Genomic DNA, 72089 nt, shown 5'->3' with positions numbered 1-72089 from the left:
TAAAGCCTTTTATTCTGAACTAAATGGTTCAATGTAGTTCTCACCCAGTGGTTCTCAACCCAAACTACACAGCATGGATGATCCTCAAGGTTATTATGCTCTTAATAAGAAAAATAATTCAGACAGAGAAATACAAATTACTGCATGGTATCACTTATATGAATTCATAGAAACAAGACAGTAGGATGGTCATTGCCAGGGGATGGAGATTGGGAGAAATAAGGACAGGTTGGTATACTGATAGTTTATAAGTTGTCAGTTATTAAGATGACTAAGTTCTGAGAAGCTGATAAATAGCATGGTGACTATAGTTGATAATACTGTTATTGTGTAACTGAAATTTGCTAAGAGAGATCTTAAGCATTCTCACCAAAAAACAGAGAAACAAACAAAAACTATGTGAGGTGATGGATGTATTACTTTGTACGAATCCTTTCACAGTGTACACATATGTCAAATCATCACACTGTACACACTGTATCCCAATTTTATTTGTCAATTATACCTCAATAAAGGTGAAAACAGACTCTTCTGTTTGTTTGTTTTCCAGGGAGATTGTAAACATTCTGATACTCAGACCACTCTGGACTAAATAAATCAGAATTTCTTTTGACAGGACCAAGGTGTCAGTAATTTTAAGACTTCCCAGAAGATTGTCCCTACAAAGTTGAGAAACACTGTTCAAACAGATGATCATATCATGGTAATATGCTTGTTACTTAATATGAATTTTTGAGGAAAATAGATATTTAATTACTGTGAGCCTGCTGCTGCTGCTGCTAAGTCGCTTCAGTTGTGTCCAACTCTGTGCAACCCCATATACAGCAGCCCACCAGGCTCTGCTGTCCCTGGGATTCTCCCGGCAAGAACACTGGAGTGGGTTGCCATTTCCTTCTCCAATGCATGAAAGTGAAAATTGAAAGTGAAGTCACTCAGTCGTGTCAGACTTTTCGCAACCCCATGGACTGCAGCCTACCAGGCTCCTCCGTCCATGGGATTTACTAGGCAAGAGTACTGGAGTGGTTGCCATTGCCTTCTCAGTATGTGAGCCTAATCTTCAGCATTTTTCCATCACTGATTGTATCTTATCTATGAACTGTTTATAGCAGACTTGTGTTTCTGATCCTACCCCATTTTGAATATGCCCAAAGTCTTTCTGATTTCCTTTCACTAAACAACTGTATGTATTTAACTAGACTACAAGGCTAAAAGCAGCAGAGATGTTAGACTTTTTTACTGGTTTATTTGCATCTCAGGGTACCAAGTGGAGCAACTATCAGATTTTTAAAAGTCTTTTCCATTCCCTCTCTTGGAATCCTGTTGGAGCTGTGTGAGAGCCTTGACAATTTACTTCTGCACTAAGGAGGGTAAAGTGCCTGAATGGTACATTCCATCACAACCACTTGCAACTTAACAACATATTTACGAGGGGTGTGTGTGTGTTCCAGAATGTCCCTAATGTTCAGGTTCACTTATCCCAGGGCTTAAATTGGCTCTCTAGTGCTATTTTAATCTGTACAGACCCAATTACACACAACATGCAAATGCTGCAAAGAAGTGCAGATTATAAACATGACAGAGGATGTAGTTTCTGTCAAGAATACCTTTGTTAACTGTGATTGAAAAGACATGGAGCTTTCTAAATAGAGAGAATACATTTTTACAATATATTGAATTTTGGAGGAAAAAATATGCAAAAGGTAAATTTTGAGTCCTTCTAGAATCCCCTGGGACCTTCTCAATAAGAGGACACTTACAAATAATGATAGGTTGTAGTAAGTTCACTTTACAGATTAATAAGCAAAGGGTTCAAGGGTTACAATAGGCCACCCAAAATTATCTGCAGGTATCCCTGATGCATGAGTTGAACATGTCCTCCTGCTTTATCTCATGTATTCAGAGTCAATGTTCTCTACCTAAAAACAGTTTGAGAAGTGAGAGAATACTGATTCATCTCCTCACCAAAGACCCAAGAGAGCTAAATGCCTAGCTGTACACCAAAGAACAAAAAGCCAGTGAATTACATAGGAGCAGTTCATTTTGTTTTTCCTACCCAAAAGCAGCCCTCCCTGTTCAAGTCTTTGGAGGGCATTCGAGCAGTTAAAAATTCTGTCAGTTAACAACTTATGTGACTTGAGTTTAGAACAATCAAATTAGACACCAGGAGCTCTTTCCTGCAGGCCTCCAGCCATGCCAAGGCCTAACTCTCTAGTTTATAGATAAACTATAAACTATAAGGCAATCTTAAGGGTCTTAGGACTCACCAAGGGACTTTGTGGCAAGGATATGTTCACAGGGCTTGGGTCAGCAGATACATATACCATTTGGTAAAGAGGTATTTCAATATTCTAACAACTGTTCTAACTAAATAAATATTATTCCTGTGCCTAATACATGAGATTCTACATTCTAACACTTACCTTATTGATTAGGGATTTGGATTTCTGCCTAATAGTTTTTGTCCTGGTTATTACATATTTTTTCCTATCCCTTATTAAAGTAAAACATCACTGAAAATTAGTGGAGAAGAGATATAGAGAGAGATGGATGAGAGAAGAAGGGAAAGAAGGAGGTTGAATCAGAAAGAAGAGACTAGTGTATCTAGACAATAATTCCAATTACACTAACAATTCCCCAATCTCTAATGTTCCAAGCTTGCAAAGAACTTGCAGCCACAGGTTTCTGTCACTCACAATCAGGGCCTCCATTTATCAATTTTACCTGGCACAGTGGTCTGCAGAATACAAATGCAAAGATACAGGAATAATGATTATCTGAGCACAGCCTCCCTTAGATAGTAAAACTGTTGGCTGGAGCAGGTGCTGAGATATAATAAAACTCATGTTAAGTAGCATTACTATTCTGTAGTGTATCAGATGTGCTAACTAATATATATTTTGGTGGCATGTGGAAAACCAACAATCAATTCTATTTGGCCATTCAATGAGCAGAAAAGGAAATGTGCTTCTGTCACAAGAAAAAACTTATCCTAAGTCAATTCTGCTGGGTGCCATGAGGTTAACTCAACTTCCCAGCATTCACTGATTGAGTTGTGAGAAGTCTGAGAGTCCCATAGCTATCTGATCGTGAGTTCTGAATCTTTTATGCCATTAACCTTTATTCAATCCAATTGCAAAATGCTCCTTTTTATTTGGTCTCAGACTGAATTTAATAGCTGTTGCCAGACTGACAGTCTGAAGACTGAACCATGCAACTCAGGCCAGTGATATTCAGAGGAGCATAGAGAATGGCCAAGATGGCATCATTACAGAGGCGACAGGAAGCTCCTCATGTCCCTTAAACTATTTCTACTTCCGAAGCTAGGGACCCACTCCAATGAGATGTCATACTTTATAGCTTAAAGTTTCATCCCCTTAAAAAATGTTTACACTGTTCAGATAGTGATTCTAAACTTTATCAGTCATTTAAGCTATAATGAAATTGAGTTTATCAGATCTTTTCCTGAAAGAAACTTCTGTAAGTAAAGAGATAAGAAGTACATGAAGATCCTTATGACTTGAAAGATAAATATGCCTGAGGGAGAAGAAGATGATGAATGGATGAGTGAAAAAAAATACTGCTGTATAACTCACATTTTTTGCCTAAATGGCCTTGTGCCTAGCTTTGATTAAAGGAGACTATCCCTTTCCCCACAAGCTAAATCAACTTCTGTAATCCTTTTTCCCAAAGAAACTCATTAGGCAGGACACTATTTCATACTGTGACAAAAGAGGCTAGTGGCTTTTTACATGCACTCTTCCTTCCCTTCTTCCTTAGTAAACTGTAGAGGTCTTAGCTGGACACACTGCTCTCCAGAGTAAATAAAAAAATTCCAGAATCTCTTACAGCTATGTATAGTACACGCCTAAATCTGGCCATTAAAATGTAAGTACTTGGGATTTCCAAGAAAATTGTTTAAAGGAAGTTGACTCATTTGGGTCAGGACCCCTTTGTTGTTTCCTACTTCCTTCTGTTACCAGCCTGTCTAGAATTTTAGTGATCAGCTTACACTCCACAATCAGTCATTTACATCATCTTTTATATACTCTTAACTCTTAGATCCCTTTTTCATATAACTTTACTGTCTTACTACCTTGAGAAACTCAAATCTTCGCTCAATTTGTGCCTTCATCCACACAAATAAATTGAAGTATAGAAAAAGCTCAAAACTATAATGAATGTTTTCATCTTAAATTCATGATTATCAACTCTATTTTAGTTTGTTTTTTTTTTAAGTGGGTAAAATATACATAACATAAAATTTACCATTTTAGCCATTTTTGAAAGTAATGTTCAATGGTATTAAGTAAATTCTCACTTAAACTGGGCTTTCTACATGGCACTAGCGGTAAAGAACTCTCCTGCCAATGCAGAAGACATAAGAGATGTGGGTTTGATCCCTGGGTTGGGAAGATCCCCTGGAGGAGGAAAGGGCAACCCACTCCAATATTCTTGCTGGAGAATCCTATGGGAAAGAGGAGGGAGGCTGGCAGGCTACAGTCCACTGGGTCACAGAGAGTAAAACACGACTGAAGCGACTTAGCACTCAAGCACACTGTCGTATAACCATCATCAGTCCCATCCACCCCCAGAACTTGTTTCAACTTGCAAAATTGAAACTCTCTACCCATTAAACAGTAATTCCTCTTGTCACTCACCCCAGCCCGAGGTAACCAATACCATACTTTCTGTCTTTATAGTTATCATGAGTATTATATTCAACATCCTAAAGTTATAGCATTCTAATTTGAGTTTATCAGTTCAGTTCAGGCCCAATAGTCATGTCCGACTCTTTGCGACCCCATGAATCACAGCACGCCAGGCCTCCCTGTCCATCACCAACTCCCCACTTAAATTCAATAATATGCAAAAACACTGCTCCAATAGACCTCTCTTCCTATCCCCTTTCTGCTACTGATAACACAAACTACATCTTTACACACTGTGTGTGCTCAAAAATGTAAGCTAATAATTATTTTTTATTCATTAGTTTCTTAAATAACATAGAAAATGAAAAGTATAGTTACAAATCAAATTACAGTGATTGTCCATGTGAATACATTTACCAAAGATCTTTATTTTTTGGTAATACAACTTTGAGTTACCACTGTCTAGAGTCCTTTCATGTCAAACTGAAGCTCTCCCTTTGCATTTCTTGCAGGGCAGGTCTAGTGGTAATAATTCCGTGATCTTTTGTTTATCTAGGAATGTCTTAATTTTTCCCTCATTTTTAAGGGATAGTTTTGCTAGGCCCTTGATTGACAGTTTTTATCCTCCTTCAATTTAAATGTATCAGTCCATTGCCATCTGATCTTCAAGGATTCTGGTAAGAATCTACTGATAATCTTATTGGGGATTCCATTTGAATGTAACAAGACTGTGGCTTTCAAGATTATCTCTTTGGCTTGATCGTAGTATGTTTCAGTAGAGGTCTCTGAATCTACCCTGCTAAGAATTTCCTGAATTCCCTGGATGTTTATATTCACACCTTTCATTTTAGTGAGTTGCTGACAATTTTTCTCTTCCAGATTCTCTTTCTCTTCCTGAGATTCCCACAACATACATGTTGTGGTATGCCTGGTGGTGTACCAAAGGTCCTTCAGATTCTGTTCATTTTCCTTCAATCTTTTTTCCCTTTATACCTCATTTTCTTATTTCAATTTTCCATCCTATCATCAAGTTCTATGATATTTCTGGCTGTTCAAATCTGATTATAAATCCATCTACTGAAATTTTTATTTCACTTATTGTACTTTTCAACTCCAGAATTTCTTTCTAGTTCCTTTTTATGTTTTAATTTATTTAAAAAAAATTATTACATACATCATATTTGTTGTTAAAAATCAAATAAAGTTGAAATATTTAACAAATAAATGTTAATCACTCTGATATTTTAGATATCTGAAAAAATGAATACTAGCATTTTGGTGTCTCTGAATTTTATGGCATGCTTTTAATGTCATAGAATATTTACCTATATATTTTTAGTTGAAGTATAGTTGATTTACATTATATTAGTTTCAGGTATATAACATAGTAATTCTTTTAATCTATATTTTATAGGTTATAATCCAATTAAAATTATTGTAAAACATGGGCTATATTCCCTGTGCTGTACAATATGTCTTTGTATCTTATATTATATATAGTAATGTGTATCTCTTAATCCATACCCCTATCTAGTCCCTTTTCTCTTGCTTCTCCCCACTAATAACCACTAGTTTGTTCTCTATATCTGTGAGTCTATTAATGCTATGTTAAACTCATTTCTTTGGTTTATTTTTTTAAGATTTCATATGTTTTTAAGGGATAGGGTACTTGTCTTTCTCTGTCTGACTTATTTCACTAGGCATAATACCTCCAGGTCTACCCACATTGTTGCAAATGGCAAAACTTCATTCTTTTTTAAGGCTGAATATTCCATCACACATGCACACAACATATTTTCTTTATCCATTCATCTGCTAATGGACATTTATGTTGCTTCCACATCTTGGCTATTAAAAGTAATACTCCTGCAAACACTGGGATGCATGTTATCTTTTCAAATTAGTGTTTCCAATTTCTTTGGCTATATACCCAAGAATGGAATTGTTGGATCATATGGTGGTTCTGTTTTTAGTTTTGTTGAGGAAACTTCATGCTGTTTTCCATAATAACTGCACCAAATTACATTCCCACCAACAGTGTACAAAGGTTCCCTTATCTTCACATCCTCACCAACATTTGCTGTTTGTAGACATTTTGACGACAGCCATTCTGAAAAGGGTGAAGTTCTATTTTCTTGTGGTTCTAATTTGCATATCCCTGATAATTAGTAATACTGAGCATCTTTTCATGTGCCTGTTGGACCTCTGTAGTCTTCTTCAGAAAAATGGCTTTTCTGGTCTTCTAACTTATCTTCCATCACTTTGTATATTTGATATTGAGAGGAAGTTGCAAGATGGCAGAATAAAAGTCCATGAGCTCACCCCTTCTTACGAAAGATATCAAAATCACAACTAACTGCTGAACAATCATTGACAAAAAATCACAGGAACCTACCAAAAAAGATTCCCTACATACAAAGACAAAGAAGTCACAGTGAGATGGTAGGAGGAGCACAATCACAATAAAATCAAATCCTATACCTGCCCAGTAGGTGACCCACAAACCAAAAATTAATTATACCACAGAAGTTCTCCTACAGGAGCTAAAGTCACAAGGCCCACATCAGGCTTCCCAGTCTGAGGGTCTGGCCACAGGAGGAAGTTTGATCACAGAACTTCCACAGGACAGGGGAAAACAGAAATTCCACTTAGAAGGAATACATAAGGTCTCACACACACCAGCACCCAGGAAAAAAAGCAGTGACCTTATAAAAGACTGGGCCAGGCCTGCCTGCTAGTATTAGATGGTCTCCTGCAGAGGCAGGGGGATGGCTCTGGGGACAAAGACACTGGCAGTGGCAGTTCAGATGAGTACTCATTGACATGAGCCCTCCTGGAGACTGCCATTTCCTCCCCAAGACCTAGCCGCACTCAACAGACTGAAGGCTCCAGTGCTGGAACAATTTAGGCCAAAAAACCCAACAAAGCAGAAACACACATTCACCCATTAGAAGAAGGGCTGCTTAAAGTCCCTTGAGCTCGGTCCTTCTCACCAAAGGGACAAGTCCCAGCTCCACCAACTAGTGGGCATGAACCAGTCCCTCCCACCAGGAAGCTTGCACAAGTCTCTTAGATAGCCTCATCCACCAGAGGGCTGACAGCAGAAGCAAGAAGAACTACAGTCCTACAAACTGTGGAACAGAAAATACAATCACAGAAAGTTAAACCAAATAAGATGGCAGAAGAATATGTCTCAGATTAAGGAACAATATAAAACCCCAGAAGAACAACTATGTGAAGTGGAGACAGGTAATTCTATTGACTATGCCAAAGTCTTTGACTGTGTGGATCACAATATAAATCACAATAAATTCTGAAAGAGATGGGATTAGTAGACCACCTGACCTGCCTCTTGAGAAACCTGTATGCAAGTCAGGAAGCAACAGTTAGAACTGGACATGGAACAATGGACTGGTTCCAAATAGGAAAAGGAGTACTTCAAGGCTGTATATTGCCAGCCAGCTTATTTAACTTATATGCAGAGTACATTATAAGAAACTCTGGACTGGAGGAAGCACAAGCTGGAATCAAGATTGCAGGGAGAAATATCAATAACCTCAAATATCCAGATGACACAACCCTTATGGCAGAAAGTGAAGAAGAACTAAAGAGCCTCTTGATGAAAGTAAAAGAGGAGAGTGAAAAAGTTGGCTTAAAGCTCAACATTCAGAAAACTAAGATCATGGCATCTGGTCCCATCACTTCCTGTCTAATAGATGGGGAAAGTGGCTGACTTCATTTTTCTGGGCTCCAAAATCACTGCAGATGGTGACTTCAGCCATGAAATTAAAAGACACTTACTCCTTGGAAGGAAAGTTATGACCAACCTAGACAGCATATGACCAACCTAGAAAGCAGAAACATTACTTTGTCAAAAAAGGTCCATCTAGTCAAGGCTATGGCTTTTCCAGTGGTCATGTATGGATGTGAGAGTTGGACTATAAAGAAAGTTGAGTGCCAAAGAATTGATGCTTTGGAACTGTGGTGTTGGAGAAGACTCTTGAGAGTCCCTTGGACTGCAAAGAGATACAACCAGTCCATCCTAAAGGAGATCAATCATGGGTGTTCATTGGAAGGACTGATGTTAAAGCTGAAACTCCAATACTTTGGCCACCTGATGGGAAGAGCTGACTCATTTGAAAAGACCCTGATGCTGGGAAAGATTGAGGGCAGGAGGAGAAGGGGACGACAGAGGATGAGATGGTTGGATAGCATCACTGACTCAATGGACATGGGTTTGGGTGGACTCTGGGAGTTGATGTACAAGGAGGCCTGGCGTGCTGTGGTTCATGCGGTCACAAAGAGTCGGACATGACTGAGCGACTGAACTGAACTGAATGTCATAAAGGGGCCAAATCTTGGTCCCAAGGCTGAAAGAGTTCCACTGGATGTCCTCACACCCAGTGTCCATTCTCCACCAGAAATGTGTCCACTATCTACCAGAAATGTCAAGAGGAAAGACCTCTTTCTCCTGAACGTTCACCCCAGCATCCTCTACCAAGAAAGTTTAACATGCACTTAATTTATTTTTTTTTAATTTTTATATAAATTTATTTATTTTAATTGGAGGCTAATTACATTACATTTTTGTATTGGTTTTGCCATACATTGACATGAATCCACCCCGGGTGTACATGTGTTCCCCTTCCTGAACCCCACTCCAACCTCTCTCCCCATACCATCCTCCGGGTCATCCCAATGCAACAGTTCCGAGCACCCTGTATCATGCATCGAACCTGGACTGGTGATTCGTATCACATATGATAATTTACATGTTTCAATGCCAATCTCCAAAATCATCCCACCCTCGCCCTCTCCCACAGAGTCCAAAAGACTGTTCTACACATCTGTGTCTCTTTTGCTGTCTCACATACAGGGCTATCGTTACCATCTTTCTAAATTCCATATATATGCATTAGTATACTGTATTGGTGTTTTACTTTCTGGCTTACTTCACTCTGTATAATAGGCTCCAGTTTCATCCACCTCATTAGAACTGATTCAAATGTATTCTTTTTAAATGCTAGGTAATATTCCGTTGTGTATATGTACCAAAGCTTTCTTATCCATTTGTCTGCTGGTGGACATCTAGGTTGCTTCCATGTCCTCGCTATTAAAAACAGTGCTGCGATGAACATTGCGGTACACGTGTCTCTTTCAATTCTGGTTTCCTTGGTATGTATGCCCAGCAGTGGGATTGCTGGATCGTATGGCAGTTCTATTTCCAGTTTTTTAAGGAGTCTCCACACTGTTCTCCATAGTGGCTGTACTAGCTTGCATTCCCACCAACAGTGTAAGAGGGTTCTCTTTTCTCCACACCCTCTCCAGCATTTCTTGCTTGTAGACTTTTGGATAGCAGCTATTCTGACTGACGTGAAATGGTACCTCATTGTGGTTTTGATTTGCATTTCTCTGATTATGAGGGATGTTGAGCATCTTTTCATGTGTTTGTTAACCATCTGTATGTCTTCTTTGGAGAAATGTCTGTTTAGTTCTTTGGACCACTTTTTGATTGGGTCATTTATTTTTCTGGAATTGAGCTGCAGGAGTTGCTTGGATTTTTTAGATTAATCATTTTTCCGTTGCTTCGTTTGCTATTATTTTCTCCCAATCTGAAGGCTGTCTTTTCACCTTACTTATAGTTTCCTTTGTTGTGCAGGAGCTTTTGATTTTAATTAGGTCCCATTTGTTTATTTTTGCTTTTATTTCCAATATTCTGGGAGGTGGGTCTTAGAGGATCCTGCAGTGATTTATGTCAGAGAGTGTTTTGCCTATGTTCTCCTCTATGAGTTTTATAGTTTCTGGTCTTATGTTTAGATCTTTAATCCATTTTGAGTTTATTTTTGTGTATGGTGTTAGAATATGTTCTAGTTTCATTCTTTTACAAGATGCTGACTATTTTCCCAGCACCACTTGTTAAAGACATTGTCTTTTCTCCGTTTTATATTCTTGTTTCCTTTGTCAAAGATAAGGTGTCCATAGGTGCGTGGATTTATCTATGGGCTTTCTATTTTGTTCCATTGACCTATATGTCTGTCTTTGTGCCAGTACCATGCTGTCTTGATGACTGTGGCTTTGTAGTAGAGCCTGAAGTCTGGCAGGTCCATTCCTCCAGTTCCATTCTTCTTTCTCAAGGCTGCTTTGGCTATTCAAAGTTTTTTGTATTTCCATACAAATTGTGAAGTTATTTGTTCTAGTTCTGTGAAAAATACCATTGGTAGCTTGATAGGGATTGCATTGAATCTATAGATTGCTTTTGGTAGTACACTCATATTCACTATATTGATTCTTCTGATCCATGAACACGGTATATTTCTCCATCTATTTGTGTCGTCTTTTATTTCTTTCATCTGTGTTTTATAGTTTTCTATATATAGGTCTTTTGTTTCTTTAGATAGATATATTCCTAAATATTTTATTATTTTCGTTGCAATGGTGAATGGAATTGTTTCCTTAATTTCTCTTTCTGTTTTCTCATTGTTCGTGTATAGGAATGCAAGGAATTTCTGTGTGTTGATTTTATATCCTGCAACTTTACTGTATTCATTGATTAATTCTAGTAATATTCTGGTGAAGTCTTTAGGGTTTTCTATGTAGAGGATCAAGTCGTCTTAATTTAAAGGAGAAATGCTTAGATAATTTTTCTTGTTCATCAAAGAACATATATTGGAAATGAGAAGCTAACTGAACCAAATTTCTAATCAGCATTTTAACTTGAGATGTCCAAACTCCTAAGTTTCTGACCCAAACCTTTTCCTCGTTCAGTCTTCCCCATCTTTGTAAAGTGCAGATTAATTATTCCATTTCAACAGACCAAAATCTTTGTAGCCATACTCTCTTCTGTGTTTTGCTTCTATGCCACACTCTTTATAATAACAAATGATGCTGCCTCTATCTTCACATTAAGTCTGAAATCAATCTACTGTCAAATTTATGACTACCACCCTAGTCCAAGTCACCATCATCTCTCACCCTGTCAATTACAAAATTCTGACTGATCTCCCTGCTTCCACATGGTTAATTAGTGGGTCTGTTTTCTAACACAGCAAGAAGTGTGATCTTGATGAAACAAAAGCAAAAATTGTTTCATGTCACTTCTCTGCTTAATGTTCCTGCTCCTGCCCTCAGCCTACATTGAAAATCTTTAAAGCTGCTTATAAAACTTTTTCAATATATCAACCCATCCACAATCTCTCTCACACTCTGCTTAACCCTCCACTCATTCAGCAACATTCACTTCTTTGCTTTTTCTGAAATATACATATCAGGCTCATTTCTCCCTTAGGGACTTTGATGCTTATTTCCTAAGTTTGGAGCACTTTTGCTTCAGATATCTACATGAGTTACTCCTTGATGTTTGCTCTTTAGTCTTACACTCAACAGTCTCCTACTTGGCAAGATGTTTTACAGCCACACTATGAACAATGTACCCAGATCCTAGAATAACTCCTTCTGCGGGGTCTGTTCAGTTCAGTCGCTCGGTGTTGTCCGACTCTTTGTGACCCCATGAATCACAGCACGCCAGGACTCCCTGTCCATCACCAACTTCCAGAGTTCACTCAGACTCATATCCATCGAGTTGGTGATGCCATCCAGCCATCTCATTCTCTGTTGTCCCCTTCTCCTCCTGCCCCAAATCCCTCCAAGCATCAGAGTCTTTTCCAGTGAGCCAACTCTTCGCATGAGGTGGCCAAAGTGTTGGAACTTCAGCTTCAACATCAGTCCTTCCAATGAACACCCAGGACTGGTCTCCTTTAGGATGGACTGGTTGGATCTCCTTGCAGTCCAAGGGACTCTCAAGAGTCTTCTCCAACACCACAGTTCAAAAGCATCAATTCTTTGGCAATCAGCTTTCTTCACAGTCCAACTCTCACATCCATACATAACTACTGGAGAAAACATATCCTTGACTAGAAGGGCCTTTGTTCACAAAGTAATGTGTCTGCTTTTTAATATGCTGTCTAGGTTGGTCATAACTTTCCTTCCAAGGAGTAAGCGTCTTTTAATTTCATGGCTGCAATCACAATTGGCAGTGATTTTGGAGCCTAAAAAAACAAAGTTAGCCACTGTTTCCCCATCTATCTGCCAGGAAGTGATGGGACCAGATGCCATGATCTTAGTTTACTGAATAATGAGCTTTCAGCCAACATTTTCACTCTGCTCTTTCACTTTCATCAAGAGGCTTTTGGGTTCCTCTTCACTTTCAGCCATAAGGGTGGTGTCATCTGCATATCTGAGGTTATTGATATTTCTCCTGGCAATCTTCATTCCAGCTTGTGCTTCTTCCAGCACAACATTCCTCATGATGTACTCTGTATACAAGTTAAATAAGCAGGGTGACAATATACAACCTTGACTTACTCCTTTTCTTATTTGGAACCAGTCCGTTGTTCCATGTGCAGTTCTAACTGTTGCTTCCTGACCTGAATATAGGTTTCTCAAGAGGCAGGCCAGGTGGTCTGGTATTTCCATCTCTTTCAGAATGTTCCACAGTTTATTGTGATCCACACAGTCAAAGGCTTTGGCATAGTCAATGAAGCAGAAATAGATGTTTTTCTGGAACTCTCTTGCTTTTTCCATGATCCAGTGGATGTTGGCAATTTGATCTCTGGTGCCTCTGCCTCTTCTAAAACCAGCTTGAACATCTGGAAGTTCACGGTTCAAGTATTGCGGAAGCCTGGCTTGGAGAATTTTGAGCATGACTTTACCAGCGTGTGAGATGAGTGCAATTGTGTGAAAACTTGAGCATTCTTTGGCATTGCCTTTCTTTGGGATTGGAATGAAGACTGACCTTTTCCAGTCCTGTGGCCACTGCTGAGTTTTCCAAATTTGCTGACATATTGAGTGTAGCACTTTCACAGCATCATCTTTCAGGATTTGAAGTAGTTCAACTGGAATATCTTCACCTCCACTGGTTGTGTTCGTAGTGATGCTTTCTAAGGCCCACTTGACTTCATATTCCAGGATGTATGGCTCTAGGTGAGTGATCACACCATTGTGATTATCTGGGTCGTGGAGATCTTTTTTGTACAGTTCTTCTGTGTATTCTTGCCACCTCTTCTTAATATCTTCTGCTTCTGTTAGGTCCATACCATTTCTGTCCTTTATAGAGTCCATTTTTGCATGAAATGTTCCCTTGGTATCTCTAATTTTCTTGAAAAGATCTCTAGTCTTTCCTATTCTATTGTTTACCTCTATTTCTTTGCATTGATCACTGAGGAAGACTTTCTTATCTCTCCTTGCTATTCTTTGGAACTCTGCATTCAGATGCTTATATCTTTACTTTTCTCCTTTGCTTTTTGCTTCTCTTCCTTTCATAGCTATTTGTAAGGCCTCCCTAGACAGCCATTTTGCTTTTTTGCACATCTTTTCCATGGGGATGGTCTTGATCCCTGTTTCCTGTACAATGTCACGAACCTCCATCCATAGTTCATCAGGCACTCTATCTGTCCAATGGAGAAGGGAATGACAAACCACTTCAGTATTCTTGCCTTGAGAACCCCATGAACAGTATGAAAGGCAAAATGATAGGATACTGAATGAGGAGCTCCCCAGTTCGGTAGGTGCCCAATATGCTACTGGACATCAGTTGAGAAATAAATCCAGAAAGAATGAAGGGATAGAGCCAAAGCAAAAACAATACCCAGTTGTGGATGTGACTGGTGATAGAAGCAAGGTCCGATTCTGTAAAGAACAATATTGCATAGGAACCTGGAATGTTAGGTCCATGAATCAAGGCAAATTGGAAGTGGTCAAACAGGAGGTGACAAGAGTGAACGTAGACATTCTCGGATTCAGTGAACTAAAATGGACTGGAATGGGTGAATTTAACTCAGATGACCATTATATCTACTACTGTGGGCAGGAATCCCTTAGAAGAAATGGAGTAGCCATCATGGTCAACAAAAGAGTCCAAAATGCAGTACTTGGATGCAATCTCAAAAAGAACAGTATGATCTCTATTTGTTTCCAAGACAAACCATTCAATATTACAGTAATCCAAGCCTATGCCCCAACTAGTAACACTTAAAAAGCTGAAGTTGAACCGTTCTATGAAGACCTACAAGACCTTTTAGGACTAACACCCAAAAAAGATGTCCTTTTCATTATAGGGGACTGGAATGCAAAAGTAGGAAGTCAAGAAACACCTGGAGTAATGGGTAAATTTGGCCTTGGAGTATGGAATGAAGCAAGCCAAGGCTAACAGAGTTTTGCCAAGAGAACGCACTGGTCATAGCAAACACCCTCTTCCAACAACACAAGAGAAGACTCTACACATGGACATCACCAGATGGTCAACACCAAAATCAGATTGATTATATTCTTTGCAGCCAAAGATGGAGAAGCTCTATACAGTTAGCAAAAACAAGACCGGGAGTGAGTGTGGCTCAGATATGAACTCCTTATTGCCAAATTCAGACTTAAATTGAAGAAAGTAGGGAATACCACTAGACCATTCAGATATGGCCACAGGGTAGATGTCAATAAACACTGGCTAGATAAATTAATAAATCTTGATATGAGGTGGCCTTATGAATGAACCCATATGCTAATAAAGGGATATACATTCCTGCTGCTGCTGCTGCTAAGTCGCTTCAGTCAGTTCCAAATCTGTGCGACCCCATAGACGGCAGCCCACCAGGCTTCCCCGTCCCTGGGATTCTCGGGCAAGAACACTGGAGTGGGTTGCCATTTCCTTCTCCAATATATGTTCCTAGGTACCTGATAATATTAATACCATAGAACCACCACACTAGCCCTGGACTGCTTACTTCCAGACTTCTTTTAAGTGAGAGAAATTCACTTCTTATTTGTGCTTAGTAGCTCAATCATGTCTGACTCTGCAACCCCATGGACTGCAGCCCACCAGGCTCTTTTGTTCATGGGGATTCTCCAGGCAGGAATACTGAAGTGGGTTGCCATTCCCTTCTCCAGAAGATCTTCCCAACCCAGGGATTGAACCCAGGTCTCCTACATTGCAGGCAGATTCTTTACCAACTGAGTCACCCCACTGCTATTCAGGAATTTTACGCCATGTAGTTGACTAATCCTGTTTTACTTCTATGCATCTGGTAGGTGACTAATCCTGATATCTGTTTCTAAAGCTGATTCATTTCCAGACCTAAATGTATGTTAGAATCAACTGAAAAACTTTCAGTAACTACTAATACTTGGGCTTCACTCCCAGGCCTGCTGATTTAATAGATATTAATAGAGCTAGACATTATTACTTAGAAGCCTCCCAGCACTTCTACCATGTAGCCAGAATTGAGAGGAATTGCTCTAAGCTTTTTTTGTTAAATGTTTTTTCTGTCATTTTCCCAAATAAATAGTTACCTTTTTTCGTTTTAGTTTCCATCCAGTGACTCATATCTGCAACACTGGATTATACCAAAGAAGTAGAATAATAAAAAATAATAATAATCGAAATAAATGCTATTTACCTATTATTTATACCTTACAGTGTTTTCATATAACAACCAACTCTATTAAGAATGCTTTGATTGCTTTTTCCACCTTTCAGATGATGAGATCTCCCATTAAGATGACAAGACCATCTTTGGTTAGGTCTTTGGTCAAAATGACTCACTGTAGTAAGAGCAAAACCTGCTCCAATTTGAGAAGCACAAAATTTGAAACGTGTATTTTCCATTCCTGCTGACCCGAGCATGCCTTAAAGCTACTTTAGACAATGACTAATTGACTAAGAAAGAACTAACCTTGCTTAATTCCAGATACCAACCTCAAGGACACCGGCCAGGAAACTGGCAATAATTTAGACTATAAGTCAGTCATGAAGCAAACTCCTAGTTCTCTGAGAGATACAGATAAAGGTCTAACAAACATTCCTAAGTTGTTTTTTACAGGAAGCAGACCCCCAGAGGATGAAAACCACTCACAGCAAGCACAGTGACTCTAAACTGGTTGAAAACAGAAAATGGTGATGCTCACAACTTGACCTTGATGCCAACTTGTTTCAGAATTGTGCATGTGCTGCTTCTGTCTGTTCAGTCGCTCAGTCGAGTCCGACTCTTTGCGACCCCGTGGACTGTAGCCTACCAGGCTTCTCCGTCCATGGGATTCTCCAGGCAGGAATACTGGAGTGGGTTACCGTTTCCTTCTCCAGGGGATTTTCCCGACCCAGGGATCGAACCTGGGTCTCCCGCATTGGAGGCAGACGCTTTAACCTCTGAGCCACCTATGCATCCTATAACCTCCTACCTCTCACAACATTTAAAACCTTTGTCTCCTAACCAGCAACCTGGAGATGATCTTAGGATGTTGTCCACCATCTTTCCAGATAGCCAGTCTCCTGAATAATTGGTTTTCCTTTCTACCAATCCATATCTCTTGAGTATTGGCCTTTTTGAGCAGAGAGTAGCCAAACTTAGTTTTCAGTACCAGCCTCATTCAGGTCCATCACCATCATGCTCTGTTCTTTGGTTTGTCCCAAGCTCTAAAATAAGCTGGCATAGTCCAGCTCTAGAATGGAGCTTTGTCCTATAGTGAATAGAGAAAAAATGAGTCCTAAATATTTTGTAGATTCTGTTTTACAGGATTCCCAACAAAGTAACTCAAATCTAAAGAGTATAAGAAACATCCAAACCAACTGAGCAAGGAGAATGTACCCAAAAGCCAAGGAATCAGACTTTAAAAGACTTCAGAAGAAATAAGGTTATATCATTATTGAGCAAGGACAGGGGATATGTTTTATTACACAAATCTAGGCCCATTAAATGAAAATTAAGACTACAGACTCATGGTATTTCATTATATTTAATCTATGAACCAGACAACAGAGAGCCACATATCTAGACTTTAAAATAAAAGTGGAGATAATTCCAAGGACTTCACCATACCCATTGTTCCTACCGAACCAGTTTTGACATATTTGACTGATACTTGTGTTAAATGATAAGACAGAGACATCCATACCCTTGTCATGAACCAAGGAAAAAATGGGGAAAGTGAAAGTGTTGGTCACTCAGTTGTGTCCAACTCTTTGTGACCCCATGGACTGCAGCTCACCAGGCTCCTCTGTCCATGGAATTCTCCAGGCAAAAATGCTGGAGTGGGTAACTGTTGCCTTCTCCAAGGGATTTTCTCAACATAGGGATAAAACCCAGGTCTCCTGCATTGCAGGCAGATTCTTTACCATCTGAGCCACTAGGGAAGCCCACAAAATGGGGAAGGATATCATAAGCATAAATCCTTGCCCTGGCCCAGCTGGAGGATCAATTATGCTATGATTTCAGTGCTTAATAATTATTATATTATTTTTATTATTGAGAAGCAGCATAGCATAGTGATTATGTTATAAAAATGTTTCATGCTTTAGCTGCCTCGTTATTAAAATGGAAATAACAATAACATCCCTTACATTAGTCTACTGTAGGGATTAAATATGTTATCATGTACTGTGTTTAGAAATTGTGTAATCCCATTTAAGCAATTATATGGGGAACGTTTGCTATTATTATTTATATTACTTGTAACATTATTGGGGAAGGAAATGGCAACCCACTCCAGTATTCTTGCCTGGGAAATCACATGACCAGAAGAGCCTTGTGGGCTACAGTTCATAAGGTGCCAAAGAGTCAGACTGGAGAAGGACTGGAAACCCACTCCAGTATTCTTGCCTACAGACTCCTGTGGACAAAGGGGCCTGGTGGGCTGCTGTCCATGGGGTCATACAGAGTTGGACACGACTGAAGTGACTTAGTATGCATGCATGCATTGGAGAAGAAAATAGCACCTACTCCAGTCTTCTTGCCTGGAGAATCCCAGGGACTGAGGAGCCTGGTGGACTGCCATCTATGAGGTCGCACAGAATCGGACATGACTGCAGCGACTTAGCATCAGGAGCAGGAGTAACATTATCATTATTAGTAACATCAGCATATGGAGAAATTTATTTCACACAATTTCACACTCATTTGGGCAAAGATAGTTGTTATGAGTTGAACTGTTGTCCTCAACCCCCTCCGCACCAAAATGTGTATATTGAAATCTTAATTCCTAGTATCTCACATTGTGACTACATTTAGAGATGGGGCATTTAAAGAGGTAATTAAGGTAAAATGAGGTTATATGCTGCTGCTGCTGCTGCTACTGCTGAGTCGCTTCAGTCGTGTCCGGCTCTGTACGACCCCATAGATGGCAGCCCGCCAGGCTCCCCCGTCCCTGGGATTCTCCAGGTAAGAACACTGGAGTGGGTTGCCATTTCCTTCTTCAATGCATGAAAGTGAAGAGTGAAAGTGAAGTTGCTCAGTTGTGTCCGACTCTTAGCGACCCCATGGACTGCAGCCCACCAGACTCCTCCATCCATGGGATTTTCCAGGCAAGAGTACTGGAGTGGGCTGCCATTGCCTTCTCCAAGTTTATATGGATGAGCCCTAAACCAATAAGTCGAGTTTCCTTGCAAGAAGAGGTGCTTAGGACACAAACACACACAGAGGGAAGACCATGTGAAGAGACTGGGAAAAGACAGTTATTCATAAGCTAAGGAGAGAGGCCTCAGGAAAAAACAGCCCTGTTGTCTCCTTGATCTCAGACTTCTAGTCTCCAGAACTGTGATAAAATACATTTCTTTTATTTAAGCCACCCAGTCTGTGGTACTTTGTTATGGCAGCCCTAGCAAAGTAATACAACAGTGCTATTTGTTTATTTCTTATAAATGTACCCAATGTTGATGTCTTGTCCACCCATTTCCAAAACAGTATAAATCTTAGCATTCCTGAGGATCCTCCCAACACTGGGATGACATGTGAGGGACTTGGGTAGCACAATAGCCAGAAATGGCCTCCCTGGTCATTGGCAATCTGCCCAGTGGTTACTACTTAGATATATTGACATGGTCCCTCTAGGTCCAGGCTTCTTCTAGACTGCTGCTTCTGTGTACCACAGTGGGGATTAGGAATCTTTGCAAGCCTGGGATCTGTATGGCATTCCTTTCTAAGGTCTAGTGTCTCTACCCACAGCACTGACAGTGAGGAGGTTCTCTCCTGAGAACCTTGAGGTACCCTTCTAATAATCCCCCTGCCTTATATGCTAAGCTATAGGATATTCATTTCAATAGGAGGGAAATTATTCATTTCCCTTTCATCTCTTTCATAAGGCATTCACTCTCCTCTCCCTCAAGAGCACCTAGCATAATCTCACCACAGAACTTGACTGTCAGAAAATAAAAATCTGGGTGAAAATGAAACTTCTGTTTTTTCATATCCAAACTTTTCTTAAGACAAAAATGTCACAAAGCCTGGAAGCCTACTTGAATGAGGATATAACTTTTTAAAATAGATTTAAAAATTTAAGTTAATATCAAAAAGCCTGAAACATCAGCAATAGTTTTTATATAGGCACTTGAAGATGTAAATTTCATGTTTTTTTAAATTTTAAAAACATGGGCAAAGGGATTTTCCTGGCAGTCCAGTGGTTAATGGACCCCATCTTTCAATGCATGGGGTGCTGATAAAGATATGGCTTTGGTTTCCAGAAGGACTAGATTGTCACTATTGCCACTGATATGCCAGAAATATAATTGTGCTAAAACCGCTTCTTTTATAAGGGTATTATCCACTTTGCGTATTTCTTTGTGTAACTAGGTCTATACTCAAAACCAGTATGGGTACATCCATTTGAGAAATCCTTATTTTCCAAAGCCCTTGCTTCAAATGAAACTGAGAAGCATCTGGCATTTTTAGTCTCTGCAGTTTAAATTTGCTTCTGTCTCCCATCAAGACTCCTTTTACATAGGTAAAGAATTCAAAGGCTAAGGTGCTGAAAAAATCTTAAAAAAAAAAAAAATTCTCCACAACAGACTACCAGTAGGCTGAAAGAGAGAAAACAAAACAGATAGGAATTCAGGATTTGGTATGGAGTGCTTATGACTGCAAGTGATAAAATATTTGAGTAGGAGCAATTTAAACAATAAAAGGTATTTTATCATATCATATCAAATATGAAAGTAAGAAGTTACTTGTCTTAACTCAGTAGCTCAGCACTGTCAAAATTAGGTTAAAAATTCTCTTGGCCTTTCCTTCCTAATTCCAGTAATACATTTTTTTTTTTTTAATGTTTCAAACAAAAAAAGGAAAGAAGGAAGACGAGTACCAACAGAGTTTTATAAATGTCTCATGGGCCAGAATCATTGGCAACTAGACCACAGAAGAACATAGCACTAAAGCCACAGCTAAAATAGTATTTTTCTCATATGTAAGATAATGTGACCCTACAGAGTTCCTTTACACAATCCTAATTAAAACTAATTTCTAACAAATGTGTTCCTGTTCTGTTTACAAAAGTATATGCTTGCCAACTGTGAGTGATCACTTTTACAAGTTACAATCTTTGTATTTTCAAGATTTTAACCATTAATTGCATCTAAGCATACATGCAGCAGAGAATATAAGTAAATATACAATATGTTATAGAAATAAAATGATGGAAATAAAGGAGAGTCACCTGGTTTATCACTGCCTTCCATATTAAGAGATGCATCTGTAGAATTTATTGACAACAACATGTATTCTTTTATTTTTCTCTCCCATCAGATACAGTTCATAGTCATTGCCAAGAACAATCTCATTTGCCTTAGCTATTACTGGAGTGTTTATAATATTGTAGCTTTCTAAATGTTTTCTTTGGTTCTGTAACTCTTTGAAAACTCACTTTAAGTGGTCTTGTTCGGTAACATCTAAAATGCCATTTCTAAGGTCTCAGTGTCTTTTCCAGTCATCTGTATAATCTGCCTCCTTTGATATAAGCATTCTGGATACTCCCTTTTCCCATCTCCTTGCTACTTGTTATTTTAAAGAGAGGACCAGACATACGATAGTAAATATATGGGCACATCACATGTCTCCATATAAGTGAGATGTCAAAATTAAGTGGCACAACAATGAAAAACTCCTGTAAAAGATCACTCAAGATACTCTGGGTTGGGATCCAGGCTGTGCTTTGTATTATTCAGGTAACTTTAGCAGGTCACTCAATCTGTTGGAGCCCCATTTCAAGAAATGTATCTTTCCTCGTATATCTTTGTGAAGAATCTTGTGGAGATTTTGGATATAGAATATTTTTTAAGTTTATAACATTGCTTTTAAAGAAAAGGTAACACATATTATGTATTATTATTCATTGTTGTTGTTCAGTTCCTAAGTCGTGTCCAACTCTTTGCAACCCCATGGACTGCAGCACTCCAGGCTTTCTGGTCCTTCACTACCTTCTAGAGTTTGCTCAAACTCGTGTCCATTGAGAAAGAACCCTCCTTGAAAGCATTCAACAAATATTCTTTACCCTTACCTCCGTGTTTCCTTCACCTCTTCCTCACCTTACATCTCCTCTACCTGTGTCCATTGCGACTACAGTGTTCTTACCTAACAAAGTGGATAGAAAAGGTAAACAAAAGACATAGGTTTATGTTAGACTCTGCTGAGGGTAAACTATAGAGATCAATCTGGTTGTAATCACCTTATTCTTTTTGTCAGGACCTTGAGTAGCAGGTTCTAGTCTCTGTATTAGCTGTCAAGGGCAGTTATTTATTTAACAGGATAAAAGTTTCTTATCCATCAGCGCTGATTTCTTGAATCTGTTCAGTCTTACCTGAGATTCAGTTCCTGTTCCGTGCCTTTGTCACCTAGTCTAAGCCTGCTTAATGAGGTAACTGTGTTACACCTCGGGCTTCTTGGTATTTGGTCATATCCTTACCTATTAATTTATCCTGTTGTGTCTCCTATTTTCTCCAGGAGGGAATGGTAAAATTTTTAAAGTGAGTTTTATGGATGACCCATGGTCAGATTAAGACATTTGTCTTTCACGTATTTATGACTAATGTTCCAAGAAGCTGAAACTACTGGTGGTAGACCATGATAGACCCTTACTATGTACACCCACTTACTCATGGGGGACTCAGCTTAACATTTAATCCAAAAAGGACTCAAAACCTACAAGAAAGTGTATAACATTTCCTTGACATTTTCTCATTCACCGTCACATTTTTCTCACCTTCCTTAAGGTTTCTTTTAAGAAGATTTCTTTCTTGACTAGGGGATAATTTTAGTTCATCTTTGATTTTTAAAATTACTTGATGTATGCATGAAACAAACTGCATAGTTTCATGTTCCTATGCTTCTGCAGGTTTTTGTCTTCCAGTGGCCATACTTTGGTAAATTTGGACTCCTTTCATTTCCTAAATAAAAACTATTTTCCTTACAGATACAATTGCTTCTCCGTGCAGGAAGTAAAAGAAAGTTACTTTTTCCAGTATCTTATCTTATTCACAAAAGACTCTTCCAGTGAAGGTCTTTGTGGCTCTGAGAAAACAGGTGACCAATTGCCCACCAGCAAATACGAGAACAGGGCAGAGGTACATTCTCTAAGAAAGTCAATGAAGACAAGGGGTTAGTGTGTGTGCCACATACTCTAAAAAAGTATGGAAAACACAGAAGCTAAGAGTGACAGCACCCAACTTACACCTGCTCATGCAAAAGAAGTAATTTATTAGCTCACAAACCTGGAAAGAATGCTGGGGACAGAGCACAGCATAAAAGGAAAGCTTTAGACCTGGGGCCAGTAGATGGACGCTGGAACTCAGAGGCCATCATCTCTTCTGCCACTCAAATACTGCTTCCCTCTGCTTGATTTACCTTTCTTTATTTTTTAATGTAAAACATAGCCACATTTATTTAAGAATGTATTCCTATATCAAATAGTGAAGTTCAACAACGTAAAAAACCACAATTACTTTTGCACCAACCTTATACTGTACTCTCTGATTTCCCTTCCCTAGTTCCCATCCCCAGAGAAGCAACATTCTGTTATCATCAGTTTTCCCAGAGTCAGATTGATGCACTTGGAGACATTCTCCCATTGTCTCAGCTAGCTGTTTCTGAATAAAGGATCTACATTTCCAGTTATCAAAGGGAATAATGGGTAATGTCATTTAAAGAGAGGGAAAGGGTAATGTGTGTTTGTGAAACCAAGGAGCCAGGGACGATTTTGTCAGGAGTGCAAATTTCTGGTTCTTCAGAAAGGTGAGGGTGTCGTATGTACAGGATGTCACATTGTATTCTGCCCCTTTCATTCTCCATCTGTAGAGAGTGCTGCCAATTAGGAAGAAAAGTCTTTATTGTAAGGATTGCTTCCCTATTTCAAACTATTTTTTCCCTCTTGGCTCTGATTTCTCATTCTTTTACTTTTTTTAAAATTAATTAATTTTTAAAAATTTATTTATTTTAATCGGAGGCTAATTACTTTACATTATTGTATTGGTTTTGCCATACATTAACATGAATCTGCCCCGGGTGTACATGTGTTCCCCATTTTGAACCCACCTCCCAACTCCCTCCCCATCCCATCCCTCGGTTCATCCCAGTACACCAGCCCCGAGCATCCTGTATCATGCATTGAACCTGGACTGGCGATTCGTTTCACATATGATAAGATACATGTTTCAATGCCATTCTCCCAAATCATCCCACCCTTGCCCTCTCCCACAGAGTCCAAAGACTGTTTTATACATCTGTGTCTCTTTTGCTGTGTCGTATACAGGGTTATCATTATCATCTTTCTAAATTCCATATATATGCGTTAGTATATTGTATTGGTGTTTTTCTTTCTGGTTTACTTCACTCTGTATAATAGGCTCCACTCCTGGACATACATACCGAGGAAACCAGAATTGAAAGAGACACATGTACTCCAATGAACATCGCAGCACTATTTATAATAGCCAGGACATGGAAGCAACCTAGATGTCCATCCACAGACGTATGGATAATTTATTTTATTTATTGAAGGATAATTGATTTATAGATTTTTGCTGTTTTCTGTCATACCTAAACATGAATCAGCCATAGGTATGCATGTATCCCCTCCCTTTTGAACCTTCCTCCCATCTCCCTCCCCATCCCATCCCTCTAGGTTATTACAGAATCCCTGTTTGAGTTTCCTGAGCCATACAACAAATTATCGTTGGCTATCTACTTTACATATGGTAATGTAAATTTCCATGTTACTCTTTCCATACATCTCACACTCTCCACATGTCCATAAATCTATTCTCTGTTTGTTTCTCCATTGTTGCCCTGTAAATAAATTCTTCAGTACCATTTTTCTAGATTCTGTATATACATGTTAGAATATGATATTTATCTTTCTCTTTCTGACTCACTTCACTCTGTTAAATAGGTTCTAGGTTCATCCACCTCACTAGAATTGACTCAAAGGTGTTCCTTTTTATGGCTGAGTAATATTCCATTGCGTATATGTACCACACTTCTTTACCCATTCATCTGTCGATGGACATATGGGTTGCTTCCATGTTCTCAGTTCAGTTCAGTTCAGTTGCTCAGTGGTGTCCAACTCTTTGAGACCCCATGAACTGCAGATGCCTGGCCTCCCTGTCCATCACCAACTCCAGGAGTTTACCCAAACTCATGTCCTTTGAGTTGGTGATGCCATCCAAACATCTAATCCTCTGTCGTCCCATTCTCCTCCTGACCTCAATCTTTCCAAGCATCAGAGTCTTTTCAAATGAGTCAGCTCTTCACATCAGGTGGCCAAAGTACTGGATTTTCACCTTCAGCATCAGTCCTTCCAATGAATATTCGGTACTGATTTCCTTTAGGATGGACTGGTTTGATCTCCTCGCAGTCCAAGGGACTCAAGAGTCTTGTCCAAAACCACAGTTCAAAAGCATCAATTCTTCTGTGCTCAGCTTTCTTTATAGTCCAACTCTCACATCCATACATGACTACTGGAAAATTCCATGTTCTAGCTACTGTAAATAGTGCTGCAATGAACAGTGGGATACATGTGTCTCTTTCAATTTTGGTTTCCTCAGGGTATATGCCTAGGAGTAGGAATGCTGGATCATATGGTGGTTTTATTCCTAGTTTTTTAAGGAATCTCCATACCACCTTCCATAGTGGCTGCATCAATTTACATTCCCATCAACAGTGCAAGAGTGTTCCCTTTTCTCCACACCCTCTCCAGCCGTTATTGTTTGTAGACCTTTTGATGAGGGCCATTCTGACTGGTGTGAGGTGATATCTCATTGTAGTTTTGATTTACATTTCTCTAATGATGAGTAATGTTGAGCATCTTTTCATGTGTTTGTTAGCCATCTGTATGTCTTCTTTGGAGAAAAGTCTGTTTAGGTCTTTTTCCCACTTTTTGATTGGGTTGTTTGTTTTTCTGGTACTGAGTTGTATGAGCTGCTTGTATATTTTGGAAATTAATCCTTTGTCAGTTGTTTCATTTGCTATTATTTTCTCCCATTCTGAGAGTTGTCTTTTCACCTTGCCTATAGTTTCCTTTGCTATGCAAAAGCTTTTAAGTTTCATCAGGTCCCACTTGTTTACTTTTGTTTTTATTTCCATTATTCTAGGAGGTGGGCCATAGAGGATCTTGCTTTGATTTATGTCATCGAGTGTTCTGCCTATGTTTTCCCAGAAGAGTTTTATAGTTTCTGGTCTTAGATTTAGTTCTTTAATCCATTTTGAGTTCATCTTTGTGTTTGATGTTAGGAAGTGTTCTAAATTCATTCTTTTACAGGTAGCTGTCCAGTTTTCCCAGCATCATTTATTGAAGAGGCTCGCTTTTTCCCATTGTATATTCTTGCCTTCTTTGTCAAAAATAAGGTACCCATAGGTGCATGGGTTTATTTCTGGGCTTTCTATCTTGTTCCATTGGTCTATATTTCTGGTTTTGTTCCAGAACCATACTCTCTTGATGACTGTAGCTTTATAGTGTAATCTGAAGTCAGGAAGGTTGATTTCTCCAGCTTCATTCTTCTTTCTCAAGACTGCTTTGGCTATTAAGAGTTTGACTTATACTTTCCTTGATGGGTTTCTTTTCCTAAGGCATATGTGAAATTAAGTCCAGAATTTAATAAGCCAAAAAAATTCTGATTGTAATCTGTGGCCATCTTGGAAACGTCAAGTAATTTCCGATATCAAAGAAAATCACTAGTAGGTAAGAAGCAAATAGTAGAAGGCCCAATTACAAGGAATTTCTAAGCAATTTCATAATTTTTATTTTTCATTCTCCTTCTCATAAGATCAATAACACAAAATATCTCTTTTCTCTGTAGTACGGAAAGAAAGGTCTTTTTTTGCCTAATTGGATTGACTGCTGACCAATTGCAAACTTTATATATAAGTAGTTATTTAGTATCACAACACACTTCAGGGCATATGCTCATTTTTATACATGAGGAGTTGCAATCGTAGCTTTCATGGAAACAAAAGAAGAATTATTCTTCGCATCATTTTACACATTTAAACTTCAATTGCTTGAAAACATAGTTTCAATCTTTATTTCCATTCTTTCATTTTGTTTCTGTCCAACTGAAATATCATTTTGCCACATTTGTCCAAAATAAGGTACCCATAGATGCATGGGTTTATTTCTGGACTTTCTGTCTTGTTCTATTGGTCTATATTTCTGTTTTTGTACCAGTACCATACTGTCTTGATGACTGTAGCTTTGTAGTATAATCTGATGTCATAAGGTTGATTTCTCCAGCTCCATTCTTCTCTCTCAAGACTGCTTTGGAGACGCGAGAGACGCCCGGCTCCGGCGCAACTGACCACTTGCAGAATCGTGGCTGAGAGGAGCTACCCCGTGCCCAAGGTTAGGGCGGTGGCCGAGAGAAGCTGTACCACGTCCAAGAGGTGGTGGCTGCTTGGGCACCGGAGGGCCGAGAGGAGCTGATCCACATTCAAAGCAGGAGGGGCGGCCTTGAGGTGATACCCCTCATCCAAGGTAAGGTACAGCAGCTGCACCTTGCTGGAGCAGCTGTGAAGAGATACTCCACGACCAAGTGGAATATAAGAATCCAGGGTTTTGGGGAGGAAGGAACAAGATGGCAGAGGGATAAGACGGCGAGATCACTCTTCCCCCCACAAATTCATCAAAAGAACATTTGAACGTGGAATAAAGTCCACAAAACAACTTCTGAATACTAGCAGAGGACAGCAGGCACCCAGAAAAGCAGCCCATTGTCTTCGAAAGGAGAGAGAAGAAATCCAGCTCCACCCACCAGAACACCGACACATGCTTCCCTAACCAGGGAACCCGGACAAGTCACCCGTCCAACCCCACACACAGCGAAGAAACTACTTAATAAAGAGAACTCCACAAACTGCAAGAAGAGGGAAAGGCCACCCCAAGCAAAGCAATATAAACAAGATGAAGAGGCAGAGAAATACCCAGCAAGTAAAGGAACAAGATAATTGCCCACCAACACAAACAAAAGAAGAAGATATAGGGAATCTACCTGATAAAGAATTTCAAATTTTGATGGTAAAAATGATTCAAAATCTTGAAAGCAAAATGGAGTTACAGATAAATAACCTGGAGAAAAGGATTGAGAAGATGGAAGAAAGATTTAATAAGGACTTAGAAGAAATAAAAAAGAGTCAATATACAATGAATAATGCAATAGATGAGATCAGAAACACTCTGGAGGGAACAAACAGTAGAATAACAGAGGCAGAAGACAGGATAAGAGAACTAGAAGATAGAATTGCAGAAATAAATGAAACAGAGAAAGAAAAAAGAAAAACGAATTAAAAGAAATGAGGACAATATTAGAGACCTCTGGGACAATGTTAAACGCTCCAACATTCGAATCATAGAAGTCCCAGAAGAAGAAGACAAAAAGAAAGACCATGAGAGAATACCTGAGGAGATAATAGTTGAAAACTTCCCTAAAATAGGAAAAGAAATAATCACCCAAGTCCAAGAAACCCAGAGAGTCCCCAACAGGATAAACCCAAGGCGAAATACTCCAAGACACATATTAATCAAATTAACAAAGATCAAACACAAAGAACAAATATTAAAAGCAGCAAGGGAAAAGCAGCAAATAACACACAAGGGGATTCCCATAAGGATAACAGCTGATCTTTCAACAGAAACTCTTCAGGCCAGAAGGGAATGGCAAGACATACTTAAAGTGAAGAAAGAAAATACCCTACAGCCCAGATTACTGTACCCAGCAAGGATCTCATTCAAATATGAAGGAGAAATCAAAAGCTTTACAGACAAGCAAAAGCTGAGGGAATTCAGCATCACCAAACCAGCTCTCCAACAAATGCTAAAGGACCTTCTCTAGACAGGAAACACAGAAAGTGTGTATAAACTTGAACCCAAAGCAATAAAGAAAATGGCTACGGGATCGTACTTATCAACAATTACCTTAAACGTAAATGGGTCGAATGCCCCAACCAAAAGACAAAGGCTGGCTGAATGGATACAAAAACAAGACCCCCATATATGTTGTCTACAAGAAACCCACCTCAAAACGAGGGACGCATACAGACTGAAAGTGAAGGGCTGGAAAAAGATATTCCATGCAAATAGAGATCAAAAGAAAGCAAGAGTAGCAATACTCATATCGGATAAAATAGACTTTACAACAAAGGCTGTGAAAAGAGACAAAGAAGGAAACTACATAATGATCAAAGGATCAATCCAAGAAGAAGATATAACAATTATAAATATTTATGCACCCAACATAGGAGCACCGCAATATGTAAGAAAATTACTAACAAGTATGAAACGGGAAATTAACAATAATGCAATAATAGTAGGAGATTTTAACACCCCACTTACATCTATGGATATATCAACAAAACAGAAAATTTACAAGGAAACACAATCTTTAAATGATACAATAGACCAGTTAGACCTAATAGATATCTACAGGACATTTCACCCCAAAACAATGAATTTCACCTTTTTCTCAAGCGCACACGGAACCTTTTCCAGGATAGATCACATCCTGGGTCATAAATCTAGCCTAGGTAAATTCAAAAAAATTGAAATCATTCCAAGCATCTTTTCTGACCACAATGCTGTAAGATTAGATCTCAATTACAGGAGAATAACTATTAAAAATGCCAACATATGGAGGCTGAACAACACGCTGCTGAATAATGAACAAATTATAGAAGAAATCAAAAGAGATATCAAAATATGCATAGAAATGAATGAAAATGAAAACACAACAACCCAAAACCTCTGGGACACTGTAAAAGCAGGCTAAGGGGGAAGTTCATAGCAATACAGGCACACCTCAAGAAACAAGAAAAAAGTCAACTAAATAACCTAACTCTACATCTAAAGCAACTAGAAAAGGAAGAAATGGAGAAGCCCAGGGTCAGTAGAAGGAAAGAAATCATAAAAATTAGGGCAGAGATAAATGCAAAAGAAACAAAAGAGACCATAGCAAAAATCAACAAAGCCAAAAGCTGGTTCTTTGAGAAGGTAAATAAAATTGACAAACCACTAGCCAGACTCATCAAGAAACGAAGGGAGAAGAACCAAATCAATAAAATTAGAAATGAAAATGGAGAGATCACAACTGACAACACAGAAATACAAAGGATTATTAGAGAATACTATCAGCAATTATATGGCAATAAAATGAATAACCTGGAAGAAATGGACAAATTCCTACAAAAGTACACCTTGCCAAAACTGAACCAGGAAGAAATAGAAAATCTGAACAAACCCATCACAAGCACGGAAATTGAAACTGTAATCAAAAATCTCCCAGCAAACAAAAGCCCAGGTCCAGACGGCTTCACAGCTGAATTCTACCAAAAATTTAGAGAAAAGCTAACACCTATTCTACTCAAACTCTTCCAGAAAATAGCTGAGGAAGGGAAACTTCCAAACTCATTCTATGAGGCCACCATCACCCTAATCCCAAAACCTGGTAAAGACCCCACAAAAAAAGAAAACTACAGGCCAATATCACTGATGAACATAGATGCAGAAATCCTTAACCAAATTCTAGCAATCAGAATCCAACAACACATTAAGAAGATCATACATCATGACCAAGTGGGCTTTATCCCAGGAATGCAAGGATTCTTCAATATCCGCAAATCAATCAATGTAATACACCACATTAACAAACTGAAAAATAAAAGTCATATGATTATGTCAATAGATGCAGAGAAAGCCTTCGACAAAATTCAACATCCATTTATGATAAAAAAAACCCTCCAGAAAGTGGGAATAGAAGGGACATATCTCAACATAATAAAAGCTATATATGACAAACCCACAGCAAACATTATCCTCAATAGTGAAAAACTGAAAGCATTTCCCCTAAAGTCAGGAACAAGACAAGGGTGCCCACTCTCCCCACTACTCTTCAACATAGTTCTGGAAGTTTTGGCTACAGCAATCAGAGCAGAAAAAGACATAAAAGGAATACAAATTGGAAAAGAAGAAGTAAAGCTTTCACTGTTCGCTGATGACATGATCCTCTACACAGAAAACCCTAAAGACTCTACCAGAAAACTACTAGAGCTAATCAGTGATTACAGTAAAGTTGCAGGATATAAAATCAACACACAGAAATCCCTTGCATTCCTATACACTAATAATGAGAAAATAGAGAAATTAAGGAAACTATTCCATTCACTGTTGCAACGAAAAGAATTAAATACTTAGGAATATATCTACCTAAGGAAACAGAAGACTTGTACATAGAAAACTATAAAACACTAGTGAAAGTAATCAAAGAGGACACTAATAGATGGAGAAATATACCGTGTTCGTGGACTGGAAGAATAAATATTGTAAAAATGAGTATACTACCCAAAGTAATTTATACATTCAGTTCAACCCCTATCAAGCTACCAACGATATTTTTCACAGAACTAGAACAAATAATCTCACAATTTGTATGGAAATACAAAAAGCCTCGAATAGCCAAAGCAATCTTGAGGAAGAAAAATGGAACTGGGGGAATTAACCTGCCGGACTTCAGGATCTACTACAAAGCCACAGTCATCAAGACAGTATGGTACTGGCATAAAGACAGAAATATAGATCAATGGAACAAAATAGAAAGCCCAGAGATAAATCCACGCACCTATGGACACCTTATCTTTGACAAAGGAGGCAAGAATGTACAATGGAGAAAAGACAGTCTCTTTAACAAGTGGTGCTGGGAAAACTGGTCAGCCACTTGTAAAAGAATGAAACTAGAACACTCCCTAACACCATACACCAAAATAAACTCAAAATGGATTAGAGAGCTAAATGTAAGACCAGAAACTATAAAACTCCTAAGGAGAACATAGGCAAAACACTCTCCAACATAAATCACAGCAGGATCCTCCATGACCCACCTCCCAGAATATTGGAAATAAAAGCAAAAATAAACAAATGGGACCTAATTAAAATCAAAAGCTTCTGCACAGCAAAGGAAACTATAAGCAAGGTGAAAAGACAGCCTTCAGAATGGGAGAAAATAATAGCAAATGAAGCAACTGATAAAGGATTAATCTCCAAAATATATAAGCAGCTCCTTGCAGCTCAATTCCAGAAAAATAAGTGACCCAATCAAAAAATGGGCCAAAGAACTAAACAGACATTTCTCCAAAGAAGACATAAAGATGGCTAACAAACTCATGAAAAAATGCTCAGCATCCCTCATAATCAGAGAAATGCAAATCAAAACCACAATGAGATACCATTTCACACCAGTCAGAATGGCGGCTATCCAAAAGTCTACATGCAATAAATGCTGGAGAGGGTGTGGAGAGAAGGGAACCCTCTTACACTGTTGGTGGGAATGCAAACTAGTACAGCCACTTTGGAGAACAGTGTGGAGATTCCTCAAAAAACTGGAAATAGAACTGCCATATGATCCGGCAATCGCACTCCTGAGCACACACATGGAGGAAACCAGAATTGAAAGAGACACATGTACTCCAATGTTCATCGCAGCACTGTTTATAATAGCCAGGACATGGAAGCAGCCTAGATGTCCATCTGCAGACGAATGGATAAGAAAGCTTTGGTACATATACACAATGGAGTATTACTCAGCCATTAAAAAGAATGCATTTTAATCAGTTCTAATGAAATGGATGAAACTGGAGCCTATTATACAGAGTGAAGTAAGACAGAAAGAAACGCACCAATACAGTATACTAACACATATATATGGAATTTAGAAAGATGGAAATATAACCCTGTATACGAGACAGCAAAAGAGACACAGTTGTATCGAACAGTCTTTGGGACTTTGTGGGAGAGGGTGAGTGTGGGATGATTTGAGAGAATGACATTGAAACATGTATGTTGTCATGTGTGAAGCGAATCAGCAGTTTAGGGTCAATGCATGTTACAGGATACTTGGGGCTGGTCTGCGGGGATGACCCAGAGGGAGGATAAAGGGAGGAGGGAGGTAAGAGGGGGTTCAGCAGGGGGAACTCATGTACATCTGGGGCGAATTCATGTCAATGTATGGCAAAACCAACCAATATAATATTGTAAAATTAAAGAAAAATAAATTTAAAAAAAAGACTACTTTGGTTATTCAGGGTCTTTTTGTTTCCATATGAATTGTGAAATTTTTTGTTCTAGTTCTGTGGAAAATGACATTGGTAATTTGGTAGGGATCATATTGAATCTGTAGATTTTATTTGGTAGTTTAGTCATTTTTACAATATTGATTCTTCAAACCCAGGAACAAGGAATATCTCTCCATCTGTTTATGTTCTCTTTGATTTCTTTCATTAGTGCCAATTTTCTGTGTACAGTTTTTTTGTCTTCTTAGGTAGGTTTATTCCTAGATATTTAATTATTTTTTGTTGCAATGGTAAATGGGCTTGATTCCTTAATTTCTCTTTCTGATTTTTATCATTATTATATAGAAATGCAAGTGATTTCTGCGTATTGATTTTGTATCCTACAACTTTGCTAAATTCACTGATTAGCTCTAGTAATTTTCTGATACTATCTTTAGGGTTTTCTATGTACAGTATCATGCCATCCTCAAACAGTGAGAGTTTTATTTCTTCTTCTCTGATCTGGATTTCTTTTATTTCTTTTTCTCCTCTGATTGTGATAGATAAGAATTCTAAAACTATGTTGAATAATAGTGGTGAAAGTGGACACCCTTTTTTTGTTCCCGATATTAGGGGGAATGTTGAAGAAGGTAATGGCAACCCACTCCAGTACTCTTGCCTGGAAAATCCCATGGACAGAGGAGCCTGGTAGGCTGCAGTCCACAGGGTCACGATGAGTTGGACACGACTGAGCGACTTCACTTTCACAATTCACTTTCATGCATTGGAGAAGGAAATGGCAACCCACTCCACTGTTCTTGCCTGGGCTGCTGCTGCAAAGAGTCAGACACGGCTGGAATGACTTAACAGCAGCAGTAGTAGCAGAGGGAATGCTTTCAGTTTTTCACCATTGAAAATAATGTTTGCTATAGGCTTATCACATATGTCCTTTACTATGTTGAGGTAGGTTCCTTCTATGTCCATTTTTTGAAGAGTTTTAATCATAAATGAGTGCTGAATTTTGTTAAAGGCTTTTTTTGCATCTATTGAGATTATCATATGGTTTTTATCTTTCAATTTGCTAACATGGTATATCATGCTCATTGATTTGCATATACTGAAGAATCCTGACATCCCTGGAATAAACCTAACTTGATCATGGTGTATGAGCTTTTTGATTTGTTGTAAATTCTGTTTACTAAAATTTTGTTGAGGATTTTTGCATCTGTGTTCATCAGTGATACTGGCCTGGAGTTTTATTTTTTTGTGTTGTCTTTGTCTGGTTTTGTTATCAGGTTGATGGTGGCCTCACAGAATGAGTTTGGAAGTGTTCCTTCTTCTGCAATTTTTTGAAAAAGTTTTAGGAGGCTAAGAATTAGCTCTTTTCTAAATGTTTGATAGAATTCTCCTGTGAAGCCATCTGGTCCTGGGCTTTTGTTTTATGGGAGATGTTTGATCACAGCTTCAATATCAGTGCTTGTAATTGGGTTGTTCATTTCTATTTCTTACTGATTCAGTCTTGGAAGAATGAACTTTTCTGAGAATCTGTTCATTTCTTCCAGGTTATCTATTTTATTGCCATATAGTTGTTCATAACGGTCTGGTATAATCCTTTGTATTTCTGCATTTTCCGTTGTCACCACTCCTTTTTAATTTCTAATTTTGTTGATTTGACTCTTCTCTATTTTTCTTGATGAGCCTAGCTAAATTTGCCAATTTTGTTTTCCTTCTAAAAGAAACAGCTTTTAGTTTTATTAATCTTTACTATTGTTTCTTTCATTTCTTTCACATTTATCTCTGCTTGAATCTTTGTGATTTCTTTCCTTCTACTAATTTTGGGGGTTTTTTGTTCCTCTTTTCCAGTTGTTTTAGGTGTAAAGTTAGGTTGTCTATACTATGTTTTTCTTGTTTCTTGAGATCGGATTATATTACTATAAACTTTCCTCTTAGAACTGCCTTTACTGCATTCCATAGGTTTTGAGTTGTCATGTTTTCATTGTCATTTGATTCTAGAATTTTTTTTTTTATTTCCCTTTTGAAATCAACAGGTTCTTCAGTAACCTGTTGGTTATTTAGAAACATGTGCTTTAATCTCCATGTGCTTGTGTTTGTTACAGTTTGTTTCTTGTAACTGATATCTATTCTCATAGCAGCATTGTGGTTGGAGTTGATGCTTGACATGATTTCAATTTTCTTAAATTTACTGAGGTTTGATTTGTGACCCAAGATGTGGTCTATCCTGGAGAATGTACCATGTGCACTTGAAAAGTAGGTGTGTTCTTCTACATTTGGATGGAATGTCCTGATATCAATATGATCCATCTCATCTAATGTATCATTTCAGACTTGTGGTTTCTTATTAATTTTCTGTTTTGATGATCTGTCCATTGGTGTGAGTGGGTTGTTAAAGTCTCCTACTATTTCTGTGTTATTGTCAATTTCTCCTTTTATATCTATTATTGTTTGTCTTATGTATTGAGGTGCTCCAATGTTGGCTGCATAGATATTTACAGGTGTAAGTCTTCCTCCTGGATTGATCCCTTGATCATTATGTAGTGTCCTTCCTTATCTCTTGTGATCTTTATTTTAAGGTCTATTTTGTCTGATACAAGGAATGCTACTCCAGGTTTCTTTTGCTTCCCATTTGCCTGGAGTATATTTTTCCATCCTTCCACTTTCAGTCTATATGTGTCTTGAGGTCTGAAGTGGGATTCTTGTAGACCGCATATATATAGGTCTTATTTTTGTATCCATTCAGCCAGTCTGTATCTTTTGGTTGGAGCATTTATTCCATTTACATTTAAAGTAATTGTTGATATATATGTTCTTATTGGCATTTCTAATTGTTTGGGATTGATTTTGTAGATCTTTTTCTTTCTCTTGTATTTCTTGACTATGTAAGTCCCTTTAATGTTTGTTATAAAGCTGGTTTGGTGGTACTGACTTCTCTTAACTTTTGCTTGCCTGAAAAGCTTTTTATTTCTCCATCAATTTTGAAAAAGATCCTTGCCAGGTACAATAATCTTGGTTGTAGATTTTTCCCTTTCAGCACTTTAAATATATCCTGCTATTCCTTTCTGACCTGCAGAGTTTCTGCTGAAAAATCACCTGTTAAGTGTATGGGGTTTCCCTTGTACGTTACTTGTTGCTTCTCCCTTGCTGCTTTTAATATTCTTTCTTTGTATCTAGTCTTTGTTAGCTTGATTAGTATGTGTCTTGGCAAGTTTCTCCTTGGGCTTATTCTGTGTGGGACTCTTTGTGCCTCTTGGATTTGATTGACTATTTTCTTTTCCATGTTGGGGAAATTTTCAACTATAACCTCTTCATTTTCTCACACCCTTTCTTTTTCTCTTCTTCTTCTGGGACCCCTATAATTCAAATGTTGGTGCATTTTATGTAGTCACAGAGGTCTCTGAGACTGTCCCCAGCTCTTTCATTCTTTTTACTTTATTCTGCTTTTCAGAAGTTATTTCCACCATTTTATCTTCCAGCTCACTGATTTGTTCTTCTGTTTTAGATATTCTGCTGTTGAATCCTTCTAGTTTATTTTTAATTTCAGTAGTTGTGTTGTCTGTCTCTGTATGTTTATTCTTTAATTCTTCTAGGTCTTTGTTAATAGATTCTTGCATTTTCTCCATTTTGTTTTCAAAGTTTTTGATCATCTTTACTATCATTATTCTGAATTCTTTCTCAGGGAGTTTGCCTATTTCCTCTTAATTTATTTGGACTTCTGTGTTTCTAGTTTTTTCCTTCATTTGTGCAGTATTTCTTTGCCTTTTCATTATTTTTTTTTTAATTATCGTGTTTGAGGTCTTCTTTCCCAGGCTTCAAGGAAAGTTGAATTGTTTCCTTGAAGAAGGTTGAATTATTTCTTCCTTTTGGCTTCTGTCCTCCTAAGATTGGTCCAGTGGTTTGTGTGAGCTCTGTATAGGGTAAGATTTGTGCTAAGTTTGTGTTTGTTTTTCCTCTGATGGGAAAGGCTGAGTGAGGTGGCCATCCTGTCTGCTGGTGACTGGGTTTGCATTTTTGTTTTGCTTGTTGTTTGTATGAGGCATTTTGCACAGAGTGCTACTGGTGGTTTGTGATGCAGGGTCTTGTATTCAAGTGGTTTCCTTTATGTGAGTTCTCACTATTTGATACACCCTAGGGTTAGTTCTCTGGTAGTCTAGGGTCTTGGATTCAGTGCTCCTACTCCAAAGGCTGAGGGTTTGATCTCTGGTCAGGAACAAAGATTCTACAAGTGGTTTGTTATGGTATTAAGTAAGATTAAGACAAATATCCAAAAACGAGAAACCAAAGATGAATCCCAGACAAATGGCAGTTACAAAATCGGCAAATAATAATTAATATAATGGAATATACACATATACATATACACCCATAAGCAAAATCAAAGCAGCCCAACAAAAATAAAGTACAATAGATTGACTCAGCAAACAAAGGAAACCAAAAATTATATCTACCAGAACAAAACTAATTAAAGCACAAACTGAAAAACAAAGCTAAAGCAAGGTGCCAATTGGGGAATAAAGCAGTGAAAATAAAACTAACAAATATGTTGAGATAAAAGGAGAGAAAGAAAGGAATGAAAGTATAGATATGCAAAGTTAAATGGATATATATAAAGATTTATATATATTAAAGATTAACTTCAAGGGGAAAAGAACAGTAGGAAAAGCAAACAATGGAATAAATGTAGAAAAAAGTAATAGGTTTAAAAAATTAAAATTAAAAAAAAAGAGAAAAGAAAAAAAATAGGAAAACTCCACAGAACTGCAAAAGCCCAAAGTAGACTCGGAGGTTTATGACAGCAATAAAATATGTGACTGAGGGGGGAAAAAAAGCTCAAAAGCTTAACTGGATTTCTTAGTGCCAATAAAATTGACAACCACAACAAAGAGGGAAAAAAAGGAAAAAGAAAAGAAATCCAAAGACTCTACAAAACAAGTCAAAAAATAAGAATAACAAATGCTTCTTTGAGACACTGCTGTCAGAATCCTTTCCCTCGTGCCTCCAAAGTCCACAGCTATCAGAGCTAGTGTGTTTTCTTTGTGGGAACTCTAAATGTCCTTTTATATATTCCATTAACACAGAGTCTGCTTAGTTGATCATGTGGATTTAATCTGCTGCTTGTACAGCTGGTGGGAAGGTTTTGGGTCTTCTTCCTTAGCCACACTGCCCTGAGTTTCAATTGTGGTTTTATTTCCACCTCTACATTTGGGTCGTCCACTGGGGTTTAGCTCCTGAGGCTTCCCTGAAGCACTTGGGTTTGCCCCTTTGAGGGTCAGGTGAGGAGGTGGTGCAGCTACTTGGGTTGCAGGGGTCCTGGCAGGACGAGGTACTCAGGGGGGTTGGCCGCTAGGGCAAGAGGAAGTATAGTGCTGTAGAAAGTTATGACAACCAGTATTGGCCAATATGCTCCAGTATTCTTGCCTGGAGAAGCCCCTCTCTAATAGAGAATCCTGGCAGACCACAATCTACAGGGTCATAAAGAGTTGGACATGTCTGAAGCAACCCTGTGTGCATAGACGCAAGACTTTTTTTTTTTTTTTGCCTGTGGCAACTCTGCCTCAGTGAGAGTTGAGTGTGAAGGTGGCAAAGTGTGAAGGTTCTTGACTTGTGGGGACCCTGGAAGTGCCAACTGCGCAGGGACACGGACTGCCTCCGCCACAGGAGTTATGGCCCTATCAGAATCTTTTTTCAAGTCTCTTGTAGTTGGAGATCAGAAGGCCTCTTTGGGCAGTCTTTCTCCATAGCTCCACCTGTTCAGGCACTTAGAGGGCTCCCTTGCCTGCAGTCCTTCTCTGTTGTTCAGCTCATCAGGCACATAGAGGGGTCCCCCTGGCTGGGGTCCTACTCTGTAGTTCAGTGCGTCAGGTGTTTGAATGGCCAGCCTCTCTATTGTTGCCGATGTTGGCATGTGGGGAGAGAGAGGCTTTGGTGATGGCTCCACCCCGTATGCGTGACTGAGCAGTATCACCCTGCTTCCATGGCTGCCTGGCTTTCCTCCACTGGCATTTCCCACCAGGATCTCCTCCTTCACATCCCCTCAAGCCATCTTTCCATGGTCAACATCAGCCCTCACTCTGGGATTGATCCACAGTCCCTAAACTCCAGATCCCAGCTCCTGTGCCTTCCAAGAGACCAGCGTTCCTGTACCAGGTATGTATGGCTGCAGCAAGGACTGTCTGATTCTCAATCCATTTAGGCTGCCACAGATCAGCTGTTTCACTCTCAACCTTAAATGTTTCTCCTCTGACTCAGGCAATTAACCCACTGTGGGGATCAGACCCTTGCTTCATTTCCCTTACCTGCTGAGTGCAGGTCCAGTCCTACTAACTCACCTGTTCTTCCCCCCTTTTCCTTCACCCTACCAAGTTTTGCATAGTTCTATATATTCTTTTCCACTGGTCAGGTACTCCTGTCCCCTTTCAGTTCTGTTGTTCTGCATGCACTTCTGTGTCTGAAGGTATATTCCTAATGTATCTGTGGAGAGAGATGTACTCCACGTCCACTTACTCCTCTGCCATCTTGTTCTCCTCTTGGTTTACCTTTCTAAAAAGATTCTTCCCTCTTACACATTAGGGAAAGTAGCTATCATGTAGGTTTGTCTTTAATTCTCTTCCACCTCCCCAACAATAACAAAAAATTTCTCTCCCTCAGCATTCATTAAAAAGAGAGAGAGACAGAGGATTCTGATCCTACTTTTAGGGTTGTCAGTTTTGGCAAACGAAAATAAGGGACACCCAGTTAAAGTTGACTTCAGATAAACAAAGACTATTACCCGAGTATGAATACATCCCACTCAACATCTGCAAAATTTCTACAGATGCAAAAAGATGCCATAACCTAGGCTCCTCATCATTGTTTACCTAAATTCACATTTAAGTGGAAATCCTGTATTTTATCTGGCAACCCTACATACTTTAGTCCAGCTCCCATCACAATCATTGCTGTCCAGGAATTGGAATCACGATGCTTGTCCATACCACCCAATTCATCCAGTCACCATGAAAGTCAAGTCTGATACCAGAAGAGAGGCATATCCCACTCCATAACAGAGATAAGTAGAGGTGGGTAAAGGGGAGCCAAGGATAAAAAGACAAATCTATTCACCACATGCATAGGGCTTAGCCTACTAACAGAAGATGCTGTTCAAATATGGTGTTCACTGTCGATTATCCACTTTATTATACTTCACCACTGATTATAGGTCCAAACCACAGAAAACACGCTTCTGATTTTTTTTCTTTTTAGAAAACAAATTAATTCATATGTAATTGTACATTGCTGCAAAAAACAAGTGGTAAGAGTGGACTAAATAACTATGCTTTAATACTGGGGGCATTGCCAGAATGGTAGGCAGTCTTATTTTATGGATTTCCTGGGGTTCAAGACACTTCCTGGAGCTTCTTTAAATGGTAATTATAAAATAATAAGCAAAAAATATGTTAGCTCTGGCATCAGGCAAGATGACAGAAATGCAAGCTTGTCTGAATTTGGCAGCAGCACTCTTAATTATATTGACAATGTGTGGCTGTGTCATTTCTTAGGAACTAATTATTTCATTCCTTTGGAAAGAAAATGTCCCTAAGGACACAGTTTTTGAAATACAACTTTTGGACCAAAGACCTCAACAGAGTGAATCAAATTATAATCGTTGGCTGCTAATAGGATAATTTTAAACTTTAAAATAAGGATGTGTGTATTAGTCATACAGTCATGTCCAACTCTTTGCGACCCCATGGACTGTAGCCCACCAGGCTCCTCTGGCCATGGGATTTTCCAGGCAAGAATACTGGAGTGGGTTACCATCCTCCTTTCCAAAGGATCTTCCTGACCCAGGGATTGAACCCACGTCTCCTACGTTACAGGCAGATTCTTTACTGTCTGAGCCAACAGGGAAGCCCTTTTTAAAAATCTATCATCCTTTCCAGAGATAATGTAAGTAGATACGGCTGTTGAATGACTACAAAATAGTCTACTCATAAAATTTCAAAGATGTGATGTAATTCCTCAGTGGAGGATCAGGATTTAAAATCAATATTTTGTGCAGATTTGGAATGGGAATGAAGTTTCCTACTATCAATTTAAGTGGGAGCAACCATTTCTGTAGATACATAGTGATTTGTCAAAGATGGTTTGGCTGTGATAAACTTATCTGAACTGAGAATGAAACTGAAAAACATAGTGACAAAAATGAATGTACACGTATGTGAAAGACACAGAGAAAAAGAGAGAGAGAGACTGAGTTTACATCAGGAGTAGAAGGCAACAAACTGCCTTCACTTTGAAACATTTGGACATCACGTAGAGGAATAGACATGGACTATGCCAACTGCACTCTTTGGGACCAGTTGTGTTTCTCTGACTTTTCCTCCCTCTTTCCCTTGTTGGCTTGTCTTCCTTCTCCTTTTATCCTCTAAATATGATCATTTCTCAAAATGTTTTCTCTGTATATTCTCTCTTTGTAAATGTCCCTGAACAGAACATGCCTCTTATGGCATACATTCCCTACATGCGTTTGGTCAGTTGGTACAACGCACGACTCATGGCCCACTCACTCTAGTCCATGTGCCCCAAAACTTATCAGCTTTTATGTGGCAACTTGAAATGGATGATCCAAATCTATCTCTACCTCCACTTTCTTCTGATCTCTACTCATAAACCTCTAACTTCTTACCAATTATTTAACAGAAAATAAACACCAATTTTACTTATGCTCTTAGAGCAGGAGGAACTAACAGCAGTGGTCTTCCTGCTCCAGAAGAAAATAAAAATTACATGAAATCATCCCCATTTGGTTGGTATTTTTGAACAAGTGGACTGCTTTTACTACTTGCACACATTTCCTCTAATACCATAGACACAGTACCAAAGGTGATTCTCAAAGGACTTGGTTCTAAGAACACCACACGGTCACAGCAGTAAGGAGGGGCTGCTTGATGGACAACTCCATACACTAGAGTGCAACGATACTATTCCAGGCTTGCAGCAGTTTCTGATTGCTGGGGAAACCTCCAGCGGTAAGAACAGAGAAGAGGAAAATGTTCAGCTGAGAGCAGGGAGTGAGCACTAGCAACACACATAGCAGCTCACTACCCAGTCTGCTCTGGTAGTCACGCTCCTGCCATTGCCCAAAGACACTAATGTGAGCCCAAAGAGCCAATACAGCTAAGTGGTCTACCTGCTCAATGAATGATCTTATGCTCAGCTATCTTTCAGGTTATATGTTTCTCCCAGTTCATGAGATCAGTGTGAATTTAGCAACTGCCACCTTATAAACCCAAAACCTTGACCTCCTTCCCTTGCTGATTTCCTAACTAAATCTGCACTAAGGCACTCTAAAACAAGTACAAGTGACACACAGTTTAAAATCTAGAGCTATTCATGCAAAGGTCCTTTCAGATGCTGCAAGGGTGCCTTCATCTCAGTTCTCTGAGGGAGACTACCCCAGTAATTCCAAGTTGTTTCACTTTGAAGTGAAGCTCTCTGAGTATCTGAGTGAATCTTCAATAAGACCTCACCTTCAATATCTTCAAAGTGGAGTTTTTCTTTAACACTTTTCTATTTAATGCCAGGAAAAATAAAATCTCCAATAACCTCTTTCAAAATTTTAAAGTAATCCTCATATCACCATGTCACTTATTGCTAAAACTTTAATTGGCTTCCCCTCATGTACAAACCTGGAATACTTCTTGATGACTCAGTGGTAAAGAATCTGCCTACAATGCAGGAGACCCAGGTTCAATCCCTGTGTCAGGAAGATCCTCTAGAGAAGGGAATGGCATCCCACTCCAATATTCTTGCTGGAGAATTCCATGGACAGAGGAGCCTGGTGGGCTACAGCCCATGGGGTCACAGAGAGTCAAACACAACTGAGCGACTAATACTTTCACTTTCATGCACAAATTTTTCTTTAAAATGATTACAAAGATTTTCTACCATATATGCATAGCACACAAGTCTTATCTCACTTCACTCCCCCTAGAATTACTGCACTGGGCACCATTTCTCAATGCATTCCAAACACTGTATAGTAAGTTGTCATTATAGTCCCTGTACCTGAAATTCCATCCATTCTGCCTGTCAAAAAGCTGCTCTTCATTCAAAGGATGACAGTAATTTCACTTCTTTCATGAAATAATTTTAGTCACCCCCAGTCAATAGTAATCTCTCTATCTTTTAAATTCCACCAAGTACTGTGCCAAGATCGTAGGCTTTGAAACTCAACACAATGTTGTGTGAATCCCATTCTCACCACTCATTTCTGTGTCCAAGGGAAATGTGGGTAATTTCAAATTTTACTTAACATCTTTTATTTAACTTATAAAATGGAAATAATGTTTTCCTTTCAGGATAACTATAAGAATACTATAACTCACATAGCAGAGAGCAATGCACAAAATATGTACTAATTAGACAGCGGCCACTGCTATCACTATGAATCATATCTTCTATAACTTTGCCGAGTAGGTAACAAAAGACAATGCAAAAATACGGAAAACAAAGCAGGTCAGTTATAGGAGACAAAGGGTAAATTCTTAAGGAGTAACTGAAATCCGAAACAGGTCAGAATTTGAGGAGTGTTTATAATTGGCCCTGAGCTCAGACAAAATTCTAACCAATGTTTGAGTGCTGTTTTTACTGAACTATATTAATACTTCTTGTTGCATATGTGGCTGTTTCTGCCACAAGAGCGCTTTAAGGATGTCAAGTTGCAATTTATGAAGCATTGTAAACAATTACTATTCATGATCTAATTGATTACCACAGCTCTGCTTGTACAACTATCTAAAAATTTCCTATGCTTAAGACATTTTCTCAATTTAAAAGCATATTGGGAATGACCATATCATGTTTTTTAATTCTTTATATCCCCCTTAGATCTGGATAAAGAATAGGTGTCAAGAAAGCACCAATAAACTGCTGAATTGCACTTAACTGCATGCAAAAAAAATGTTACTGACAAAGGCATGTTGGCATCTCTCATAGGGAAGTAGCATATGTTAGTGTCTAGAAAAATAATAGAAGCAATTTTGGGCTATCCCCTTAAAGGACTTGGAGAAGGAAATGGCAACCCACTCCAGTATTTCTTGCCTGGAGAATCCCAGGGACGGAGGAGCCTGGTTGGCTGCCGTCTATGGGGTCGCACAGAGTCAGGCATGACTAAAGTGACTTAGCAGCAGCAGCAGCTTAAAGGACTATATGTGCATACGTGCTAAGTTGCTTCAGTCATGTCCAACTCTTTGTGACCCTATGGACTGCAGCCTTCCAAGTTCCTCTGTCAGTGGGATTCACCAGGCAAGAATATTGGAGTGGGTTGTCATTCCTTTCTCCAGTTCTTTACCACTAGCAGCACCTGGGAAGCCCAAAGCATTATATGTGTGCTTAGTTGCTCAGTCATGTCCAACTCCTTGCAACCCCATGGACTGTAACCCCCCAGGCACCTCTGTCCATTGATATTCTCCAGGCAAGAATACTGGAGTGGATTGCCATGCCCTCCTCCAGGGGATCTTCCCAACCCAGGGATCGAACCCAGGTCTCCTGCATTACAAGCAGATTCTTTACCGACTGAGCCACAAGGGAAGCCCAAGAATACTGGAGTGGGTAGCCTATCCCTTCTCCATGGTATCTTCCTAACCCAGGGATCAAACCAGGCTCTCCTGCATTGCAGACGGATTCTTTACCAGCTGAGCTACCTAATCGGGGGCAAATTTCCAACTCTCAGTGTCATTTCATCCTCTATAACTTAAGACAGAAAAAAAAAAAAAAAAGTAGCTCGAGTGCAAAGGTAAGAAACTCCTTACAGACTTGGATACCAATATTTAAATAGGAAAGAATCACAATAGAATTTTTACCAAGGGACTGAAAATGGCTTTGATTTTTAGATTCTTATTTTCTAAAAAAGAAAGAAAGAAAGAAATTCGCTAACTGAAACATCCAAACCAAATTTTACCCAGGAAAATATTGATTCAGCATCTAGTACGTTCATAAATATGTTAAAGGTTGTGAAAGGAATTACATTTCACAATTTAGTGGTAAAAATATATATGTAAAAAGTTCAATGAATTAGGTGCTAAATTATAAAGCCAATAAAGAGAAATACATAGGAAAGAATAATTCATCTAACTTGGGGTAACCAGCAATGCTGAAGGAGGCGGTGGTATTTTATTTAATGCTTCAGGGATTTTTAGCTTTTGAACCTGTGTAGGCAGGAATAAAGAATATTTCATGTGGAAAGAAAAATATGAGAAAAGACAAATGAGAGTGAGTATATGGCTTATTTGTGGCCATCATGTATGAGTGATGGAGATCACATGTATTCTAGTCAAATGAAGTTTGTTTGTTTTTTATTTTTTCCCCTTGCTGTGGAGCTGTGACCTGCCATACCTGCCATCATAAGTGTGGTGCACAGGCAGCTCTTCCTCCTAACCTCATATATCTTCTCTTTGATGCTGACCAATACAATTCTTTAATCACATGATAATCATTATTTCATATACCTTTGATCACAAGTGCTCTATCTTCCTTCAGCTGTTTCCATAGTTCTTCTATTTAGCTATTTTCCATTTCCATCAATAACCAAATCAGAAAACTAAGCACACCTAATATCCTTTAAGGTGACTTCCCAGATGGTGCAGTGGTAAAGAATCCACCTGCCAATGCAGGAGACTCGAGTTTGATCCCTGGGTCGAGACAATCCCCCAGAGAAGGAAATGGCAACCCACTCCAGTATTTTTGCCTGGAGAATCCCATGGACAGAAGAGCCTGGCAGGCTATGTCCAGGGAGTCACAAAGAGTTGGACAATACTGAGCAACTAAACAACAACAATATCCTGTAAGAGTTATGAAGAATTTGGCTATTATAGTTAAGGGCATACCATCTTGTGATTGTGAAAAGTCTACTCTCTTCCCCAGTAATCCAGCATTTCTTAGAGGGTGAGATGAGGTAAGTATTTGGGAGTGAGAGGGTTGAGGTCAGATTAGGATGGGTATACATGTCCCGGGGCATCAGTGTCCCCAAGGTGCGGCTCATGTGGAACTCTCCATCCCAGTACCTCTTTTCATCTCTTCTCTCTCTGTAACTCACTAATCTAGACATAAAGCACAGATCTCTTTCCTTAATCCTTCTGTGACAACATCCCCCCCCTCAAAAAACATAGCTCCCCTGAAACTTTTGTGAATGCAACAGAGTATATGGACATTTGTAGCAATGGAAGAGGTTTACAACACAAAATGCAAGTGCATTAGTTTGCTAGGGCTGCTCTAACAAAATAGCAGAGACTGGATGCGTAGACAGATACTAATTTTCTTACAGTTCTGGAGCCTAGAAGTCTGAGGTCAAGGTGTCAGCAGGTTTGGTTTCTCCTAAGGCCTCTCTCCTTGGCATGCACATAGCTAGCACCTCACTGTTTCTTCACATGGCCTTTTCTCTACATACATATATCCTTGAAGTCACTTGTGTCTCCAAACTTCCTCTTCTTATAAGGATACCAGTCACATTAGATTAGGGCTCAACCTAATGGCCTCCTTTTAACTTAATTGTCTCTTTCAAGGCCTCATCTCCAAAGACAGACACATTCTGAGACCCTGGGGGTTAGAGCTTCAACATACAAATTTTGAGGAGACATAATTCACCCATAATAACAATTAACTTCAAATTTAGTGTCAGGTACCCTTGTTAGGGCTTCCCTGGTGGCTCAGAGGTTAAAGCGTCTGCCTCCAATGTGGGAGACCCAGGTTCTATCCCTGGGTTGGGAAGATCCCTGGAGAAGGAAATGGCAACCCACTCCAGTACTCTTGCCTGGAGAATCCCATGGACAGAGGAGCCTGGTAGGCTGCAGTTCACAGGGTCGCAAAGAGTCGAACAGAACATACCAACTTCACTTTCTTTCTTTTTCTTTCTTACCCTTGTTACTATTAAAGTTTCTTAGCACTCAGACACCAGGAATTCCTCACAGGCCATTTTTCTTCAGAAGTTCCAGCTTCTGTATAAACTAGTTGATAACAAATTTTATTTTGTTTTGCTTCCCCACCCAGTTATATGGACATAGAATTAAAACTGCAGTTTATCCTTTTCAGAACATATTGATTCTAGCATCTCTCTGCTAATACTCAAAAAATCCATATATGAGTTTCCATTAGATTAAGCACCAAGAACTTTTCAGTTGCTAATTATGTTTGTACTCAAAAGAGGCTGATGCTGAGGTGAAGGCATACTTAGCCAGGGATTCACACTAAGCTTATCTAATCAGTTAGTTGTATGAGGGCTGGGCTGAATGTCCTTAGAGGAGGATACACTTTATGTATCAGTCAGAGGTCAGTAAGGAAACAGGAAACACTTTCAGTGTTTTAAACACAGGGGACTTAATACAGGGAAGAGGTTATACAGATGATGAGAGACATGAGAAGCAAAGCAGGGTGTGGTGGAGTAAATGAATAATTGGAAACAGCAGAAAACCACCCATCACTTCTGGGACTGTAGGAACACAACAGAGAAGTGGTACTTCCAGAAATCACATGCTTGGGACACCTGGGGTTAGCTAGAACCCCAGCAGGGTTTACCTGTAGGGGCTGGGTTTACAAAGGGCAAGCTGTTCTGAAAGAGCCTGTTACCCTAAAGACACAGCCACTCCCAGAAACTGTTGTCTGAGGCAGAAGAATTTTAGAAATAATCCAGCTTCTTTACTCCTGAATGCCTCCAGGATCCACCAGTGCTTCCTACAAGCCAAACATATCTGGAAGCCCAAACCAGAGACAACATACAGAAAGTGTAGACAAAACAGGAAACATAACAGGGTACAAACTAGATCTTAGTGTGAACAGGCAATGACTAGAACCATAAGTTCAAGGATGATTAAGGAAAGCAAAGTAAATCTCTCTCACACTGACTGCATCTTCAGGTATAATAAATGGATTATTACCTGAATTTTACAAAGGCCAGAGGAACCAAAAAACACAATGGAAACAGTTGTTTACACCAAAACCTCTGTATGCTATTGGGGAATATGGTTAGCAGAATAATGGGCCCCCTCATTGGAGGGACTGATGCTAAAGCTGAAACTGCAATACTTTGGCCACCTCATGCGACGAGTTGACTCAATGGAAAAGACTCTGATGCTGGGAAAGGTTGGGGGCGGGAGGAGAAGGGGACGACAGAGAATGAGATGGCTGGATGGCATCACCGACTCTGTGGACATGAGTTTGAGTGTACTCCGGGAGTTGGTGATGGACAGGGAGGCCTGGCGTGCTGTGATTCATGGGGTCGCGGAGAGTCGGACACGACTGAGCGACTGAACTGAACTGAACTGAACGACATCCAGGTCCTAACCCTTGGAATCTGTGAGCATGGCAAGGGGACTTCATAGATATGATTAAGATTCAGGACCATAAGATGGAGAGGTTATCATGGATCATACAGGTGGGCCATCTAATCACATAGGTCCTTATAAGAAATGAAAACTTCCTTGTATGGTCAGAGAGGGATGTGACTATGGAAAAATTATCAAAGAGGCAATATAGCTGCCTTTGGAGATGGAGGAAGGGGTCATATGTCAAGGAATGTGGGCAACCTCTAGATGCCAGAAAATGCAAGGAAACAGATTCTTCCCTAGTCTTCAGACAGGGACATGGCCCTGGAAACACCTTGTCTTGAGCCCAGTAAGACCTGGGTCAGATTTCTTATTTATACAACTAGAATATAATAAATCTGTGATGTTAAAAAGGCACCGAATTTGTGACAGCAGCAACTGGATGTAAATACAAGAAACAAAGAACTCTGCTTGGTATTGGTAACAACATTGAGCTGAAAGAGGAGAAGGTGTAAAGAAGCATTCTCCCAATCTCTGCACGGAAAGCAAGCTGGCTTCACTGCACTGCGGTCTATAAAGAAGTCAACAACAGCATAGAGATCACCATGCAGAGCACAAACAATGCCTAATTAAGGCCAAGGAGTCCAGGAAAAGGCAGCTCAGTGGCCAGCACTCACACAGCTGGTGGTGACAGGTTTGAAAGCAAAAAGATTTCAGCAGGAAGCAGCATTTGGATCCCCAGTAATGCTTAAAGGGAGCTTCTGGGGTAGCTCAGTTGGTAAAGAATCTGCCTGCAATGCAGGGGACCCCAGTTCAATATCTGGGTCAGGAAGATACCCTGGAGAAGGGACAGGATACCCACTCCAGTATTGTGGCCTGGAAAATTCCATGGACTGTATAGTCCATGAGATCTCAGAGAGTCGGACACATCTGAGCTACTTTCACTTTAATACTAAAAGGACCTATGAGTTCCATGTGAGGATGGACAGGAATCCTTCATGAACACCCATGAAACTCACAGTGAAGAATTCTGATGGCCCTTTTCTATTCCTTTATTCTTGAATGAAGTCCTAAGTAATAAAGTGATACAATTTTGTATTCAAAACAATTCAAACAATTAAGAGATACTTGGAGAGATAAATTAGTTTCTAACAAAAATGGATAAAGAATTCTCCAATATAATTACTGCTAATTATTTATCTGCACAATAATAAATTAGAGACATGATAATCTGTTTATAGCAGAATTTAGTTAGCAGGCTTTGTTTAAGTCTATCCTAAAACCGGCTTGTTACTTTACCCTGAAGAACAAAATCAAAAACATTACTTATTTTTTAAAATATTCCTGCAAATATAATTTGGTATCAAAACATTACTATCTTAAGTAATTGTACAATTCTGCAAGGATGCATTCCCAAGGATTCTATCCTCTCTAAAATATCCTCTACCCAAACCTGAGTCTCATTTTTTCTCTGTACTATCCGTTACATTGCAGGGCAAAATAAAATGGACAGGTAATAAAAGAAAAGATGGATAAAAAGCACTTGAATCTTTTGGAATGCTGAGTGCCACTGTGAATGACTAAGTATAAGAAGAAAATGTGCTTTTTACCTCAAATGAAATATTTCTTAAACTAAAATGTTTTGATAGTCAAAGTAACAAGCTAAGTCAACTTTCCAATCTAGAACTTTAGAATGTTTTTCTCCATAATGGAATTACTCATACTCTTGAGACTCATCTTCTCTCCAGGATGAAGGTTTGAAAATGGCTCTGATTTTAGCAACCAAAATACCATAACAAACCTGGGCAACTATTTTACAGAACGCATTAACACCAGAGTAAAGTGCTCTCTATTTTTTACCCTTTTATTCACCCTTTGCTATTGGCCATCCACTTAATGGCCCATCTTTGATCAGTTCTAAACCATGGCAGTAACTTCCACTTCTTGCAGTATTTACACTGACAGTAGATATGTTAACAATATACTATTTTTAATTATCCTGTTCCCCAAGGGGTGATCACTTTTTTTAATCTTTACCATATAATGCCCATCGCTAGCATCAGGATTGGTAACAAAAACACGAACCACAAAAAAGCAAAGACTGGCATGGATGCTAAGATATTTATGATATTTAGTCAATTCGGCAATGCTTGGTTGGAGAGAATGAAAGCTATGGTTTCTTCTGTTCTGTTCTGTTCTGTCGCTCAGTCGTGTCCGACTCTATGCGACCCCGTGGACTGTAGCCTACCAGGCTTCTCCATCCATGGGATTCTCCAGGCAAGAATACTGGAGTGGGTTACCGTTTCCTTCTCCAGGGGATCTTCCCGACCCAGGGATCGAACCCGGGTCTCCCGCATTGGAGGCAGAAGCTTTAAGCTCTGAGCCACCAGGGAAGCCCTATTTCTTAGGCTTAGTCAAAGATATAATTTTGGAGACAAGAAAGTACTCTTTAACATTTTAAGTAGTTTTTCTTAATATAAAACCAATGCACAGCTTTTGTATTGACTTCCTGGGTCTGGAAGATCCCCTGGAGAAGGGAATGGCTTCCCACTCCAGTATTCTTGCCTGGAGAATTCCATGGGCAGACGAGCCTGGTGGGCTATAGTCCATGGGATCGTAAAGAGTCAGATATGACTGAAGGACTTACACTTTCATTTTTTTCAAGTAATATGTATAGAATAAAAAGTTAAATCCAAGGCAACAATGGTCACTATTTTAAATATTATTATAACCTTGTTCTCAAAGTCTTATCCAATTAAGTTATCAAAGAAATTTTATTAAAACTATTGGGGGATAAAAGAGGGAAAATACTCATTTTTTAATGGTGATATAATTACATATGTAGGATTTCTCTTGTGGCTCAGTGGTAAAGAATCCACCTGCCAATGGCAGAGACATGGATTTGATCCCTGGGCTGGGAAGATTCCACATGCTATGGAGCACTAAGCTCGTGAGCTACAACTACTGACGATGTGCCCCAGAGCCCAGGAGCCACAACTACTGATCCCACATGCCACAACTACTGAAACCCATGGGCCCTAGAGCCCTTGCTCCACAACAAGAGAAGCCACTGCAATGAGAAATCCGCGCACAGCAACTACAGAGTAGCCCTTGCTCGCCACAATTAGAGAAAAGCCCACGCAGCAATGAAGATTTTGCATAGCCATGAATAAATAAAGAATTAACACATGTAGAAAACTGAGAGAATCAAAACTACATAGGACAGAATTTAATAAAGCAGTTGATTACAAAGCTAATATATAAAAATCAATAGCTAATATGCAAAGAATTTTTTATTGAGAGCAATAACAAACAGAAATATATTTAAGAAAGTTGCTGGGCCCATAGAAAACTACTATAAAAATCAACTGGAGGAAATGACAAAAATTGAAGTAAGATATATCATGTTCATGGCTAAGAGATGCTCAGTACTGTGAGGCATGAGTTCTCCTTAATTTATTATTTTATACAATCCTAATTAAAACAGCCACAACCTTGATGATTCTATAGGTGATGATGACAATTCAGCATTCTTATGTACCACTGGAGTGCCTTTCTAGCAAGCAGTTTGGCAATAACTGTTGAATTTTAAATCTTTATGTCATATGATCTAGTAATTTATCTACTAAAAATTAACCCTATGTATATTCCAGTAGTCAGAATTCCAATGTAAAAATAATCATCAAAACCTTGTTTGCAACAATAAAACAAAAGAAAAAAATGCATCAGTAAAATCCATATTTTTGTATGAATAAGCTCTAATTGATTACCTTTAAATAAAAGAATATTGGTCTCAAATCTACGAAACAAAAGCTGAAGCTTCAGTAAAAAAAATAAGAGCCATGACTGTAAGTAGACCATACCTTATTCTGAAAGTATAAGAGTCAAGGTTCAACATTTCTATATGCAGAGAAAATTTTCAAAAAATTATAAAATTAAAAGAATATTGATCTAAAGATATACTTCACATTCACATATTTCCTATATTTCACATTCTCCATTGTTAGGTCATTTTTATTACCATTTGCATATGAAAGCATATTGACAAGGATCACCTTTATGGTAGACTATGTATGGATCACTTTAAAATTTCTTTTTCTTCAATCCATTTGACATCTAATTATTGAACGCCTAACTCTATCACTCTACACAGGCGATACAGTAGTCAACAGTACTTTTTAATCTACTACAACATATTTTTAAAAATAATTTAAATTCCTTTTCAGAAACCATGAATCCTATTTACCTCTTCAGAGGCAAATCAATGTTAAGAGTTTAGTATGCAAGCACATTTTATTGTGGTTTGCTTTACTGAACTTCGCAGAAAATGCATTCTTTACAAATTGAAGGTCTGTGGCAACCCCATGTCCAGCAAGTCTGGACACCAAAAATGGGCACCATTTTTCTAACAGCATTTGCTCTCTTCATGTCTCTGTGTCACATTTTGGTAATTCTCACAATATTGCAAATGTTTTCATTATTATTATATTTGATATGGTGATCTGTGATCAATGCTTTTTTATGTTACTACTAGAACTCACTGAAGACTCAGAAGATGGCTAGCAATTTTTAGCAATAAAGTATTTTTTAATTAAGGCATATATATTTGTTAGACATAATGCGTTGTACACTTAATGGATGACAGAACAGTGTTAACAACTTTTATATGCACTGGGAAACCAAAAAATTTGTGTGACTCAAGTTTATTACAAGAATTACTCATTGTGTTGGTCTGGAACTGAACTCACAATATTTCTGAGATATGTATATATTCCATCCAGACATTTTCTAGGCATTTGCACATGTGATAAAGACATAGAAAATAAATGAAGATGATATAGACACAGATACACAGACTACGTTCATACAAGCAGATGTTTAACAGGAACTGAATAATAACATACTGTGTTACCTGCTGCTTCCCTCTAGTTTTTAAAAATGCGTAAATTACTCATAGATCTTTTCAGTTTTTTCAGCAACTACACACTCTTCCCCAGTACAGTTGAATTGTAGTTATTTAATCACTTCCCTGTTCATATACATTTGAATTGTTTAAACTTCTCCATGATCACACATACAATTGCAAAAAATAATTCTGAGCATTTACAGTAGGCCCTCCATATTTGTGGGTTTTACATTTGTGAATTCAACCAACAGTGGATGGAAAATATTCCCCCCAAATTCCAGAAAGCTCCAAAATGCAAAATTTAAATTTGCCACACATCAACAACTATTCACACAACATTTACACTATTAGGTACTATAACTAACCTAGAGATGATTTAAGGTATGTTGGAGGATGTGCAGAGGTTATATGCAAATATTTAATACTATGTCATCTTACATAAAGGACTTCAGCATCCACTGATTTTTGTGTCCACAAGGTGTCCTGGAACCAATTCCCCATGGATACTGAGGGATGACTATATATCAGAAGCAAAATCTTTTAATGTATATGTGCTTTTTTGATGTATATGTGCTTCTGAAAATTTGATACCATCAATTTTCTCATCAAGATGTACAGCACTGAATAGAATTATCTATAAAATACCTACAGCGGTGCTTTAAGCATTTCCAATTTTAGTTATAATACTTCAAATATTTTCAATATTTTTGGTTTTGCTAATATAGTTTTCTACAGTTTTAAGATCTCCCTTAAATCCTTTATAAGCTGAAGAAAGTTTCATTTCTATAGCTTACTAAGCATTCTTATCAGAAATTTTCATTTTTAATACAGTTGGCATTAATAGTTCATTAGATTGTTTAATGACTAAAAATATTCCATTCCTGTTATAGACTCTATGTTATCAAGCTGATTTTAAGCAGCTGATGTTTTGCTTACAGTAGCTGCATTTCTGTTAATAAAGGAGACTGATGTAAAATTGTCTTTCAGTTTACTGCATTTTATTTTGTGTATAAGCACTGCTTTACAATTTGGGCTTAGACACGACCTAGTCTTAAAATGATCTGAGAAGATGCAAAAAGTATTATCTCCCCTTCAGTTCTCCACATTTTCCCTTCCCATCTTGCAGTGGGGTTAAAATGTTGAGGCACAAAATATGAGCAGCTCTGCTGACTAATTTACCACTTCAAAAAGAGCTGCCTGAAATTCTTGCCTGTGACCTCAACAGATTTCATCTGACCGACAAGTAAACTTTTCTGTGTTAAACCACTGACATTACTGGAATGTTTGTCACTGTAGCATCCTGAATTGTTTAGAAGCTTTCCTCTATTTAATGCTCAGGAGTATTTTAAATAATGTATTTAAATATTTGGTAAAGTCACTGTAAAATCTTTGGGGCCAATGAAATTTTTAATGATGAAATTTTCCCACTACTATTTGTTCCCTGTTTTGCTTGGGTATTCTACCTCTCCTTAGGTTTAGAATACTGTATTCCTTAGAAAACATCTATTTTTTTTTAAATTTCATGACTCAATTTCCAAAGTTATTGGAATGAAGTTACACATATGCTCTGACATTTTAAATCTCTATATTTGCACCTGATTTATTATACCTATGTTCATTCACAATTTTATTTCTCCTGTTGATTAAGCTCTCTTTTTATTGACTTCTTTTTCTCCTTTCCATGGGTTTATATGGCTGTTTGTTTGTTTGTTTTAAATGAAGACATAGTTCATAAGGCTCTATTTTTTTCTAGCAAATTGTGTTCAGTTCAGTCACTCAGTCGTGTCCAATTCTTTGTGACCCCAAGGACTACAGCACGCCAGGCTTCCCTGTCCATCACCAACTCCCAGAGCTTACTCAAGCTCATATCCATTCAATCAGTGATGCAATCCAACTACCTCGTCCTCTGTTATCCCCTTCTCCTCATGCCTTAAATCTTTCCCAGTATCAGGGTATTTTCCAATGAGTCAGTTCTTCGCAGCAGGTGGCCAAAGTCACATATGTGACTATAACTTTGTTATTTTCCAAAATTTTTAACAATATATTTCAGTATTCCTTTAATCTACTTATATAAATACATTTTATAATTTCTAAGAAATGTCAGAAGTTTACTTTGAAAATGAAATGAATGCATTTATTTCAATATACTTCTATGATTAGCTTTTATTTTTAATGCTGTGGTTCAGAAAACCTGTTTTGTGTAATTTCTCCTATATGGAATTAACAGAGATTTTCTTTGTAGCATAAAGACATGTTCATTTTTATAAATGTTTCAGTTCAGTTCAGTCACTCAGTCCTATCCAACTCTTTGTGGCCTGATGAATTGCAGCACACCAGGCCTCCCTATACATCACCAACTCCCGTAGTTCACCCAAACTCATGTGCATCAAGTCATTGATGCCATCCAGCCGTCTCATCCTCTGCCATTCCCTTCTCTTCCTGCCCCCAATCCCTCCCAGCATCAGGGTTTTGTCCAATGAGTCAACTCTTCGCATGAGGTGGCCAAAGTATTGGAGTTTCAGCCTCAGCATCAGTCCTTCCAATGAACATTTAGGACTAGTTGGATCTCCTTGCAGTCCAAGAGACTCGCAAGAGTCTTTTCCAGCACCACAGTTCAAAAGCATCAATTATTTGGTGCACAGCTTTCTTCACAGTCCAACTCTCACATCCATACATGACCACGGGAAAAACCATAGTCTTGACTAGATGGACCTTTGTTGACAAAGTAATATCTCTGCTTTTTAATATGCTATCTAGGTTGATCATAACTTTCCCTCCAAGGAGTAAGCGTCTTTTAATTTCATGGCTGCAATCACCATCTGCAGTGATTTTGGAGCCCAAAAAAGTAAAGTCTGACACTGTTTCCACTGTTTCCCCATCTATTTCTTATGAAGTGATGGGACCAGATGCCATGATCTTAATTTTCTGAATGTTGAGCTTTAAGACAACTTTTTCACTCTCCTCTTTCACTTTCATCAAGAGGCTTTTGAGTTCCTCTTCATTTTCTGCCATAAGGGTGGTGTCATCTGCATATCTGAGGTTATTGATATTTCTCCCAGAAATCTTGATTCCAGCTTGTGCTTCTTCCAGCCCAGCATTTCTCATGATGTACTCTGCATATAAGTTCAATAAGCAGGGTGACAATATACAGCCTTGATGTACTCCTTTCCTATTTGGAACCAGTCTTTTGTTCCATGACTAGTTCTAACTGTTGCTTCCTGACCTGCATACAGGTTTCTCAAAAGGCAGGTCAGGTGGTCTGGTATTCCCATGTCTTTCAGAATTTTCCACAGTTTCTTGTGATCCACACAGTCAAAGGTTTTGGCATAGTCAATAAAGCAGAAATAGATGTTTTTCTGAAACTCTTTTGCTTTTTCAATGATCCAGGAGATGTTGGCAATTTGATCTCTGGTTCCTCTGCCTTTTCTAAAACCAGCTTGAACATCTGGAAATTCACGGTTAATGTATTGCTGAAGCCTGGCTTGGAGAATTTTAAGCATGACTTTACTAGCATGTGAGATGAGTGCAATTGTGTGGTAGTTTGAGTATTCTTTGGCATTGCCTTTTTTGGGGATTGGAATGAAAACTGCCCTTTTCCAGTCCTGTGGCCACTGCTGTGTTTTCCAAATTTGCTGGCATATTGAGTGCAGCACTTTCACAGCATCATCTTTCAGGATTTGAAATAGCTCAACTGGAATTCCATCACCTCCACTAACTTTGTTTTAGTGATGCTTCCTAAGGCCCACTTGACTTCACATTCCAGGATGTCTGGCTCTAGGTGAGTGATCACACCATCGTGATTATGCTCAACTGGAATCCATCACCTCCACTAGCTTTGTTCGTAGTGATGCTTTCTAAGGCACACTTGACTTCACATTACAGGATGTCTGGCTCTAAGTGAGTGATCACACCCTCGTGATTATCTTGGTCGTGAAGATATTTTTTGTACAGTTCTTCTGTGTATTCTTGCTATCTCTTCTTACAATTGTTTATTCTTTTAATTCCTTTAGTCTTCTTATAATTCTTATAAATGTTTCACGAATATTTAAAATAATGTATAGCTTCTCTTTATTTGTACAAAGTTACACATTGATACTTATTACACTGAATGTACTGATTGTTTGCTCCATAGTTTGAAACTCCCAGCCTTGACTGCCCAGCCTACCTCTTCCATATGTTATTCAACTCTACATCACAACCCATGGACTTCCTCCCGTGTCCAGAACTGATGATAGTCTAGGAACCAAGTTATTAAAACCCTACCTGTATCCTTGATACAAACAAAGACAAATTTTATTAAAGAAAGTTTTTCTGGGTGATGCTGTCTAACAGATAAGGATAATGCCAGATGCAGAAGATGAGGCTGTTCAGTTCAGTTCAGTTCAGTCGTGTCCGACTCTCCGCGACGCCATGAATCACAGCATGCCAGGCCTCCCTGTCCATTGCCCCAGTTAATCTCTGACTAGCTCTGATTATCAGCCTCCAATATCTGAGCAAGTCCATCCAGAAAAGCTCCCCATCCCAGTTCAGAGCAAAACCATCTTCAGCAATGCCTGTAGTAGAACTTAGGTAAATAATCCTTGAAATGCATCCATAGAAGCAATGATTGTTGACACAGATGGTCTAAAAAGTGAGAGACTCTGACAATTCCTAGTTATTGTCATTAAATAAAACAGTTAAGCTCAATGGTCCACAGTTCTTTTGATTTAAATAACTATGCTATTCTGTGTGCTCTCTTAGGTTCCTCCCAGCTGAATATTTCTATGAGGTACAGCAAAACAATGAAACAGATTTCCCATAATGCTTGATGAGAAACATCTGATTTTAGAGCAGTGTGTTTGATATCCACAGTTAGGACTTAGTATCCCTATAAGTCAAAAGTGTCTGCATTTGATATAGTCTAATAATGAAAGATAGGCTTCCCAGGTGGCTCAGTGGCAAAGAATCTGCCTGCCGATGCAGGAGATGTGAATTTGATACCTGATCCGGGAAGATCCTTTGAGAAGGAAATGACCACTCACTCCAGTATTCTTGCCTGGGAAATCCCACGGACAGAGGAGCTTGGTGGGATACAGTCCATGGGGTTGCAAAGAGTTGGACACAACTTAGTGATGGAAAAACAACATAATGAAAAACAGCCTTGATAAATAGCAAATAGCTTGGAAATACAAATAAAGCCTTAAGGGGTTGTCCCATCTACACAACCTTCCAAAGAATTACTGAGAAGGCAATGGCAACCACTCCAGTACTCTTGCCTAGAAAATCCCATGGACAGAGGAGCCTGGTAGGCTGCAGTCCATGGGGTTGCTAAGAGTCGGGCACGACTGAACGACTTCACTTTCACTTTTCACTTTCATGCATTGGAGAAGGAAATGGCAACCCACTCCAGTGTTCTTGCCTAGAGAATCCCAGGGACGAGTCAGCCTGATGGGCTGCCATCTATGGGGTCGCACAGAGTCAGACGCGACTGAAACGACTTATCAGCAGCAGCAGCCAAAGAATTACAGGTGGGCTAAAATGAAGAGTCTTATTTCCCAGATCATGGTGAAGATCATTTTAGGCACAGCAAGAAGTCTGTCAAAGGCTTGTCTCCGCTGACGTAAACAAGGTACCATGTAATAACAAATCTCAGAGTTGAGATAACTGGACTGGAGGTCAGATTTCATTACTTCCAACTATATGGGCTTGGGCAAGGAAATCACCCTCTCTAATTTTGTTGATTTAGCTGTTAAATGGGATTTTTTTACGTGTATTACTTGCTTCAAAAGGTTATTATGAAGCATAATTATTTAACACATACTGAAGGGATTTGGAAACTGAAAGGATCAGTTCAGTTCAGTTCAGTCACTCAGTCGTGTCTGACTCTTACATGTAATTAATTATAAAGCTGTGTTTATGGGAAAACTTAGTGAGCAGAATACACTTCCCATTTTTAGAGGTCACAATCCTATTCTGTGGCATGGAGCTGCCCGATTAAACAACTTTTCCATGTCACATGTTAACAGCAAAGATTCAGTTCAGTTCAGTAGCTCAGTCATGTCCGACTCTTTGCAGCCCCATGAATCACAGCACACCAGGCCTCCCTGTCCATCACCAACTCCCGGAGTTCACTCAAACTCATGTCCATCGAGTCGGTGATGCCATCCAGCCATCTCATTCTCTGTCATCCCCGTCTCCTCCTGCCCCCAATACCTCCCAGCATCAGATTCTTTTCCAGTGAGTCAACTCGTCCCATGAGGTGGCCAAAGTGTTGGAGTTTCAGCTTTAGCATCAATCCTTCCAATGAACACCCAGGATTGATCTCCTTTAGAATGGATTGGTTGGATCTCCTTGCAGTACAAGGGACTCTCAAGAGTCTTCTCCAACACCACAGTTCAAAAGCATCAATTCTTCGGTGATCAGCTTTCTTCACAGTCCAACTCTCACATCCATACATGACCACGAGAAAAACCATAGCCTTGACTAGAAGGACCTTGGTTGGCAAAGTAATGTCTCTGCATTTTAATATGCTATCTAGTTTGGTCATAACTTTCCTTCCAAGGAGTAACCATCTTTTAATTTCCTGGCTACAAAGATTATAGACCCTCATATTCATTTTTGTGATTTTAAAATCCATATATTAAACAACCATTTCTTTTTGTGCTATGATCTCCCATCTGTTATGTACTTTCTCCCCAAAAAGAGATGGGTTTTATTTATCACATGAGATATCAGCTTTCAGGCTTTGGGGTTCCTAAGTGCATCCAAGGTGGTGAAAACTCCACGACCAGACATCAGCAGATGGATCTTGTTAAGCCATTGAGGTTACTGGATAAGAGCAAGATTTGGACCATGGACTTGCTCAAGGAACGCATATATTTAGTAAAATACAATAAATGTGCTTTTTTTTATTGGAGGCTAATTATTTTACAATATTATATTCGTTGGTTTTGCCATACATTGACATGAATCCGCCCCGGGTGTACATGAGTTCCCCATCCTGAACCCCCCTCCCACCTCCCTCCTCCACTTATCCTCCCTCTGGGTCATCCCCGCATACCAGCCCCGAGCATCCTGTAACATGCATCAACCCTGAACTGGTGATTCATTTCACATATGATAATATAAATGTTTCAATGCCATTCTCCCAAACCATCCCACCCTCACCCTCTCCCACAGAGTCCCAAAGACTGTTTATACATCTGTGTCTCTTTTGCTGTCTCATATACAGGGTTATCATTTGCAACTTTCTAAATTTCATATATATGCGTTAGTATACTGTATTGGTGTTTTTCTTTCTGGCTTACTTCACTCTGTATAAAGTCTCTAGTTTCATCCACCTCATTAGAACTGGTTCAAATGCATTGTTTTTAATGGCTGAGTAATACTCCATTGTGTATATGTACCAAAGCTTTCTTATCCATTCGTCTGCAGATGGACATCTAGGTTGCTTCCATGTCCTGGCTATTATAAACAGTGCTGTGATGCACATTAGAGTACATGTGTCTTTTTCAATTCTGGTTTCCTTGGTGTGGATGCCCAGGAGTGCGATTGCTGGATCATATGGCAGTTCTATTTCTAGTGTTTTGAGGAATCTCCACACTGTTCTCCATAGTGGCTGTACTAATTTGCATTCCTACCAACAGTGTAAGAGGGTTCCCTTCTCTCCACACTCTCTCCAGCATTTATTGCATGTAGACTTTTGGATAGCAGCCATTCTGATTGGTGTGAAATAGTATCTCATTGTGGTTTTGATTTGCATTTCTCTGTGATCAATGCAAAAAATAGACGAAAACAACAGAATAGGAAAAACAAGAGTTCTCTTCAAGAAAATTAGATTCCAAGGGAACATTTCATGCAAAGATGGGCTCAATAAAGGACAAAAATGGTATGGACCTAACAGAAGCAGAAGATATTAAGAAGAGGTGGCAAGAATACACAGAAGAACTGTACAAAAAAGATCTTCATGACCAAGATAGTCACAATAACGTGATCACTGACCTAGAGCCAGACATCTTGGAATGTGAAGTCAAGTGGGCCTTAGATAGCATCACTACGAACAAAGCTAGTGGAGGTGATGGAATTGCAGTTGAGCTATTTCAAATCTTGAAAGATGATGCTGTGAAAGTGCTACACTCAATATGCCAGCAAATTTGGAAAACTCACCAGTGGCCACAGGACTGGAAAAGGTCAGTATTCATTCCAATCCCAACGAAAGGCAATGCCAAAGAATGCTCAAACTACTGGACAATTGCACTCCTCTCACACGCTACTAAAGTCATGCTCAAAATTTTCCAAGCCAGGCTTCAGCAATATGTGAACCGTGAACTCCCAGATTTTCAAGCAGGTTTTAGAAAAGGCACAGGCACCAGAGATCAAATTGCCAACATCTGCTGGATCATGGAGAAAGCAAGAGAGTTCCAGAAAAACATCTTTCACTGCTTCATTGACTATGCCAAAGCCTTTGACTGTGTGGATCACAATAAACTGTGGAAAATTCTGAAAGAGATAGGAATACCAGACCATCTGACCTGCCTCTTGAGAAACATGTATGCAGGTCAGGAAGCAACAGTCAGAACTGTACATGGAACAACAGACTGGTTCCAAATAGGAAAAGGAGTGCGTCAAGGCTGTATATTGTCACGTTGCTCATTTAACTTATATGCAGAGTACATTATGAGGACCGCTGGGCTGGAGGAAGCACAAGGTTGAATTAAGATTGCCGGGAAAAATATCAATAACCTCAGATATGCAGATGACACTACCCTTATGGCAAAAAGTGAAGAGGAACTCAAAAGCCTCTTGATGAAAGTGAAAGAGGAGAGTGAAAAGGTTGGCTTGAAGCTCAACATTCAGAAAACAAAGATCATGGCATCTGGTCCCATCACTTCATGGAAAATAGATGGAGACAACAGTGGAAACAGTGTCAGACTTTTTTTGGGGGGGCTCCAAAATCACTGCAGATGCTGATTGCAGCCATGAAATTAAAAGACGCTTACTCTTTGGAAGGAAAGTTATGACCAACCTAGATAGTATATTAAAAAGCAAAGACATTACTTTGCCAACAAACGTCTATCTAGTCAAGGCAATGGTTTTTCCCGTGGTTATGTATGGATGTGAGAGTTGGACTGTGAAGAAAGCTGATCGCCGAAGAATTGATGCTTTTGAACTGTGGTGCTGGAGAAGACTCTTGAGAGTCCCTTGGACTGCAAGGAGATCCAGCCAGTCCATTCTAACGGAAATCAATCCTGGGTGTTCATTGGAAGGACTGATGCTAAATCTGAAACTGCAAAACTTTGGCCACCTCATGCGACAAGTTGACTCACTGGAAAAGACTCTGATGCTGGGAAAGTTTGGGGGCGGGAGGAGACGGGGATGACAGAGAATGAGATGGCTGGATGGCATCACCGACTCTGTGGACATGAGTTTGAGTGAACTCTGGGAGTTGGTGATGGACAGGGAGGCCTGGCGTGCTGTGATTCATGGGGTCACGGAGAGTCGGACACGACTGAGCGACTGAACTGACTGACTGACTGACTGATTATGAAGGATGTCTTCATTTATTCATGTGTTTGTTAGCCATGTGTATGTCTTCTTTGGTGAAATGTCTATTTAGTTCTTTGATCCATTTTTGATTGGGTCATTTTTTTTTTCTGGAATTGAACTGCAGGAGCTGCTTGTATATTTTGGAGATTAATCTTTTATCAGTTGCTTCATTTGCTATTATTTTCTCCCATTCTGAAGGCTGTCTTTTCACCTTGCTTATAGTTTCCTTTGCTGTGCAGAAGCTCTTGATTTTAATTAGGTCCCATTTGTTTATTTTTGCTTTTATTTCCAATATTCTGGGAGGTGAGTCTCAGTGGATCCTGCTGTGATTTATGTCAGAGAGTGTTTTGCCTACGTTCTCCTCTAGGAGTTTTATAGTTTCTGGTCTTACATTTAGCTCTCTAATCCATTTTGAGATTATTTTGGTGTATGGTGTTAGGAAGTGTTCTAATTTCATTCTTTTACAAGTGGCTGACCAGTTTTCCCAGCACCACTTGTTAAAGAGACTGTCTTTTCTCCGTTTTATATTCTTGCCTCCTTTGTCAAAGGTAAGGTGTCCATAGGTGTGTGGATTTATCTCTGGGCTTTCTATTTTGTTCCATTGATCTATATTTCTGTCTTTATGCCAGTACCATACTGTCTTGATGACTGTGGCTTTGTAGTAGATCCTGAAGTCCGGCAGGTTAATTCCCCCAGTTCCATTTTTCTTCCTCAAGATTGAGTTGGCTATTCTAGGTTTTTTTGTATTTCCATACAAATTGTGAGATTATTTGTTCTTGTTCTGTGAAAAATATCGTTGGTAGCTTGATAGGGATTGCATTGAATGTTTAAATTACTTTGGGTAGTTACTAATTTTTACAATATTTATTCTTCCAATCCAGTATATTTCTCCATCTATTAGTGTCCTCTTTGATTACTTTCACTAGTGTTTTATAGTTTTCTATGTACAAGTCTTTTGTTTCCTTAGGTAGATATATTCCTAAGTATTTAATTCTTTTCATTGCAACAGTGAATGGAATAGTTTCCTTAATTTCTTTTTCTATTTTGTCATTATTAGTGTATAGGAATGTAAGGGATTTCTGTGTGTTGAGTTTATATCCTGCAACTTTACTGTAATCATTGATTAGCTCTGGTAGTTTTCTGGTAGAGTCTTTAGGGTTTTCTGTGTAGAGGATCATGTCATCAGCGAACAGTGAAAGCTTTACTTCTTCTTTTCCAATTTGTATTCCTTTTATGTCTTTTTCTGCTCTGATTGCTGTAGCCAAAACTTCCAGAACTATGTTGAATAGTACTAGTGAGAGTGGGCACCCTTGACTTGTTCCTGACTTTAGGGGAAATGCTTTCAGTTTTTCACCGTTGAGGATAATGTTTGTTGTGGGTTTGTCATATATAGCTTTTATTATGTTGAGATATGTCCCTTCTATTCCCACTTTCTCGAGGCTTTTAATCATAAATGGATGTTGAATTTTGTCGAAGGCTTTCTCTGCATCTATTGACATAATCATATGATTTTTATTTTTCAGTTTGTTAATGTGGTGTATTACGTAGATTGATTTGTGGATATTGAAGAATCCTTGCATTCCTGGGATAAAGCCCACTTGGTCATGATGTATGATCTTCTTAATGTGTTGTTGGATTCTGATTGCTAGAATTTTGTTAAGGATTTTTGCATCTATGTTCATCAGTGATATTGGCCTGTAGTTTTCTTTTTTGGGGGATCTTTACCAGGTTTTGGGATTAGTGTGATGGTGGCCTCATAGAATGAGTTTGGAAGTTTCCCTTCCTCAGCAATTTTCTGGAAGAGTTTGAGTAGAATAGGTGTTAGCTCTTCTCTAACTTTTTGGTAGAATTCAGCTGTGAAGCCGTCTGGACCTGGGCTTTTGTTTGCTGGAAGATTTCTGATTACAGCCTCTAGTTGCGTGCTTGTGATGGGTCTATTCAGATTTTCTATTTCTTCCTGGTTCAGTTTTGGCAAGGTGTACTTTTCTAGGAATTTGTCCATTTCTTCCAGGTTATTCATTTTATTGCCATATAATTGCTGGTAGTATTCTCTAATAATCCTTTGTATTTCTGTGTTGTCAGTTGTGATCTCTCCGTTTTCATTTCTAATTTATTGGTTTGGTTCTTCTCCCTTCGTTTCTTGATGAGTCTGGCTAGTGGTTTGTCAATTTTATTTACCTTCTCAAAGAACCAGCTTTTGGCTTTGTTGATTTTTGCTATGGTCTCTTTTGTTTCTTTTGCATTTATCTCTGCCTTAATTTTTACGATTTCTTTCCTTCTACTGACCCTGGGATTCTTCATTTCTTTCTTTTCTAGCTGCTTTAGACCTAGAGTTAGGTTATTTAGTTGACTTTTTTCTTGTTTCTTGAGGTGTGCCTGTATTGCTATGAACTTCCCCCTTAGCACTGCTTTTAGTGTCCCAGAGGTTTTGGGTTGTTGTGTTTTCATTTTCATTCATTTCTATGCATATTTTGATTTCTTCTATGATTTGTTCATTATTCAGCAGCGTGTTGTTCAGCCTCCATATGTTGGCATTTTTAATAGTTTATCTCCCGTAATTGAGATCTAATCTTACTGCATTGTGGTCAGAAAAGATGCTTGGAATGATTTCAATTTTTTTGAATTTACCAAGGCTAGATTTATGGCCCAGGATGTGATCTAACCTAGAAAAGGTTCCTTGTGCACTTGAGAAAAAGGTGAAATTCATTGTTTTTGGGTGGAATGTCCTATAGATATCTATTAGGTCTAACTGGTCTATTGTATCATTAAAGTTTGTGTTTCCTTGTTAATTTTCTGTTTAGTTGATCTATCTATATATGTAAGTGGGGTATTAAAGTCTCCCACTATTATTGTGTTATTGTTAATTTCCCCTTTCATACTTGATAGTAATTTTCTTACATATTGCGGTGCTCCTATGTTGGGTGCATAAATATTTATAATTGTTATATATTCTTCTTGGATTGATCCTTTGATCATTATGTAGTTTTCTTCTTTGTCTCTTTTCACAGCCTTTGTTTTAAAGTCTATTTTATCTGATATGAGTATTGCTACTCCTGCTTTCTTTTGGTCTCTATTTGCATGGAATATCTGTTTCCAGCCCTTCACTTTCAGTCTGTATGTGTTCCTCGTTTTGAGGTGGGTCTTCTCTTGTAGACAATATATTTGGGGGTCTTCTTTTTGTATCCATTCAGCCCGCCTTTGTCTTTTGCTTGGGGAATTCAACCCATTTACGTTTAAGGTAATTATTGATAAGTATGATCCCGTTGCCATTTTCTTTATTGCTTTGGGTTCGAGTTTATACACCCTTTCTGTGTTTCCTGTCTAGAGAAGGTCCTTTAGCATTTGTTGGAGAGCTGGTTTGGTGATGCTGAATTCTCTCAGCTTTTGCTTGTCTGTAAAGCTTTTGATTTCTCCTTCATACTTGAATGAGATCCTTGCTGAGTACAGTAATCTGGGCTGTAGGCTATTTTCTTTCTTCACTTTAAGTATGTCTTGCCAGTCCCTCCTGGCCTGAAGAGTTTCTGTTGAAAGATCAACTGTTATCCTTATGGGAATCCCCTTGTGTGTTATTTGCTGCTTTTCCCTTGCTGCTTTTAATATCTGTTCTTTGTGTTTGATCTTTGTTAATTTGATTAATATGTGTCTTGGAGTATTTCTCCTTGGGTTTATCCTGTTGGGGACTCTGGGTTTCTTGGACTTGGGTGATTATTTCTTTCCCCATTTTAGGGAAGTTTTCAACTATTATCTCCTCAGGTATTCTCTCATGGTCTTTCTTTTTGTCTTCTTCTTCTGTGACTCCTATTATTCGAATGTTGGAGCGTTTAACATTGTCCCAGAGGTCTCTAATATTGTCCTCATTTCTTTTAATTCGTTTTTCTTTTTTCCTCTCTCTTTCATTTATTTCTACAATTCTATCTTCTAGCTCACTTATCCTGTCTTCTGCCTCTGTTATTCTACTGTTTGTTCCCTCCAGAGTGTTTCTGATCTCATCTATTGCATTATTCATTGTATATTGACTCTTTTTTATTTCCTCTAAGTCCTTATTAAACCTTTCTTCCATCTTCTCAATCCTTTTCTCCAGGTTATTTTTCTGTAACTCCATTTTGCTTTCAAGATTTTGAATCATTTTCACCACCAAAATTTGAAATTCTTTATCCGGTAGATTCCCTATATCTTCCTCTTTTGTTTGTGTTGGTGGGCATTTATCTTGTTCCTTTACCTGCTGGGTATTTATCTGCCTCTTCATCTTGCTTATATTGCTTTGCTTGGGGTGGCCTTTCCCTCTTCTGGCAGTTTGTGGAGTTCTCTTAATTATGTAGTTTCCTCATTGTGTGTGGGGTTGGACAGCTGACTTTCAAGGTTCCCTGGTTAGGGAAGCTTGTGTCAGTGCTCTGGTAGGTGGAGCTGGATTTGTTCTCTCTGGAGTGCAATGAAGTGTCCAGTAATGAATTATGAGATGTCAGTGGGTTTGGAGTGACTATAGGCATCCTGTATATTGAAGCCCAGGGCTATTTTCCTGTGTTGCTGGAAAATTTGCATGGTATGTCTTGCTCTGGAACTTGTTTACCCTTGGGTGGTGCTTGGTTTTAGTGTAGGTATGGAGGCATTTGATGAACTCCTATCGATTAATGTTCCCTGGAGTCAGGAGTTCTCTGGTGTTCTCAGGATTCGGCTTAAGCCTGTTGCCTCTGGTTTTTGGTCTTATTCTTGGAGTAGCCTCTAGACTTCTCTATCTGTCATTTCCAAGGTGGTTCCCTCTGTTTTAGCCTCTGTTTGCTGGTCTCTTCAGTGTCTAATTTCCACCCTGATATTAGGGAGTGGGTGGACACTTTTTAAGGCTCAGTTGTTCAGTCCTGTTCTGGGTAGGAAGGAACTCTGCAGACAAATATCTCCGGCATCTGTGGGGAGTGCTCCCAGCGTCTCGGCCACACTGGGTTTGCCCCCACTCAAAGCACATGTGTTGTCCCAGTCTACACTGCACAGGCTCTAGGTCGCTCTGCTGGGAACTGTCCGAGGACGGCACTGGGTTGTATGCACTTCCCAGGTCTGAGCGGCTCAAGTTCAGCTTCTAGGGTACTTCCCAAAGCACAGACTTGGTTGGGCCTGCGTTTGTGCCTTCCCCAGTCCTAGCAGCTCAGGTGACCAGGTGTTTGGCGAGCGCAGTCGCTGCGACTTATCTCCTCCCCAGTCCCTGCCACTCAGTTTTCTGGGTGTACAACCGGCACACCTTCTCAGGCAGATATCAACTGGCCCGAGCCCAAGTCGTCTTAATTAGCAACAAGCCTGCCTGCAGATTGTATTGGATGCGTTTCTGGGGCCGCGGTTGCCCCCTCCGGCTCTGGCTGACCTCCCTGCCTGTCTCGGCAGGGGATGGGGGATGGGTTGACTGCAGCCGGCTTGCTCTGCTCAGCCCTTTGTTCTGTGAGCAGGGCTGGAGAAGTCTTAGGTTAGAGCTTTCCGCCTTTTCGTGGGGAAGCTATCCCCATCAGCTTTGCTATCCCCAGTTAGTTCTCTCAGATTGTTCTCTTGGCATTCAATCCCAGTCCTCTCTCTAAGCAGTTCAGCTGGCTCCTCCCTGCCCAGCCCCCACTTGTTAATGGCGCATGCAGGCTTCTGCGCTGCTTCTCCGCTGGGAGTTACCATTTGGCGGGTAATCTGTGGGTTTTAGTTTTTTCTATATTTTTCCTCCCGGTTATGTGGCCCTCTGAGGTTCCAAGGCTCGCCACAGACTCATCAGTGAGAGTGTTTCCTGGTGTTTGGAAACCTCTCTTTTTTAAGCCTCTTTTCCTGGGACAGAGGTCCGTCCTTACCTCTTTTGTCTCTCTCTTTATCTTTTATGTTTTTTCCTACTTCCTTTCAAACACAATGGACTGCTTTTCTGGGTTCCTGATGTCCTCTGCCAGCATTCAGAAGTTGTTTTGTGGACTTCACTCCACGTTCAAATGTTCTTTTGATGAATTTGTGGGGGAGAGAGTGGTCTCGCCGTCCTATTCCTCCGCCATCTTGTTCCTTCCTCTCAGTAGGTCAACTATGCACACTTGTGTCCCCTGCTCTTCTTTATCTTTTCCAGAGAGCTAAATTGGTTTTAATCAAAATCATTTTTTCTTCTTATTTCCAATATTAAAAATAATAGTAAATAAAAATAGCTTGCTACTAATAGCACTGAAGAGTCCAAAGAAGGACCAGAAATACTTGGCATTTTCGTGTTGAAGGAAAACCAGTCCTTTTTGTTGTTATATTAAGTGAAGCCTGAAAGGAACATGCAGAGAGGGAGATTAATCTAAGCTACGTCAAACTAGCAGGGAAATGACACCTGTGAAGAAGCCTATTGCCAACTTCAATGATGATTTGTCAGGTTTGATTAAAACCTGAATTAAGCAGTTCTCATTAGAACCTCATAAGGATGAATTATGCTGCGTAAATAGATTACTCACGCCCTGATAGAAACATGGGCACCACACACCCTGCTAGTAACTTTCAATTACATTGATAAATGAGAAGTTAAACTGTAATTTTTTTAGCACAATCCATTTTGTCTCTAATATCCTGCCACTTCTGTTTGCATTGTGACTGAAAAAATGAGACTGCAATGAAACAAACAGTCCTCTAGATTAGTGTCAGAATACAAATGAGGAGATCATTGAGGTAGAGTTATGGTCGGAAAAGGGACCCCAAGAAGAGTGAAGTGTTCTTTCTATATCTCCAATCCTCCCAGATATTTATTAAGATTGTATAATAAGGGCATTTAGGATTCATCTTCACTCATAAATAAAATAGCCAGATAAAGGAACAGAAAAACTAATGATAGTATCTTGAAAGTACTACTGGAAAATTTAACCTCTTTGGCCAGGGACTGGACTTCTTAATTATCCAGTGAGTCAATAGGTTTCATTTGCCATAGTTAATCTTTATAATATTTCAACAAAAGAGATGACAGCAAAACACCAAAAATGGACAGTTGTATTTTCCAAATGAAACTTTTATTTTTTTCCTTGCTCTAACTCTGAGGATCATTTTAGCAATCCAGGGACTTCCTTAAATGTAACTTTACCCAGTTAAGACTCTATACTTCCACTGCAGGGGGCAAGGGTTTGATCCCTGGTCAGGAAACTACACGCTGCCCTGCAGAGACATACTTATTATAAAGCTAAAGTAATCAAGACAGTATGGTATTAGTGAAAAGATAGACAAATCAGTGTCTATGAACAGAGAGCCCAAGAATAGACCCACACAAATACAGTCAACTGATCTTTGAGAAAGGAGCATAGGCAATTCAATGAAGAGAGGATAATCTTCTAACAAATGGTACTGAAACAACAGGTCATTCACATGCAAAAAATAAATAAATCTAGATGCATATCTTGCACATTTCACAAAAAAATAAACTTAAAATGTATCACAGACTTACAGGGGACACGGGTTTGATCCCTGGTCCAGAAAGATCCCACCACCTCCCACTAAGCCCACTTACCATAACTACTGATGCCTTCACTCTGGGGCCCAAGAGCCGCAACAAGAGAAGCCGCTGCAATGAGAAGCCCGCGCAAAAAAAAAAAAAAAAAAAAAAATGTATCACAGACCTAAAATTTAAAGTGTAGAACTATTAAAAAAAGAATTCCAACTCCTCCACGACTTGAAAACCAGTGTGCCTACAGGGAAGTCTCTTATAGAAGCAAAAAAGGAAGAATTCTATTGAATGACTCACAAAAGAACCTTCTTAAAATCTCTCCCCATATCTGTCTCTCTTCAGACATCCACTACAGGAAGGGCTCGTAAAACTCTTCTCATCCAACCTCAAAATTCCTCCAAAATGTCTTAGTCTCACTACTTCATCTCCTCTCTTGCTGCCTTCTTCCTGCTTCTAAACCTTTTCTCCTCTTCCGGTCCCAATGAAGGCAGAGAATATAAATTTAAGTTTTCTCAATTTCCACCAGCTGTCTTCTCCATCTATGACTCTAATTAGACAATAAAGAACCATGATCCAAGTAGCATAATGAATATTCCTTATAAAAGAGGAGAAAGGGTCTGATCAGTAACCTCCGATATTGTCACCACAGTTCTGTCCCACCAAGGGGCTGTGAAGACTTCTCCAAAAGAAATGAAGGCTAGAAATCTCACTGATGGTGGTTTCTGCTGTCAAGGTTTGAAAGCAAATTCCTCTCAGCTTTTTCACCTCACCCCACAGCAGGTTTATGCCAGCTTATGTCAAAGGCTTTCAGAACCTTCTCCTTTTTATATAAAAGAACATCCAACTTGAGAGGAAAGCCAAGTGAAGGGAAAATTTCAGTACAGAAACTTAGAAAAAAAAAAGAGAAAAAAGAGAGATGAGATTTTAGCTAAGAAATCATTGAGGACAAACTACATAATTCAAAGTTTCCTGAAGCTTGGAGAAGGAAAAAGAGACCGTAAAGAAATAAAACTCTGGATTCTGGAACTGAAGTCCTATTCTTCCATTTGTATTTGGAATTTGACTAAAAGGATCTGATCCCTTGATCTTATGACTTCTTCATCACCTAACCTGCCTTCCTACACCTCTCTAACCACCTTCATCATTGCTATAATCCTCAGGACTTTAACTGTGTGCTTGTCCACACAGTCAGAACACAAGCTTTGCTTTATGTTCTATGCAAACTATACTAGTCCCTGAATACATGAACATTATCTCTAGTATTAAATTTACCTACAAAAAATACTTTACTGGTTGGTTATGATACTGCACTAAGTCTACAAAATAATGACCTCACAGGAATTAACAAATTAATATAAACAAAACTCCCATGAATGCTGGTAAAGAATCTGCCTGCAATGTGGGGGACCTGGGTTGGATCCCTAGGTTGGGAAGATCCCCTGGAGAAGGGAACAGCTACCCACTCTAGTATTCTGGCCTGGAGAATGCCATGGACTGTGTCGTCCATGGGGTTGCAGAGTCGGACATGACTGAGCAACTTTCATTTCACCCATGAATGCAGCTACACATATAAAGAAAGAAAAAAAGCATTAAATAAAAATACATCTGACCAGTAAAATGGAAACTGTTGGGTGCTGAGTCATGAACTATATGACTTATATATTCAATATATAATCTCTTTAGAAATAGTCACCTAGAGAAACAATGTTCAGCTGAGAACTGTTCAGCAGTCAAACACTAAACTCAGGGGTATTTCAATACTGTCTCACCTCAACTTTATTTCCCTTTGGGGAATTTATTCACTTCCTCATCTAACTTATTCATCGCATTTAATTTCAAACACTTTTGGTTTATTCTTAAAATAGGGATAAAAATCATTCTTCAGGATCCAAGGGAAAGAAACTCAAAGGAAGTATTCTAAAATGACATGATGTACTGCTGCTGCTGCTAAGTCGTTTC

The sequence above is a fragment of the Moschus berezovskii genome, chromosome 1, assembly GCF_049115385.1.
Source record: "Moschus berezovskii isolate FMDL1 chromosome 1, NW_MosBer_1.0, whole genome shotgun sequence".
NCBI classification, from domain to species: domain Eukaryota; kingdom Metazoa; phylum Chordata; class Mammalia; order Artiodactyla; family Moschidae; genus Moschus; species Moschus berezovskii.
This window is presented reverse-complemented; position numbering follows the sequence as displayed.